This window comes from Ipomoea nil, unplaced genomic scaffold (genome assembly GCF_001879475.1).
Source record: "Ipomoea nil cultivar Tokyo-kokei standard unplaced genomic scaffold, Asagao_1.1 scaffold1936, whole genome shotgun sequence".
Lineage (NCBI taxonomy): Eukaryota > Viridiplantae > Streptophyta > Magnoliopsida > Solanales > Convolvulaceae > Ipomoea > Ipomoea nil.
This window is the reverse complement of record NW_017618364.1, coordinates 997,805-1,069,893: the sequence shown is the minus strand read 5'-3', so window position 1 is coordinate 1,069,893 and position 72,089 is coordinate 997,805. Positions and strand designations below refer to the sequence as shown.

The following is a 72,089-nucleotide window of genomic DNA, read 5'->3' as shown; positions in this document are numbered from 1 at the left end:
ATAAAAAAGCTAAAATCTACACCATATAAAAAGCTACAACGATAACCACAGGACATATTAAATACCCTGTAAAAATTTAAAAAGCAAGTTCATAACAATACCGAAGGAAAATCAGATATTGCATCTGTGAGAGTGACAACTGAACTTGTTTATTCAATTACTAAGAACGGGATTAAATAGAGAATAAAGCACAGAAGCAGGAAACTAGTTACAGAAGACCCTGAAGACTAGGCAAAAGATTAACAGCCACTAACTAAGTCTCAACACGCCCCCGCAAGATGGAGGCACCATTGGTGAGACCAATCTTGGTTCTGAACTTAGCAAACAGCTGATTGCCAAGCGGCTTAGTCAAAAGATCCGCAACCTAGTCAGATGACTTGACGTAGCACACTCGCAGCGAGCCAGAAGTAACCTGTTCTCGGACAAAAAAGTAATCAAGAGCTAAATGCTTCATTCGCCAGTGAAAAACCAGGCTCTTACACACGTAGGAAGCACTCAAATTGTCAGTAACCAGAACGGGAGAAGACGGTAACCGAACCCCTAGCTCACACAGCAGACTTTGGACCCACATAACTTCAGCAGCGGAATTAGCAAGAGCCCGAAACTCTGCCTCCGTAGAGGACCGAGACATAGAGCGTTTCTTAGCAGACTTCCAGGACACAACATTTGGACCAAAATAAACAACATAGGCGGTAGTCGAGCGGCCCCCATCACGAGTGCCACCTCAGTCTGAGTCTGAATAGGCCACCAAGGAAAGGGACCGACCCTTGCGAAAATGCAACCCATGATGTAACATACCCTTTAAATAGCGAAGTACTCGTTTCACCGATTGCCAATGGAGCTCAGTGGGCGAAGACATAAATTGAGCCAGCCGGTTGACTGCAAATGAAATCTCCGGTCTGGTAATAGCCAAGTACTGCAACCGGCCAATGGCTTGCCGAAACGTGGTGGCATCGAAGGCCGGTGAAGTAGTGCACAAGTCCACAGAAGCACTCATTGGTGTCGACACTTCTTTCGCCCCCGTCATACCAAAATGGTCCAAAACGTCAATCACATACTGAGACTGTGATAGAAATAGACCTCTGGTGGTAGGAACTACTTTAACACCTTGATGAAGCAGGCCCAAATGTTTAAGCGCAAACCGACGCGCAAGGCGACCCACAAACACACTAATGAACGCATCATTGTTGCCTGTCAGAATAATATCGTCTACGTAGACTAAAAAGTATACAATTACATCATTCGAGCAGTAAATAAAAAAAGAGGAATCAGCTACGGACTTCTTGAACCCTGACACAACAAGAAATTTAGACAGCTCCAGGTACCAAGCCCGCGGGGCTTGTTTCAAACCATAAATCGCCTTCCAGAGCTTGCAAACATAACCAGGCACCTGGTGATCAACAAAACCAGCTGGCTGGTCCATATAAACCTCCTCGAACAGGATGCCATTTAAAAAGGCATTGTTCACATCCAACTGTCGGAGCAACCACCCCTGCGACAAAGAAAAGGTGAGAATAACTCGAATGGTCACTGGTTTGACCACCGGACTAAAAGTCTCGAAGTAGTCACGACCAGGCTGCTGCAAGAATCCTTTAGCCACCAACCAGGCCTTGAACCTGTCCACCGAGCCATCCGGCTTGCGTTTCACCCGGAAGACCCATTTGCAACCAACCACAGCACGACTAGGTCATGGCACTAAGTCCCACGTTCCGTTCTTCACCAACGCATTGAACTTGGCAGTCACGGCATCTTTCCACAGCTCATTCTATAACGCATGAGACACCGTTCGCGGCTCAATTGACGAGTTGATAGGATGAACATTGGCCACATTCACAAATTTTTCGTTGAAGTATTTGGAGTTCGGTCGCCGCTGTCGTCGTGGCCGGGACACCGCAAGAGGCTGAGAGGCCGGGACTTGGGCGCTACTCTCCGACACCGACACAACGTGCATTGGCTCTGCAGCAGAGACACCCGGTTCGGACGCCACTGTTAGAGAAGCTGAGGCCGAAGCTGCTGCCGAGTCTGAGGTCGCCGCTGCAGGCTCCAAGGCGGCGACCGGTGATGCCGAAGCAGCAGCTGCAGGCTCCAAGGTAGCGGCCAGTGATTCTGAAGCTGTAGCTACAGGCTCCGAAGTAGCAGCTGGAGGTGTACCTGAAAGAGGATGCATGGTGGAGGACGTGGAGTCCTCAGGTGAGTGGTACTGATTTGGCATGGGAGTAAGTGAGCCGGCAGTGGAGGTAGTATTTTCTGGACTAGAGGGAGACACTACAGGCAACGGAGATGTAAAACTGAGTGGTCCTAAGACAGGAGACAAACTTTGATTGTGTGTGGAAACATCTTGCGACACTTGACTCAGTTTATGAAACGGAAACGTATCAGGCACGAAGGAGACATGGCGCGAGACATATACACGGCCAGTAGCCGGGTCAAGGCATTTGTAGGCTGATTGACTTAGAGAGTAACCCAGGAAGACACACGAGATAGACTTGGGGCTTAGCTTACCTGGAAAATATGGTAGTAGCCACGGAAAACACAGATACCCGAAGGGTTGAATTTTGTTGTAATTCGGCTCTTTATTGGACAGTACTTTATATGGTGAGGAGTAGTGTAGTATAGGAGTTGGTATCCGATTGATTAATTATACCGTCGTTTGAAAGGCGTATGACCAATATGAGGATGGAATGGACGCAAAGTGCAACAACGCCATACCACTTTCTACAACATGTCTGTGACGCCTCTCCTCAGAACCATTGTGTTCCGGGGTGTGGGGAGGCGAGGTAAAGTGTGAAATGCCCAGACTATTGAAGGTTGGAATTAACTTTGTGTATTCCCCACCATTATCTGAAAAAACAGAGATTATTCTGAACCCAAAATAATTTTCGACCATGACTTTAAATTGAATAAATACCCTGTGAACGTCAAACTTAAGTTTCAAGGGAAATAACCAGACATACTTTGTGTAGTGGTCTACAAAATTAATGTAGTATTTGAAACCATCCACAGAAACTGTTGACGAACACCAAACGTTGGTATATATAAGTTCTAATGGTTTAGTACTTGACATGGAATTAAATGAAAACGGCAATTTGTGGCTTTTATTTATATGACAAGAAGTACACGAATAAGTTTCAACCGAATGTCGATAAAAAATAACGTTATTACTTCTGAGAATGGACGACAAAACTTTGTGGCTGGGATGACCATATTGATGATGCCACTTAGGAACCAAGGACGTGGCATTGACTTGACACTTCTGGGCAGGAATGCTTTAGACATCATTCACGACCAGACCTCGCACTAGAGGTTTGCCCGACGCCCGATCCTTAACCAAAAAATAAGAGTCAAAAAATTCCATAGACACTGAGTTAGTCTCGCATAATTAAGAAATAGACACTAAGTTTTTTTGTAAGCTGGGAACGCACAAGACATTTGAGAGAATAAGAGGACGACTCGCAAAAGGAAGAGAAACAGACCCTGTATGTGAGATACTCAAGGACTTACCATCACCCAGCACAATTTCGTCCGGACTTGTGTAGTCAGAAAATGTTCATAAAGACATCGGATCAGTGACACTATGGTGCGAGGCACCAGAATCCATTAGCCATGACTTGGGCGTCGTAGGACTAGTGGCCGTAGAGTGCACCGTAGGGGATTGGTAGCCATTGTTCTGGGGGTCAACAACTACCACATTGTTCTCCTTCAAAAATTTTGCCAATTTGCGACAATATTTCGCATCATGTCCGGGGTAATCACAGTAATTGCAATGTCGAGACGGACAGTTGCCAGTATACCGAGTTTGATTGTGCCTGCCATTAGACATATTCGCTCCACCCCTACCGCGACGGTTATTGGAATGGAAATTAGAGTCAGTTGTACCGTTGAACTGTCGTTGCGTTGCATTGGCCGTGGGCACATGAACCTGAGAGGTGGCGTCATTCTCTTTTAGCATGCGCTCGTAATATGTAAGAACTTCATGTAGTTCTCCAACTGAAATGGCCTCAGTCCGCACACGGAGCGCTGCCACAATTGGATTATATTCATCCTCGAGCTGGGTGAATATATGCACGACCAGGTCCTCGTCGTCCACCAGACTTTGAGCAAGAGCGAGGTCGTCTGCAATGGTTCGCATCTCCCGCATGTAGGAATCAATGGACTTGTTGCCTTTGAGGTTCTTGGCTAGCTTTGCTTTGAGCGAGACAATGCGTCCCCAGGAAGAAGCCGAACACGTAGTGGATAATCGGGTCCATGCTTCACGCGCAGATGAAGCCGATGAAATGACCGGTTGTAGGGTGTCTGTCAAACTGCCTAAGATTGCACTCAGGATAATCTGGTCCTGTTTATACCACGTCGTATAGGCCGGATTGGGTGTCGTTTGCGCTTGATCAAAGTATTTGGCCGGTGCAGAGGCTATTCCGTTCACGTAGCCTGCAAGGTCCAGGCCTGTGAGTGTTGACTCCACTTGTTTTTTCCAAATAGGAAAATTAGAGGTTGTGAGTTTGATAGGTAGGTGAGATGGGGCAAAGATTTGGATGATAGTTGGTGGAGTTGGGGCAGCCATAATGGAACGATTAGAGGAAGAAAGGAGAACGGGAAAAAAAAAATTTCTCGCTAGAGTATAGGCTCTGATACCATGTGAGAGTGACAACTGAACTTGTTTATTCAATAACTTAGAACGGGATTAAATAGAGAATAAAGCACAGAAGCAGAAAACTAGTTACAAAAAACCCTGAAGACTAGGCAAAAGATTAACAGCCACTAAGTCTCAACAACATCCTCTAGAAAGAGCTTTCTTCAATTTGGCATGCATCATGCCCTTCATCATATGCATTATGCAACAGCTAGTGTTTAGCTGCGGTCATGAAAGAATATATATTATCAGGATTGCCAACAACAAAGGTTAACATGGAACAACTAATTATGCATATTCTACCTAAAACTCAGTGGGAATAACATCTTTGCTTGATCTCACAACCTTATGACAAGTTAACAAAAATCATATGCATAAAAATTTTGACTAATTGGAGGAATGGACTTTCAATAGCAAAGTAGAAGGAATGTAAGAAAAATATGCATACTATGGCCTTTGCACTTTAAGATAAGCAAATGGTACGTGACAGATTTAATTACCTCACAAAAAACTCTATAATTCATAAGGAAAACAAACTGCCTCAATATATAGACTGCCAATGGAAAAAGAAAGAGTCAGGAAAGAACTAACATGCCATTCTTTTCAGTTTTCAGCATATATTTCCCTTGACTCTTAGAAAAAAAAAAATTCAATTTTAACCCATAAAACAATAAAAAATATTAAAATTTTATTTATTACATAGTATTTTAGTACTTTTTAATATATTTTTTTAAATTATAATATTATTTCATTTGTAAATTAAAAATTTTAATTTTAACATGTTTGTGTACCAAAAATATGGACAATGTACTACAATTGAAAATAACATGTTGAAATAATTCGCTGGTCAAATACGCTAATATAATCCGCTAACTGCTGATTGTCAAACAAGGACAATGCGAGATAGTTTCCCACTTCAATTTGTTGTGTGATTTTTATACTCTCTTTGTCAACAAATCCCTCAAGTAGTTAATATGATTGACTTAATTATATATTTTTTAATTTTTTTATGGTATTAATAAAATACTTGGTAAAAAAATATGTAACATTATTTTGTATTATAACTTTGATATTTAATTAAAAAATAGTGCACAAAAAATATAGTGGACAATGTAGTGAATATAATTGATGAATTTGAATGTAAAGAATTTTTACATTGGAGAAAAATAAAGACAATATAACTAATGAAATTATTTCTCTTAATTAGTTTATTGATAATGAATATTTTTTAATAAAGACATTATAGGGACAATGTATCGAATATAATCAATTAATAAATTTGAATGTAAAGAATTTTTACATTGGAGAAAAATAAAGACATTATAACTAATGGAATTATTTCTCTTATTTAATTTATTGATGATGAATAATTTTTTTTTAATAAAGGCATTGTAGACACATAATTCTAAATTAAAAAATGCATATGTATTAATTTTTGTTGTAGCTAATAAATTATTATTTAATTTAGTAAGAGTAAAATAGAGTACTAATTATGTCAACTTTGATTGGGATGAGGTTCGAACCTAAGACTTTTCTAGCTTATTGAAATCAATGAGTAAGTTAACGGAGAATATAATTTTTAAGGGAATTTTGATTGTGATGGAGTTCGAACCTAAGACCTTTTTTTTTTTTTTTTTTTTTTTTTTTTTTCTTTTTTTAATTGAAATGGATAAATTTGGAAACCTCAAGGAAAAATTAAAATTTGAACAATCTGAACAATTCATTTGATTTAATAATTTGACGGACATTTTTCTATCCCATTATAGGCCTAACTTTTTTTTTTTTGACTCTTATTAATATTGTAGATAGGATACAATTGGAAATCTCAAGGAAAAATTAAAACCTGAACCATTCATTTGATTTAATAATTTGACGGACATTTTTTTCTACCCATTATAGGCCTAACTTCTTTTGACTCTTATTAGTATAGTGGATAATAGAGGGACTTTTATTTTTGTTTATTTTTATTTTTATTATTTTTTTTTTTTTTAGTACTAGTTACTCTGTTACAAATATACAATGTAGTATATGTTCATAGCTACTTTCTTAACCTACTGAAACACAAAGAGTCAATATTGCCTCCATTAAGCCTCAAATCCATGACCTCCCATTTGGGTGAATCACTTATGCTATTCTTACACTCTCCTATTCTTTCACTCTCCATTTTTGTGATGCAAGTATCCAACAATAATAGGAAAGGAGGAACTCCATATCATCCCTCCTCATTATTCTCCACCTACAAATCCACACCATATAAAATAAGCTAGCTAAAATGATAACCACGGGACATATTAAGTACCCTGTAAAAATTTAAAAAGCAAGTTCATAACAATACCGGAGGAAAATCAGATATTGCATCCTCCAGAAAGAGTTATCTTCAATTTGGCATCATGCCCTTCATCATTGCATTATGCAACAGCTAGTGTTTAGCTGCAGTCATGAAAGAACATATATTATCAGGATTGCCAACAACAAAGGTTAACATGGAAGAAATAATTAATTATGCAAATTCTACCTCAAACTCAGTGGGAATAACACATTGGCTTGATTTCACAACCTTATGACAAGTAGTTCACAAAAATCATATGCATAAAAAAATTGGCTGCTTTATTGACTAATTGGAGGGAATGGACTTTCAATAGCAAAGTATAAGGAATGTAAGAAAAATATTCATACTATGGCCTTTGCAGTTTAAGATAAGCAAATGGTGCCAGACTGCCAATAGAAAAGAAAGAGTCACGAAAGAACATGTCATTCTTTTAAGTTTTCAGCATATATTTCCCTTGACTCTTAAAAAAAATCAATTTTAACCCATAAAATAATAAAAACTATTGAACTTTATTAAAATTTTATTTATACATAGTATTTTAGTACTTTTTAATATATTTTTTTTGAATTATAATATTCTTTAGTATTGATATTTCATTTGTTAAATAAAAAATTTGATTTTAACATGTTTGTGTAAGCAAAATATGAACGTAACCACAATTGAAGATGATATATATTTTAGGAAGAAGGTATCAATTATCTATTTTGCAGATGAAATGTGCTAAAATTGAAAAGTCATAATAAAGATAATAAAATTATATATAAAATGCTCATGTACTAAGTAAAATTTTAATGTAATTAATAATTTTGTTCCTCTAGGAGTTAAAATTGTAATTTTTTTGAAGAGTTAGATTAATATATTGCAACGGTAAAAGTTAAGAACTAAAATAACTAACAATGAATAATTAAGGGATGAAAAATACATTTTTCCAATGAGTTAATACCCAAGATGGTCCTCGACTATAATGGATTTTCTTAATTTTGTCTTATACGACTTTGGTGGCAGCTAATATAGTCCTATCCTTTTGTGCTTTTGCTTAATTTAGTCCTCTGTTTTTTATTCCTTCGATTTGGTGTTAAATAGAGAGAAAATTCAGTAATTTCTATATTGACATCTCTTTACTCCTAGACCTGCGAAATGCGAAATCCCTCTTTCTTTTACGAATTACTCCCAAACTTGCGAATATAAAATTTGATTCGCGGGTTTGGGAGTAATTCTAAGAGAAATTCGTAAAAGAAAGAGGGATTTCACACTTCGTAGGGCTGAGAGTAAAGAGAGGCTAATATCGAGATCACTGAATTGTCCATTTATTTAACACCAATTTGACGGAATAACAAATGGAGGACTAAATTAAGCAAATACACAAAAGTCTGGGACTACATTATGTTACCAAAGTCATTTAGGACGAAATTAAGAAAAACTACTATAGTCGATGACTATTTTGGGTATTAACTCTTTTTCCAATTATATATTTGACAGTGTAATTGTATAAGTTGTTGAATGTTGACTATTGATTGATAAGAGACTTTCGTTGAAATAAACTTATGGAGAAAATAAAAAAAAAAAATTGAAAAGATGAAAATAGCCTTGTCTAAAAGCAGCATGAAGTGACTCTCACAAATGAGAGGTCATGGGTTCGAGTCTCGGTGGGGGCGGTATTGACTCGCTGGACTTTAGTAGGTTGAAAAAGTATATATGAACATATATTATACTAGTATGTCACCCATGTGATATTATACTAATATGTCACCCGTGTGATGCACGACTATATAGTTATGGTTATAGTATAATTAAGAAATATAAAATGAGTAATATATACTGACTAAAAGTAAAATAACTCGATGGAATTCAAAATACAATAATCTTACAAAGTATTGAAAATTTCTTTGTAAACAACATTTTGTGTATTGTTTCAAACTCAGGCATCAACAAACGTTCACTCCCAAATTCGGTTGTGTATTTATGGGTTGCACAAAGCAAGAGGCAGAATTGTTACCTATTTAAATGTAAAAGGATTAAAACTATCAAACATATCAACAATTTAAAAAGAGTTAATTACCGAAATGGTCCCTTGACTATAATGAAATTATCAATTTGGTCATTACCTATTTTTTTTTTTACCAATTAAGTCCCTCAACTTTATAATTCTTAACCAATTTGGTCCTTTGTTTGTTTTTTCCGTTAGACATTCGCTAACTCGTGACCAAATTGATAATTTCACTATAGTCAATGGACCATTTTAGTAATTAACTTTTCGGAGACAATGGTGCATGCGAATGACCACGGGTCGGTTCGAACCGAATTGTGCACTGTTCAAACCGAACCGGAACCGTGGTCATTCCGATTCCAAACTAGAAAATAAATTTAAAATTTTTTAATTATTATTTATTATTTGATTAAAGTTTAATTATTATTTGATTAAAATTTAAACTTTAAATAACATTTTAAAGTTCTACGATAACAATTTTTTTAAAAATATAGTTTAACTTTGAAGTTTAAATATTTCATATAACTATTTTAAAAACATTTTAGAATGAAAAATTTTCAAAAAGAAAAAAAATAATTGTTGAATTTTGACAAATTTAAAAATACAAAATAAAATTTACAAAAATAAAAACATCCGGTTTGAATCGGAACCGCCGGTTCCAAAACCGGATGTGTAACCTTTATACAAGGTTCAATTCCGACTTGGTCGATTCCATAACCGTGAACCGTCATTTTGGAACTGGAACTGAACTGTGGCCATGACTATATGTGATGACCGAAATAGTTCATTGACTATAGCAAAATTACCAATTTGGTCCCGAGTTAACGAATGTCTAATGACAAAACAAATGGAGGACCAAATTGGTTAAGATGTTTAAAGTTGATGGACTTAATTGGTTTTAAAAAATAGTCAAGGACCAAATCGGTAATTTCGCTATAGTCAAGGGACCATTTCAGTAATTAACTAATTTAAAAATTAAAGAATGAATACATATGTTGTAAGATAATAATTTACCGTTTGTCAAATTAGCAAATGGTTGTCTAATAAAATTAGAATAAACCGTGGTCCTGTTGAAATTAGTCTGTTGGCATGTACTTGATTGAACATTAGTAGCTGATACTATTAAAAAAATTAATATTACTAAGTAATATTTACACGCAAGAAAAATATATAAAATAAAATAATAATAACAAAAAAAAAAAAAAAAGATTGTACCATGCATGATAACGCTTGGAGGAGTGTGAAATGATACACTTTTTGTTGACATTTTATGAGATTGAGAGTTGATGGGATTATCCATGTCCATATCCTCAGATAAATAAGTTGATGGTGTTTGAATGTTCTTATTTTCTGAGAAGAGACATTTAATATGTGTAAGAAGTAAAAGGATATGTAAACATTTAATAACTAAAGCATTGATTAAATATCAAAATAAAAAATTTTACACAAAATATGAACACTAGAGATCCATATTAAAAAAAAAAAAATTGTTGTCTTCTCTCTATTTCGCTCTCTGATTGAGTAGATCTAGGGTTTTGATAATACCTTAATAATTAGAGTGCTCACTACTTCGTTGATATTTTAAACAGTTTTTTAACTCTAGTTTGTTTTATATTGTTGAAGAAACCAGTTCATAAGAAGTTCATGAAGAAACAAACAATCTAAAAGGAAGAAAGGTTAAAAAATGTTCACACTTACCTTGGTTAGCTGTTATGTTCTTTCTTTTTCCTCCGATCACAAGTTATCTTCCTCATTGACTTACAAAGAAGATTCTTTAAATAGGGTTTATGAATAATATTGTATAGGATTAGTTTAGGTGTATACCATGGTGTATTAAGATTTGAGGAATAAAATCTCACTTAGTGTCTGTTTGGCAGAGCTTATTTAGGAGCTTATAGCTTATTTTAAGCTAGTAGTAAGCCATAAGCTATGTTTGGTAATGTTTCCAAAATAAGCTCCTAGCTTAAAATATGAGCTTATTTTAGAACGCTACCTTAGGTAGCCTTTCAAAATAAGCTACTAGCTTCCTAACATTTTTTTCATCTTTATCCTTATTATTTTAAAGAAATGACATACTCTACCTTCTCAATTAAAACTCTTTTCTCTTCTCATCAACTTTCACCGCATGACAATCCCTTCATCTTCATTCGCACTCCATCGTCTATCAGCCATCGCACTCCGTAGAAGCATCGTTCACCAGCCATCGTACTCCGCAACATCAGCCATCGCACCCCACAGTCCCATCAACGAAAATTTAAGTCAGACCTTTATTGAGATGAAGGAGATTCACAACAATATTGCTACATCATTATGGGATGCTAGATCATGATTATGCTAATAGTTTTATTTCAAAATGTTAATTTATTTTGAAGACAAAATGTTAAGTTTTAATATGTAAACAAACTACTTTAAATTTTTTGAAGATGTCATTTTTAGTCTTTTTACATTTATCAGCTAATCAAAAAACTAATTTTACCAAACAATTTCAATCATAACAGCTAGCTTAACGGCATTTTTCTAATGAAGCACCGCAGAAAATTTTCAAAAAAAAAATAAAAAAAAATAACAGCTAGCTTAACAAGCTTAACAGTTCTTCAGTTTTCAGCTCCTAACATATAGCTTTTCAACTTTTCAGCTCCTAGCTTATAACTTTTCAGCAAGATTTATCAAACAGAGCCTTAATCACTTAACATAAATAAAATTCAGAGATTACCTTAAAAAAAAATCATGCAAAACTACATCATTTTACTATGCGGAAAAAATACCACAATTTGATTCACCAAAGTTGTATACCTTTATTAGAAATCCCACCACCCTAGTTCCACAATCAGTCGTGTCTCTATCTCCAGTCTCCACTCCCAGAGTTTTCTCTGTGTGGCGTCTGCTACTCTGCTCCACCGCTAATCTTCAAGAGGAATATAATAGCATTTTGTTTCCCTTCCGCTTTCCTAACCCGCAAAGGCCCAAACCAAACATCAGAGGTGAGGGTTTCTAATCTGTCACTTTTTCCCCAAAGCAGCCCAACTTGTTAGACCATTCTTCTTAGTACGTAAATAATGCCCAACTTCCCCAGCTATAATTATATTGTCAGTAATTAATCTGTCCGGCACAAACGCGCTTTGCGTAGCTGAAATTACAACATCCAGAACCATCTTCAGTCTATTAGCAATCACTTTTGTCAGAATTTTATAAGTAATGCTGCACAATGCTATCGGACGGAGATCCGAAACACGTTCAGGCACCCATATTTTAGGAATTAAAACCACATTCGTCTCATTAATCCCAACGGGTAAGTGACAATTGGCAAAACAATCAATTATAAGTCTACAGAGATCATAGCCAATAATTGACCAAAATGCTTGGTAGAAGGCTGGTGACATACTATCTGGACCTGGTGCTTTATCGGGGGCCATTGAGAATAAGGCATCTTTAACTTCTGAATGTTCAATCGGACGCATCAATTGTATATTCATAGCATGAGAAATTCTTGATGTCACTCCACTCATGAGCCCAACTTGACCTGAGGAACTACGAAAAATATCTTTATAATAATCTAAGACCACGGAATGCATTGACCTGCCATCAACATAATTGCCATTATCATCCTTCAATCTGTGAAGATAATTGTCACTAACTCTATTACATTGTAGTATACTTTCTCAACCTACTGAAACACAAAAAGCCAATAACGTCTTCACTAAGGCTCAAACTCACAACCTTCCAAATGGAAGTTCAACCCGGGTACCATTAGACCACATAGTCTTTGTCATAATTAATCACTTAACATAGTGAAAGGTTCCCGTGCATTTGTTGCTTCCCGTGCGGATGTGCGGTCAATGTGCGTGAGATTTGTACTCAATGTGCGTGAGTGTTGTGTTTAATGTGCATGAGATTTGTACTTAATGTGCGTGAATGTGTAAAATGCAGCAGAAAATATTATGTCAGCTTCTTCCCCATCCCCAGTAGCCATTTGCCCCCTCCCTGATGATGATGATGCGGAGGCGAGCTATGGAGGTTAAGAATTATGAGAATAATACAACAGAAATCCACACTTTGTTGCTGTGCAAATTTTACTGTGCGTGCGTTATTTATATAAACATTCAACTACATTGAAGGTAGCTGATAACCCAGAATCCATAGCCAAATTGAAGGAAGAAGTAACAAGAAGCTTGGGCGTTAATATGCGTGAGTTTCTGTTCTGCTTCCTTCTGAGCTCGTAATTCTGAAATACTCAGGCACATTAAGCACAAATCTCACGCACATTAAACAGAATACTCAGGCACATTAAGTACAAAACTCACGCATATTAACATGACGCGCATTAAGTACAAATCTCAGGCACATTGAGTACAAATCTCACACACATTAAGTATAAATCTCACGCACATTGATCCACCGCACATCCACACGGGAAGCAATAAATGCACCTGATCCATTCCCACTTAACATAAATAAAATTCAGAAATTACCTTTAAAAAAAATCATCCAAAACGACATCAGTAAACTATGCGGAAAAAATACCATATATTTTTTTAGAAATTAAATACCATAATTGTATAGCTTTATTAGAAACCCCTCCACCCTAGTTCCACAATCAGCCGTCTCTCTATCTCCAGTCGAGTCTTCTCGTGGCGTCTGCTACTCTGCTCCACAGCAAATCTTCAAGAGGAATAGCATTCCGTTTACCTTCAGCTTTCCTAATCCGCAAAGGCCCAAACCAAACATCAGAGGTGAGGGTTTCTAATCTGTCACTTTTCCCCTAATCTCTGTTTTCTTCCCAACTCTTCGCTTCCTAATTTCCTTTTTATTTACGAAATATGGAATCTTGCAGTTGAAGAATAGAACGATTTTAGCATTTGATTTCGACTGACGCCTCATGGATGCAAGTAGGGATTTAATAATAGAGCTGCCGATAGAGATAAAGGACAGAATTTTAGAGTGTTTGCCCACCCGAGACGCCGCCAGAACTGCTCTTCTCTCAAGGCACTGGAATGATGCTTGGTTGCAGCATGGGCGGCTTGTGTTCGATCGGGAATTCTTGGAAAGTCTCCAACAGCGCCAAGATGATAAGAAAATCTTGGATGGTAGAACCTGCGTGAACATAATCAATAATATCCTGTTTCACCGTGCTTGGCCGGTTAAGAAATTTACTCTACACATTCCATGTGCTGATCTTATGCAGCAGTCTGATTTTGATAGGTGGTGTCTTTTTCTTTCACGAAATGGTGTGGAGGAACTTGACATATTTTTATATAGTGATCTAGCGCCAGTTTATCAGCTGCCATTTTGTTTACTCTCTTGCAGGACAATTAAGAAACTGACAGTCCAAGGTGTCATTATTGATTTGCCTGTAAATGCTTGTGAAATATTTTCCAATGTCGCTTCATTAGAGTTCTTTTATGTTAAATTTAAGCGCGGTGTTAATGAAATTGCCTCTAGTATTAGTATTCCTAATCTTGAGAAGCTGGCTTTCGAAGATTGTGATGAGATCGATGAGTTTGAGATCAGTAGTCCTCCAAAGCTTGAAATGTTATCTGTTATTGATTTTATGTATGATGTATATGCTTCGAGATGGTTGACACCGCATTTGAAAGCCATTAAGACTCTTCGGTTGTGTGGCTCTTTGTTGAGGGTGAGAACTTAACTCATTTTACTTGATGCAAATGGATGGATAGATATAATTCTTTACCATTTGGCTTGTTGTGGTTAATTTTGTTTTGTTATTGCTATTTTTCTAGTATATGGATGCATCTATGTTTCCAACTGCAATAAATCTGCAAGTGATGAAGCTACATGAATTAAATATTGATTGTCGGGAGGAGCTTGCCGTTGCTATGCAATTGCTTAAAAGATGTCCTAACCTATGTGAACTGCATATTTTGGCGCAGGAGGTTGAGTATATATATTTGGCAATCATGTGTGGTTCTTGTTTTGCTTTTTCAAATGTCCTCACTGTTGTGCTTGTCTTTCATTTCTTCTTGAGTTATAGTTCGGTTCGAAGGATTACAAAGAAGCTGCTTCAAGGCTTTTGGAGGATCCAGATAGTTGCTTTGTTAGTAATGAGCTGAGAATGCTTAACACAATCAAGATTGAATCAAAGTGTGCATCTGCGCTCCAAATGCTTTTTATAAAAATGTTACTTTCAAAATCTCCTGCGCTAGAGAGATTTGTTCTGAAGTTTTGGGATATGAATGCCCTCGAGGTGAGAAAAATCCAAAGGAAGTTGGAATGCTTTCCGCGTGCATCTTCAAACGCACATTATATTGTCTTCACGGACAATGATAATGATTCTATGGGTATGGATTACTGGCAACATTGGTTTAGCCTTTCACAGACTTGGTGAATCTCCATGGGTTCAATCTTTAGAAATGTAAGCAATGGTAGTGTTGGAAGTTGAAATGTTTTCTAAAGTTGTTTAGCATGATTTGGCAAGCATTGTGGGCAATTAAAAATGTTCCTCTATTTGCGTTTGTTAATAAAATACTTCAATTATGTTTTTTTTTTTTCCATAAATTAGTTCATCTAACAATGTTAATGTTATTTACTTACTCCCATAGTGAACTTGGTTGAAGGAAAGAAGGGTGTTTTTGGTAGGGAGAGGAGGAAGAGGGTATTTCAAACACATCATTATGAGAAGGCACAACTGTACTGTTGAGTAGATTGAATAGAAGTATATGCACTAAAAATACTCCAAACAATTTTGTATGAAGAGTACTTGCAATTAATTAACTTAAAACAAAAAATGAGGTGTGCTAGTACATTCAAAATTTGGTAAGGATTCTCACAAACCATTACGAACTTATAGTAAAGATTGAGGGGATGCATAAAATTAAAAGAAATTAGGATCAAATAGGCCATCAAACTGCACACGATAATGCAATTGGGTCAAAAACTTACAATTGGATCCCTAAACTAACCAAATTCATGCAAATCCTCCAATTTGCAAGTTTCCAAAAGGTCATCCCAAATTAAATTATTTTTTTTTAAAAAATAACTATTTAATATTTATATAAAAATTTTTTTTAAAAAAAGGACTTCCGGCAAGCGACCTTCTTCGTCTCCAAGCGGTTTCTTCGTCTCAATGGATGGAGAAGAAGAAACCGGCCGTAGACGAAGAAACCTTCTTCGTCTCCGACCGGAAGTTTTTTTTTTTTTTTTTTTTTTAAATTTTAAATAATTATTTTTTAAAATTTATTTTTTTAAAAAATAATTTAATTTGAATGACATGTTGGAAACCTGCAAATTGGAGGCTTTGCATGAATTTGATTAGTTTAGGGACTAGGGACTCAATTGTAGATTTTTTTAGGTTCAGTGATCTAATTGTATTATCGTGTGCAATTGCCTATTTGACTCTTATTCCAAATTAAAATGATTATTTGTACGCAATTTTTTCTTTTGTGGAGGCATTAATGAAATGTAAAAGCTCCTGGCCTACATAATTTTAAACTCGCAATTATAGTTAAACAGCTAATCTCGAGCAATGAAAACCTTCTCAATTCTTGGAAAGCAACCAAGTAACACTTTGATGAATAATTACATTTCATACCTATACCCTAAACCCATTAAATCGGCTGAACTTCAAAGTGCAAAGCATTTTTTGTGCTTGAACCACACTAGTAAGTTCCTCCAAAAGTTCAAATTCCTTTGGATTTAATTGAAAAAACAAAAATCAATCAGTTTATAATTTACATAACTAATTTGCATTAAGAAATGCAACAATAATGGATTCAATTAGAATTTTTCTTCATAGGTAATACATGAATTTTACTAGTGTCTTTACTTAGTCATCAATTTCTCCAACTCTTTTGATCCTAAACTAGAGTCTTCCAATTTAGATAAGTGGTTTCTTTTTCTATCAAGAAATGGTGTCGAGGAACTTTACATATCTCTTTGGGGCCGTCATAATAAGCTGCCATTTTGTATGGTCTAGCCTTGTGCCCCACAATTAAGCAATTGGGTCTAGCCTTTTAATTTTTTTTTTTTCTTTCTAAAGGCTCCATTAAGGCTTTCTAAATTGATGAAAAATGCAATTGAATCGTAATATTAAACAACCTATTAAGTGTTACTGTTGATTTTGATTTAGAACTCGGGGGTTTCAATTTTGATTTTGATTACCCGGTAAATGGTGCTATTTGGCTGTATATTTCATGGCGTCACTTCATTAGTTTTCAATGAGGTTGAGTTTAAGAGTAGAATTAGTGGAGGAGTCATCTCTAATCTTGAGAAGCTTTCTTTCTGTTTTTGTGTTGGGATCAATAATTTTAAGATATGTGCTCCAAAACTTAAAAGCTTGGATTTGGCTTTTGTTTTGCGGTTGAACAGAGGTTGTGTTCGCCAAATTGGAGAGTATTTAAGGCACTTTGTTTATATGGCCGTGATTTGTTATTGGTGAGATTCTTTACTTTCTCCTCATCTTAAAGCAAGTATATATGCCTGCATTGATGTGCGAGCAGCTCAATTGGGCATTAGATGGTGTTGGAGTTGTATGTTTCTGAACACCAAACACAAGTTCTCCCACCTCAAATCACTATGTATGTTAATGTGGTTTACTCCTCCACTATCTTATCATATTGGGTCTGAGGCAAAAAAATTTACCTTTTGTGGTCAAAGATTTTATTATTATTATTATTATTATTATTATTATTATTATTATTATATTTTTTTGGCTTTCTGGCTTGTTAAATTAGAGTTCTTCTCATGACTAATTTTTGTTTTCTTTACTATTTTTCAGCTTGATGATGTTGCAGTAGTGGCACAGGCGTTCCCAACAGCAAATCTGCAAGTAATATGGGTGATGGATTCAGATTCTGACTTTGGTCAGATCACTGTTGCTTTGAAATTGCTTGAAAGATCCCCCAACCTATACGAACTGGACCTATGTGAACTGGAGATTAAAGCAGAAAGCATGCCGGTAAGACATGTAATCTACAGAAATCATGTTTTTATTTCCTCACAATTATTGCTTATTTTGAGAGCTGGTATCTAATAGTATTAGCTTGAGAGAATTTTGATATTTTTCATAACTTTTCTTTCCCATGTTGAATTATTTGGTTGCAACCCGAGAAATTTGTCAACAACTTTTATCTAGGTTGTTTATATAGGGTGATTAAAACATTCCTAACAGTTTTCTCTAACATGTTTAGCATTCTTGTTGAGTTATAGTCGAGTAGGTGGATTGACAAAGATGTTGCTTCAAGACTTATGAAGGATTGTTGCTTTATCAATCAAGATTTGAAGATGATGATTAGGATAATTATCAGGATTGAGTGTCTTAGCGGATCCATATTGGAAATGTATTATTTGAAATTAGCACTGCTCTCTTTCCCAAATCTTTGAACTTCTTTAATTTTTAACTAATGAATATTTAGTTCAAATGTATTGAATTTAGTATGAGGCTCACCAAGTCATAATTATGGCTTGCGTTTGACAGAAACTTCTCTCAATGGGCAATGGTTATAAAGAGGCAGCCATTACGAACATAATAATATTCTCTTAAGCTCAGCTTGTTGTTTCGGGTGGACGTAACTCATAAGCTGCCATCCATCTGAAACTGATTGTCTGCTTTAGATCTTGATTTGCCAAAAAATGCTTGTAGTATATTTACTGGTCTCATTTGAAAGCAATTATGGTACTTTGCTTGAATGCCAACTTGTTGTTATTCAGAAATCTAAGCATATTCAATTAATATTCCAAGAGAGATTATGCACAACTTGTCTTTATGGAGTGCAAGTCTAGCTATAGAAATGTAATCAATGGTTGTGCTAGAAGTGATCATTTTTTGTAAGGCAGGGATGAAATTTTGTTTCCTAGGTTGGTCAATAAGTATTACTCATTTCCTCATAGGGTTAACTTAAAATATTTACAATTTAATTTTGAGTTAGTATTAGTATTTTACAATTCAATTTTACATTCTTCGAGGTTGCTAATCACATTTCTCAAATCTTTCAACTGCTTTATTTTTCAAATGTATAGCTGGTTTGTTCCCATCCTTTGTGTATCATAAAATGATTATTCAATTTTTTAAGGCACAAGTGTCAAATAGGACTAGGACTATGTGGTTTAATGGTATCTGAGTTGGACTTTCATTTGGAAGATTATGAGTTCGAGCCTCAGTGGAGGCGTTATTGATTTTTTGTGTTTCAGTAGGTTGAGAAAGTATATGAACAGATACTACAATGTAATAGAGCCAGTAACTTTCAAAAAAAAAGTGTCAAATAGGTCCATCTACTATTTCTAAGTGTTCAACGAGGCAGTCTTGAGAAATAATCCTAGTTTTTGTTGGCGGAGTATTTTTGCAGCACATAGTTTAATTTGTGGTGGGATAAGGAGGAGAATAGGGGATGGAAAGGATACTTTAATATGGGGACACCCATGGTTACCCGATGGCCCAGATCCTATGGTTCAAACTGATATGCCCCAAGAGTTAACAGGTGCAAAAGTAGTGGGTTTGATTGATCAGGATACTAGAACCTGGGATCCACATATACTCAGGGGCTTATTTATGGAAGATGATGTGAGACGGATAAGCAGAGTGCCAGTATGCCCGGATTACCCGGATATGTTTTATTGGCAAGGAGACCCAAATGGAAACTATACAGTAAAAGGGGGATACAGGCTTGTTGTTGGAAATTATGAGCATAGGAACGGGGATTTTGATGCCTGGCTACGTAGGTGGAAATTGAAAGTACCTCCTAAATGGAAATTATTTCTGTGGAAAGTTTTGAGTGGTGTTCTCCCCACCACAACTAATCTTATTATGAAGAGAGTAGAAATTGATCCGACATGTTCAATGTGCACGAATTATCCCGAATGTACAATGCATGTTTTAGTGTCTTGTGATTTTTCACAGGCAGTATGGCGGGAATCCACATTGCCTATTATGCATATTATGGCTGATTCTTTTGAGGCTTGGTTTCTTGAAATTATGAAAGAACTCACCAATAATCAATTTATTATGGCAGCAGCGGTTCTCTATTACATATGGCGGGCAAGAAACCAAGCGGTATGGGAGCATGCTCTACCGATGCCCAAACGAGTGGTGAATGCGGCGACATCTGCGTGGCAAGCGTGGAGCATGGTGCATGGAGGACCGGCTGCGGTGGCACAAACTGTACCCACTGCCACGGCTGGAGGCGGGCTGCCGAGAGTGTACGTCGATGCTGGCTTCCACGCGTCCGACGGAATGGCGACGACAGGCGCGGTTGTAGTCTCAAGCGAAGGGGAGTTTATGGCATGCTTCAATATGCGGTTACCTCATTGCCTGTCTCCATTAATGGCAGAAGCGTTGGCATGTAAAGAAGCACTATCATGGTTGAAGGACAAGGGATTGCTCGCGGTACAATTACATACGGATTGCCGTAATCTACAACACCACTTGACATCACAAGCCACATGGATGCGAACATATATTGGCTATATCATTGATGGATGCAGGACTATTCTGTCATCTTTTAATTTATGTTCTGTTGTTTACATTCCTAGATTAGAAAATCTTATGGCGCACTCATTAGCGTCGCATGCTTTTACGCAGACTCATATGATGTACTGGGATACTATCCCACTAGACTTTATTGCAGCCTATCTCTAATATAATCACCTTCATTGGTGGCTTTCAAAAAAAAAAAAAAAAAGGTACACTTTTTACCTCCTAAAATTGTGGTCTAGTGACACGAAATAGCTTTCCCATATGGAAGGTCATGGGTTCGAACCTTGAGGGCGATATTAACTCTTTGTGTTTCAGTAGGTTGAACGTATGAATTTTATGACTAGTATGAATATGCTACTAATCTCTTCAATGAGAAGAAGAAAGCCAGAAGGTACATTCCGAACATATGAATTTTATGAACTGGTATGAATATTTTGAAATGATTAATATTTTCTATCAAATACGTATAGAAAGCTTGTCTAAAAATAATTCATTAGATTAAAAATATTTGTCAAACTCGTCAAAGGCTTGGTCAAAATAAAATTGAGAAAAATATGTTTAAAATTTTTTTCAAGACTTAAAATATAGCCAAAAATCAGTCAGAAAAAATATGTTTAAAATTGAGTATAGATTTTGACATCATCAAAAAAGAGAAAATTATTAGGAATTTATGTATTAGATTTTGATGAGCCAAAAATGTATTTAGGATGAAAATTTAAGGCCTTATTTCTTTTTTATTTGTCTCGTATTTTTACCTAAATATTGAAGAATTATCAAGAAGCCAAGAATAATAAATTTGGGGAAGAATTCATGAAGATATTACCATGAAAATCATATTGGAGAAGAAAATCATTTTGAAAGATAAGCAGTTGAAGATATATTTTGGAGCAGGTGATATTGTATGAGATTTAATTCAAGAAAGAGGTGAGGTTGCATGAATTAATTAAGGAGGTGATTGATGTGAGCCAACTTGTACATGTTTCTAGTGTTAGTTTAAGCATATTTGTTGGTTTAAGTTTATGAAAATGTCACTTTAATTGCATATTCCTTTGTTTTATCATTTACATATGGTTGTACACTTGTTTTGAATGTTTTACGGTGTTTGTTAGTGTTTTGGAACCATTGTAGATCAATTGCAAAAGCAAGGGAAGTTCTAAGACGAGTTTGAAGCCAAAACAAAATCAATGTGTGGCTAAGGATCGGAGGTGGCTTAAATACTTCAAAAGGGAGTCAAAAGAGTGGTGTTTTCAATGGTTTTGATCACTTGGGCAAACCGGGTGATGCGTAGTATATTTGCAAACAAATAATTCTCGGAGTACGAGTTATCGATCTACAGGGAAGTGGTTGTATCAAGCACTAGTTACTAATTTATTCATTAGAGCTAATCCTAACAATTGTTTAGATGATTGATTTGCATAAAATAAATAAAATAAAACAGAGATTCATGATTTTGAAAATAATTAGAGAGAAGATGAGATTCCTGAGATTCAAGTATTTAATCACCTAGTTCCAAATCTTAAGGACAATATTAAAATATGGGTTTAACAAGTGTGAGGATGCAATGTGGTATAGAGCTACTCTCGTAGTCACTAACACTAGTGAATTTCCACTCTCGTGGCTTAAACACCCAATAAAACAAGATCAAGCATCATAAATTCCTAACTACTACCATCTCTCGATGCGCAATAATCAAGAATTAAACTCCCTAAATAAATTACCCTTTCTCAAGGTGCAACAATTAGGTGCAATTGTGTGTGCCCAAAGTTATGCTCAACTCTCGTTGTGACACAAACAAAGCAAACGAAACAAGTAACTATGGCCACTAATTACAAGCATCAAACAATATTATCACAATTGCAACACAAGTATTAAACTCAAATAATAATATATTAAAGAAACTGAGAGCTCAGGCACATAGGTTCATAAACACTTTTACCCAAGAATCTCTAAAGAATTTAGCCAAGCATGGCTAAATTAAAACATAGCAAATATTAATAAAGAAAATACAAATTATCAAAAGAGTACAAGAATGAATTGAACCAGACGATTCTCTCGAATCTCCCTAGTCTTCTTCTTGCTTCCCAAGACAACTTGTGGCTCTTGATTTCTCCATGTCTTGTCTCCAAAGATCTCTGAATTCTGGATTCTCCAATTCTCAATTGGGGACGGGTTGAGGAAGGGGGATTTTATAGTAGGTACAAAGCTAGGGCGAAATAAGAATTTCCTATTTAATTTATTTTAGAAATTGTTTAAATTTGGAAATTTGCTATCTTTAATCAAAATTTGGAAGTTTATCTTTGGAATGATTAGGAAATTATTGTAGCCATCTTGCTTTGGAATATTGCCATTTTAAATTATGAAGTTTCTAAAAATTGCGCCCAGTGCAATAGGTACGGTTTGCAAGCTTATTTTAACCTTTTTTGCTTATTATTTAGATTTTGATGTCTTCATAAGAATTGTATCCCTTCGAGTCTTCTTTCTAATGGCGTAAGAATCGCCTCAGTAGGACATTCCTAGCATGAGATATGATCAAAATACTAAATTTTTGCCAATCTGTGCGAGATGAAATGTTACTGGAAGTTTTCGAAGGCTCGACGCGTCTAGTTTTCTGCTGAGTCATAGGTTGTAGCCCTTCGAGTCTTCTTTCCAATGGCGCAAGAATCACCTGAATCGGACATTCCTAGCATGAGATATGATCAAAATACTAAGTTGTCACCGAATTCAACGGGAATTACAACTCTTCGGTCTTTTGATCCACTTTTCCCTTGTTTGATTCTTGTGTTCATTGAAAGTACCACTATTTGGCTCTCTTTGAAGCATTTTAGTCACCTCCCTAGCTTCACCTTGACTTTGTTTTAACTTTGACCTAAAATAGTTCAAAAAACACTAACAAACATCGTAAAACATTCAAAAAAAGTGTGAACCATAATTAAATGATAAAATAAAGGATTATGCCAATAAATTACCAAAATCATGAACTCAAGCCTAACAAATATAATCAAATCCATGCTAAAAATATGCACAATTGGACGCACATCACCGGGATAAAAGTGGAGCAAAAGAGCAATAAGTGACAATTCTCCCACATATTGGTGATAGTTTGGTTTTTGAGCATATCTCAGCCTAGGAATATACAAATGAAGTGATTCTTACGCTATTGGAAAGAAGACTCGAAAGGCTACAACTCTTATGAACACATCGAAGTCCAGATCTGAAGGGAAAAAGGTCAAAATCAGCCTGCAAGACGGACCTACGACACTGGAAATTCTCGACGCGACGAAAATTTCCAGTGTGCATTTTGAAATTTGAGGATTAAGACTCGACGCGTCGAAAATGGCGGCCCAGGCACGATTTTGGCCCAGTTTTGCGCGAAAAAATCTTATTTCCTCTGTGATTGATTCCTACTATAAAATTCCCCTTCCTCAACCCTAATATTCATTCAGAGATCCTTGGACACACCAAAGAGGAGAAAATCAAGAGCAAGAGTCGTCTTTGAAGCAAGAAGAATGTTGGAAAAAGTGCTTGTATTCTGTAATACATTTGAGATACAACAAAATATAGAATACAACAGGGAACAAAAACTGGATCATTTGATATCTTCAGGCGTGTAATCACTTTCCTATAAGCTTTAAATCTCCCTCTATAAAAGCAACAAGGTTCAAGATTTAATCTTATGGGATACAAGAAGATGAATGAAACTCTCAAGTTGCTTCGTTTGAGAATTTCCTGTAGAATTGTAAGCCTGTAAAGTATCTTGGTTTCCTGCAAATTGATTGTCTGTATCAATTGCATCTGTTAACTTTTCTCTGTATTCTTCAGATGTCTCTATAAATATTTATATAAAATATTTTGATGGTTAGGAGAAGTTACAGGGAAGTTACTGATAGTTTAATACTCCAACTTCCAGAAGATATATCTTTAATGATATATCACTTGAACCATGTACAACATGTACATTATATGCATGTTCGTAGGTTACGTACTGCATGCAAAATAGATTAGTATATATATATATATATATATATTTATAACTTCCATGCATGTAACATGCAAAGAGTAAATAAATACTATATATTTATATATTGTAACTCATGTATGCAGTAAAGAAAACACGAAGCAAAGCTTCCACCGAGAGTTTTGAACACGATTTGTACATAGTTTTTAACAAATCGTTACACGAAGCAATAAGCACGAGTCAATACCAAAACAGTACATTCGACTCTTGGTGCACGAATCAATCAGCATGATTCGTTAAGCAATCGTTAAGCACGACTCAATAAGCATCAATGATTCATTACCACGAATCATTGAAATCATTGAAACCAGCAAATTGCATATATCAAACTTCGTGTACTTTTCGGTTCCAACTGTACGAAATATTCATATTTTTCAAATTACTTTTCTACCAAACTAAAATAATATTTATAACTCCACAACTCCAAATATTATTTCAAGCTTCCATGGTAGTCCATCTGAAACATAATCTTCATTACTATATAAATCTCCAACAAAGAAAGCTAAGGAGATTTGGAAAAATCGTTTGGTTCATTCTTGTAATTTCTTTGATGATTTGTAATTCTTTAAATATATTTGCTATGTATAATTTTGTCATGCTTGACTAAATTCTTTAGAGATTCTTGGCTAAAGTGTTTATGAACCTATGTGCCTGAGCTATCAGATTCTTTAATAGATTATTATTTGGGTTTAATACTTGTGTTGCAATTGTGTTTATCATTGTTGTTGCTAGTAGTTTAGGGCCCGAATTACTTGCTTCATACCTTTGTTTGTGTCACAACGAGAGTTGGGCATATATTGGGGAGACATTTCTTTGCTGTTGATTTTGAGTGGACAAATATTTTGTCCCTGTTGATTTCATTGTAATAGATGCTCAGGAAAATCCAGATATTCCACTCATCTTGCGGAGACATTTCTTTGCCACAACTGGAGCATTAATTGATGCAAGGAAGGGAACGATGATTTTATACTTTGGAGAATAAAAAGTGGAATTCAATGCCTTCGAGGAGAAAAGTTCATGCAACATGGTTCATCTAATGAAGTGGGCTGAGGACAACCTCGCGAATCAACCAAGATGAGCATCCATTAATGAGGTTACGTCGAGGTAACGATGTTAAATTTAGCGCTTCATGGGAGGCACCCCATATTATCTTTTATTGCTTTCCTATTTATTGATTTCTAGTTTCGTTTTATTTAGTTTTTATTGCTTTCTAGTTTCGTCTTATTTTATTATATATTGCTTTTTAGTTCGTGTTATTTTTGCTTTTTCTTTTCTCTTGTTCTCCTTTCTTTTGTTTTGCATCAGGGACGATGCAAATTTTTAAGTGTGGGGGAGGAGTCAATAATTTGGGGATAATTTTTAAAATTTTTGTTTTTACTTGGATGACTCATATGCTATTTTTGGTGAATAAGTTACTTGTCTCAGCATTCAATTGCAATTACTCTCTCTTGTTGGTTTGTGGTTTGTTTTAGTGGTGCTTGCTGCATCTCAATTTGTGATTGATATTTTGAGCTGTAACACATAATTGATCTATTCCCTTGCTAATAGCTTTGTTAACCACTTAATAATTGGATTAATTCTTGATCTTGTGTGTTATGCATTACTAGTGAAGGCTTATGTGAGATTCTGGTCATGGTGTTTTGCTAGAACTTGCCTCATTACTCCCTAAGTGAAGTCTAGGTTTTGCATGTTTTGAAGTGATTTAAACCTGTCCCTATATATGTTTTTATCCTTTGTGTCCCCATTGTGCCTCTCGTTTGTTTAAATAAGTGCTAAGCACTTATCCCTCATTGTAATTGCACCTAACTGTTAGGGAGTTAAATTATTGATTATTGCACATCGGGGGATGGTAGTAGTTAGGAATTTATTATGATGTTTGTTCTTGTTTTATTGAGTGTTTATATCACGAGAGTGGATATTTGCTAGTGTTAGGGACTACGGGAGTAGCTCTATACCACCTTGCATCCTCACACTTGTTAAACCCAGATTTTAATATTGTTCTTAGGATTGGCACTAGGGGATTAAACACTTGAATCACGGGAATCTCATTCTCTCTCTATTATTTTCATCTCCCTGAATCATTGCTTTATTTTATTTATTTATTGCAGCCATCCAAGTCAATCGTTAGGATTAGCTTCATAAAATAAATTAATAACTAGTGCTTAATAAAACCACTTCCCTGTGGATCAATAGATACTCCGGGTATTTATTTGTTTGAAAATATACTACAACCAGTGACATTGCAACAAGCTATGAGGTTGCAGAAATAATTAAGAAGGTGAGATTGCAACTAGATACGAGGTTGTACATATTAATTACGGAGGTGAAATTGTAATTAACAAGAGGTGAGGTTGCACAAAATAATTAAAGAGGTGAGATTGCAACAAATAGGTGAAGTTGCAATAAATTAATAAAATGCATAAGAGATTGCAAGCAACTGAAGTAGTAATTTAATTAAAAGACATGAGAGATTGTACAATTAAATAAGTAGGTAAGGTTGCATGCACAAAAATTAAGGAAGTAGATGAAGTAGTCGTGCGCTCAAATTAAATTGGAAGGAGGTAAAGTTTGAGAACTATTTTTTTATTGAAAGAGCTAAGGATATGATGGATCTAAGGTTTATTATGGAAAGAACTAATGTTGGAGCTAAGTTAAGGTTTCTTATGGAAAGAGCTAAGGTTGGAACTAAGGTTTATTATGGAAATTAAAGAGCTAAGGTTTATTTTGGAAAGAGCTAAGGTATATTATGGAAAGAGCTAAGGTTGTTGTTCAAGTTTAAGAGACAATTCCAATTTTGTAAAGAGCTAAGGATCTGCTTGAATATATATCTGCCAGAATATAATTAAAAAGCTAATACTGCTTGAATTTATTAAGGAGCTGAAGTTCACTACAGGATTCCAAAATAAAAATTACTCCTACTGCAGAATTATTTCTAGACGCCAACAGCAAAGTCATAAAAGTCTATAAAGTTTTTATATCTACTATACTAATAAGAGCCCAAGAGAGTTAGGCCTGGCGGTCACAGATTTTAATCAAACGAATGTCTTAGATTGATCAGATTTAAATTTTATACTAAAATTTCCTAAAATACCCACACACCGTTACTAATTCCGTTAAAATTTTAAGAATTGCCGTTAGTTCACCGTTAACTTACTCATTGATTTCAATAAAAAAAATGTCTTAGGCTCACAATAACATAAAATAATACTATATATTTATTTACCAAGTATTTTATTAATACCATGAAAAAATTAAAAAAAATATAATTAATAAAGTCAACCATATTAACTACTTGAGAGATTTTGTGACAAAGAGAGTATTCAAATCACACAATAAATTGAAGTGAGAACTACCTCACAATGTCCTTGTTTGACAATCAGCAGTTAGCGGTTAGCGTTAACGGATTATACTAGCGGATTTGACCAGCGAATTTATTTAATTATTAACATTGGGTAGAAAACATGACCGCCAAATTATTAAATCAAATGAATGGTTCATATTGTTCAGGTTTTAATTTTTTCCTTTTAAGATTTTCTAATTTATCCTTAATTATATGATTATCCATTTAACTTTTCCATTCATTCACCGTTAGTCTAATTCTAATATTAAAGTCTAATATAGAATTATAACTACACCATTAATCTAATTCTAATATTAAAGTCTTAATAGAACTTAACCACAAATCGTCGGAATCTCCTCAAACAATATTAGTATATATTTAATATTTTATGGCCTAATTTTTATTTGTTCTCCCTTTATGTCCCGTATTTGGTTTCAACCATACCTATACAATTATTTTATTGACAATTATAATCAATATCGACTATATTATCTTGCATTTGTAAACTTAGAATTACCTATTTAACCCGCACGGGCTTAGCTCAATGGTTTAGTAGGTAGTATTTGGGGGAAGAGACCAAGGTTTGAACCTCGGCGGCGGCAATGCGGGAATTATGTCCAAAGTGGGCAGATTCCTTGTGCGTATCAGCATTTGGCCCTGTCTGCTGAACCATTGAGTCACCATGATTTACAACTTCCCACAATGCTCTGTCGGGTCGGAGTGTGGGGGGCCCTTGGGTTGGGGACTCAACCTTTGGGAGAAGAATTACCTATTTAAATATGTAAATTCAACCTTCAATTATCTATGCATGAACAATTTCAATATAATCTTGCCTTAATATACTTTAAAGTACTTATTTAAAAAAAAACATTGGGCATTATCCCAATTGCGCAATGCGCGTAAAAAACTAGTAAACTACACTAGTACAAAAAACATCAATAAAATCGAATAATTCACGTCCAAAGTTAGAACTTTGGACGCCCAAAGTGTAGTGCGGTGGCATTTTTGTAATTAAAATGCCACTATATAATTTTTTATTATTTTTTCTGAAATTAAAAAGAATAGGCGTCCAAAGTTGTAGAACTTTTGGACGCCTATTATATGCCTAAAAGTCATTTTTGTAATTAAAATATCACTATTTATTTTATTTTACTTTTTTGACGCAAATAATAAACGCTATGTTAGAGTTTTTCTAACAAAATCGCCCCCAACCTCGTCTTCTCCCCGTCTCTGCCTTCTTCTCTATTCTGAACAAAACCGCCCCACAGTTGTCGTTCTCCATCTCCACTCCGCCGGTCATCCATCGTCATTCGCTCGCCACTCGCCTCCATCGTCTTTTCTGCTACTGTAATACCCACTATCTTAGAAATAAATTATATCTATGTTTATTAAATGTGGTCAACAAGTCAAAGCTTATCCAAATTTAATATTGGATAAAATTACTAAATAGCCCTTCCTTACCCTTAAAGGTTAAGAAACCACTTTGGTCTTTGGATAAACATCTCTTTTGAAAGAAGATAAGGGGAGTGGACTAGAGAGATAGAGGAAAAGAAAAATCTTGAAGTTTTGATCTTCATCTTCTTCAAGCTTAGGTCTCAAGTTATTGGAGTATTCTAGGTAAGTTTGACCTTCATATTTCACTCTTTTTTAGTTGGGTTTAACATTTGAGCTCTAAGATTGATGTTTGAAAATATTAGGAAATTTGACAAGGAGTATTTGGGTGAGGTAAATAGCTAAGATTTGGGTGTTTCAGGTAAGTGGTTAACTCTTCTCTCCTTATTTCGCAACTCATACATATAACCGATTTTGAAATCTCTACTACTTTGGATACCCATTTTAGGGTTAGTATGAGTTAAAAATATTTTAGACTATGATATTTTTTGGGTTTGAAACGCTAAGCTGAAGTCTGGACTGGAATTCTTATGTATTTTGGAGTTTGGACTAAAATTGTGTTTGGGTTTGTTGGAACTGTGTTTTCGGAATAAGGTTTAGCTAAATGGCTGACTAAAATTAACATGGTGTGTAGTGATGGTTGAATGGTTTATGGTTGTTGTGCTGGTAGCTATTAGTGGTTGGTCTAGAGTTCGATTCTGCTTTGCTAATATGGCCTTATGTTTGTTTTATATATGTAATATATGCTTATAAAATGAATTATTTGTTTAAAGTGAGACTTGAACTCTTACTCTCATGCTTATTAATTTAAATTCTTTCCAACTAAGCCATTTCAATCCCTTTAAAATTACTTTGGTTTAATAAACTATTCTATGATTTTTAAAGAGTTATGTACTAAGAAAATTATTATTTTGAGAATGGTTTATACCTTGCATATTTCTTAATTTGATAAACTTATTATCTATTTTGGAAATATGTACCTCGTTATGTGATTTTAAGGAAATGATTTTTGCTACATCGGGCTATTTGATTATAAGAACTATTTTGAGTGTTTGATCAAACTCATGAGGCAACCTACGTTTTGTTGTTTGTTTTGTTTGGTTTGGAACGTTCCTAATTGCTCATTCCGAATCGTCGAGTCTTTTGAATTATTTGTTGGAACGTTCCATCCGGCTCATTCTGAATCGTCGAGCCTGACTCATTCCGAATCGTCGAGTCTTTTTGGACCATTATACCGATAATGGCATGTGCCACAGAATATAATGGTGGTTGTAGGTTGCCAATGGGTCATATGTTAAGGAATGATTTGTGCTTTTGAAAGTATTGTTTTATGAAATATTGTTGATGCCCATGTAGCTAAAGTTTCTTGTTTTGTGAGCTTATGTATAGTATGATGGAGTATATTATGACTTCGATATAGTTTAAAGATCAAGTTTTGCATCTAGTTATTACTCTAAAGTTTTTTGTTCTATATTGGGGTTACTTGATCCGGGGTTGAGAGGAGTACCACTTACTGGGCATTAGCTCATTATTTGTATTTTTCTCATGTTTCAGAGTAGTTAAGGACATGTGAATAGCACGAGCACAAGTGGTGGGGTCTCGAAGGTGACTTTTGGAACTAGGAGACTTAGTCCTAATTTTGGAGCGTATCACGAATTTTGTTTATTTTGGATATTCCTTTGACCCTTTGTATCTTTGGTAACACATTGTGCTTGGTTTGGTGTTTCTGATACATTTTGGACATACTACTCTTGATTGTAAAAATTTTAATAGTGGTGATTTTGATGAGTTTTTGGGAAGAACTAGTTGTTTATATTTTGTCATATTGGGTTGAGGAATTATTATGTATTCAAGTGTTGTTATGAAGGTTCCGAGAGGTATGTATGGCTAGGCTTCGTATTGTTACAGGTTTTCATGTAGCGATACGGCCGGGTCATGTCCTAGAAGTGGGGCGTGACTGAGTGGTATCAGAGCCTAGGTTTAAATCCTTAGTTGGTCAAGAAGTTAAGTTTGAATTTTTGCAAGATTAGGCTTTAACCTAGCGGAAGATAAATTTAGGCTTTGGGCAAATTTCGGATGTGGTTTGCTAAACATTTTCGCTAATGTGGTCATACTTTCTCTGTTTTGAATTTAAGGAGTATTGCTTTACAAGGATCAGGAGGGGTGTTCCTAAATGTGGTCGAACTCGTCGAGTTGGGCTGTTGTTAAATGTGTCGCCTATTCGGAATATAGTTGTAGATGTTTACGTGCTGTGTGATTCAGGTTCTTCGCATTATTTTATTTATGAGAAGTTGCAAATGATTTAAATTTGCAAGCTAAGAAGTTGAGTGATCATTTGTATATTAATAACCGTATGGGGCAGATGGTGGCGACAGATACTTGGTTTCAAGATTGTCATCTACAAATTAATGGGAGTGATGTGTCAATTGATTTAATTAAGCTAGATATGCAGGATTTAGATGTGATATTCGGAATGGATTGGCTATCCAGAAACTATGCCTACATTGATTGCGTTCGTTAGAATGTGGTATTTTAAATTCCTGGACAATCTATCCTTACTATTGGGACACTTTCCTAAGAGTGGAGTGTTGGTTTCGGAAGTGCCATTGAAAGTAATTTCTACATTGAAAGCTAAGAAAGAATTGGCAAAAGGGTGTAGCGGTTTCTTGACTTATGTAATGGATACCCACCAGAAAGAAGTTAAGTTAGATGATATCCCAGTTGTTAAGGAATTTCCATACGTGTTCCCAGAGTGTTTACATAGGTTGCCTCTAGATAGAGAAATTGAGTTTGAAATAGAGGTTGTCCCGGAACTATTCCAATCTCAAAGGCCCCTTACCGCATGGCACCATCTGAGCTACGTGAGTTAAAGGTACAATGCAAGAATTGCTTGATATGGGATTTATTAGACCTAGTGTATCTCTTCGGCGTGCAACAATGTTATTTATGAAGAAGAAAAAAAAAATTGTAGCTTGCTATTGTGTATTGACTCTCGGGAATTGAATAAAGTTACTATCAAGAACATGTATCTTCTACCTTGCATAGATGATTTATTTGACCAGTTGCAAGGTGCTAAATACTTCTCAAAAATTAATTTGAGATCAGAGTATCATCAATTGAAGGTTAAAGCTAGTGATGTACCCAAGATTGCTTTTAGGACCCAGTATGGCCATTATGAATTTTTGGTGACGTTGTTCGGGTTTACTAATGCTCATGCTTTCTTTATGGATTTAATGAATAGGGCCCTAAAGACATTTATGGATAATTTGTTGTGGTATTCATTAACGACATTTTGGCATATTCAAAGAGTGAGGAAGAGCGGCATGCTCAACATTTGAGGACTATCTTGCACACCTTGAAGGAAAGATTGATTAGTGCACTTGTCTTAGCCTTACCATCCGGGGAATGAGGATTTGTTATTTATAGTGATGCATCAAAAATAAGATTATGATGTGTGTTGATGCAAAATGATAAGGGGGTAGCCTATGCCTCTCGACATTTAAGTCCTATGAAGTTAATTACCCCACTCATGACTTAGAACTAGTAGCTGTGGCATTTGCTTTAAAAACGTGGAGACACTACATGTAAGGAGAATCTTTTAAAATATTCACGGACCACAAGAGTTTGAAGTACCTCTTTACCCAAAATGAATTAAACATGAGACAATGATGATGGTTGGAGCTAATCAAAGATTATGACCTCTCTATTAATTATCATTCGGGTAAGGCTAACATGGTAGCTAATGCTTTAAGTCGTAAGTCCTCCATGGATAATGTGACAATGGTGACTACTCAAACCCAATTGTTGAAAGATTCGCAAGTTTTAGAAGTTGGGGGTATTTCACAAGATATGCAATGAGGGATATTGGCAACTATGACTGCAAAACCGGCATTATTAGATCGCATCAAAGCGGCCCAAGTTTTAGATTCCGAGTTGATTAAGATTAAGAAAAAAAATAAAAATTAAATGGGTGACCCAAAAGAGTTTAGTATTCATGACGATGACTCCCTATATTTTAAGTCCCCATTATGCATTCCAAATGACGTTGAGATAAGGAAGGATATTTTAAAGGAGACACATCAATCCCACTTCTCGGTACATCCAGGTGCTATCAAAAGGTATAGAGATATGAAAAGTAATTTCTGGTGGAGTGGTATGAAGCGGGAAATTGCTGACTTTGTGGCTAGATGCATGATATGTTAGCAAGTCAAAGCTAAACACCAAAGACTGGCGGGATTATTGAAACCCTAGAGATACCTCAATGAAAGTGGGAACATATATCTATGAATTTTGCGAGTAGATTACTGAATAGTCAACATGGGAAAAATATCATTTGGGTTATTGTGGATCGACTTAGTAAGGTTGCACATTTTATACCCATTAAGAAGACAACTCTATTGAATGCCCTAACTGAGTTGTATGTGAATAAAGTTGTAAGGTCACATGGCATACCTGTTAGTATAATATCTAACTTGGACTCTAGATTTGTGTCAAAATATTGGAGAAGCTTACAATGAGCCATGTTAACTAAATTAAGATTAAGCATTGCATTTCATCCACAAATAGATGGGCAAACAGAGAGGACTATTCAGACCTTGGAAGATATGCTTCAAGATTGTGTATTGGATTTCAAAGGTAGTTGGGGTAAATACTTAACGTTGATTGAGGTTGCATATAACAATAGCTACCAATCGAGTATAGGAATGACACCTTTTGAAGCTTTATTTGGGAGGAAATGTAGATATCCTTTATATTGGAATGAAGCTGTAGAAAGAAAGATCTTAGGGCTAGAACTTGTACAACTCACAGTTGAGAAGATTCAATTAATTAAGATAAGATTAAAGCTTCTCAAGACAAACAAAAGAGCAGGGATGACTTGAAAAGAAGATAATTTGAATTCAAAGTTAGAAATTTTGTGTATTTAAAGGTTTCACCAACTCGAGGAGTAATGAGGTTTGGAGAAAAAGGGAAATTAAATTCATGTTACATTGAACCATTTGAGATTTTGAGAAGAGTTGGTAGTTTGGCATATAAACTAGCACTACTACCACAACTAGCTGGAGTTCACAATGTATTGCATGTATCAATGCTAAGAAGGTACATTGCAGATCTGAGTCATGTGGAATAGCAACCTTTGCAAATTAGAGATGACTTAACTTATGAAGAAGCATCTCTTCGCATCATTGACCAAAAAGAACAAGTGTTGAGGTCCCGAGTAATCCCATTTGTTAAAGTCCAACGAGGTCACATCATACTCCAAGAGAAGCAACATAGGAAAGGAAAGATGATATGAATGATAGATATCCTGAACTCTTTCGAGTTTGAAGGTATGTAAGTTTCGAGGACGAAACTTATTTTAAGGAGGTGAGATTGTAATACCCACTATCTTAGAAATAAATTATATCTGTTTATTAAATGTGGTCAACAAGTCAAAGCTTATCCAAATTTAATATTGGATAAAATTACTAAATAGCCCTTCCTTACCCTTAAAGGTTAAGAAACCACTTTGGTCTTTGGATAAACATCTCTTTTGAAAGAAGATAAGGGGAGTGGACTAGAGAGATAGAGGAAAAGAAAAATCTTGAAGTTTTGATCTCCATCTTCTTCAAGCTTAGGTCTCAAGTTATTGGAGTATTCTAGGTAAGTTTGACCTTCATATTTCGCTCTTTTTTAGTTGGGTTTAACATTTGAGCTCTAAGATTGATGTTTGAAAATATTAGAAAATTTGACAAGGAGTATTTGGGTGAGCTAAATAGCTAAGATTTGGGTGTTTCAGGTAAGTGGTTAACTCTTCTCTCCTTATTTCGCAACCCATACATATAACCGATTTTGAAATCTCTACTACTTTGGATACCCATTTTAGGGTTAGTATGAGTTAAAAATATTTTAGACTATGATATTTTTTGGGTTTGAAACGCTAAGCTGAAGTCTGGACTGGAATTCTTATGTATTTTGGAGTTTGGACTAAAATTGTGTTTGGGTTTGTTGGAACTGTGTTTTCGGAATAAGGTTTAGCTAAATGGCTGACTAAAATTAACACGGTGTGTAGTGATGGTTGAATGGTTTATGGTTGCTGTGCTGGTAGTTATTAGTGGTTGGTCTAGAGTTCGATTCTGCTTTGCTAATATGGCCTTATGTTTGTTTTATATATGTAATATATGCTTATAAAATGAATTATTTGTTTAAAGTGAGACTTGAACTCTTACTCTCATGCTTATATTAATTTAAATTCTTTCCAACTAAGCCATTTCAATCCCTTTAAAATTACTTTGGTTTAATAAACTATTCTATGATTTTTAAAGAGTTATGTACTAAGAAAATTATTATTTTGAGAATGGTTTATACCTTGCATATTTCTTAATTTGATAAACTTATTATCTATTTTGGAAATATGTACCTCGTTATGTGATTTTAAGGAAATGATTTTTGCTACATCGGGCTATTTGATTATAAGAACTATTTTGAGTGTTTGATCAAACTCATGAGGCAACCTACGTTTTGTTGTTTGTTTTGTTTGGTTTGGAACGTTCCTAATTGCTCATTCCGAATCGTCGAGTCTTTTGAATTATTTGTTGGAACGTTCCATCCGGCTCATTCTGAATCGTCGAGCCTGACTCATTCCGAATCGTCGAGTCTTTTTGGACCATTATACCGATAATGACATGTGCCACAGAATATAATGGTGGTTGTAGGTTGCCAATGGGTCATATGTTAAGGAATGATTTGTGCTTTTGAAAGTATTGTTTTATGAAATATTGTTGATGCCCACGTAGCTAAAGTTTCTTGTTTTGTGAGCTTATGTATAGTATGATGGAGTATATTATGACTTCGATATAGTTTAAAGATCAAGTTTTGCATCTAGTTATTACTCTAAAGTTTTTTGTTCTATATTGGGGTTACTTGATCCGGGGTTGAGAGGAGTACCACTTACTGAGCATTAGCTCATTATTTGTATTTTTCTCATGTTTCAGAGTAGTTAAGGACATGTGAATAGCACGAGCATAAGTGGTGGGGTCTCGAAGCTGACTTTTGGAACTAGGAGACTTAGTCCTAATTTTGGAGCGTATCACGGATTTTGTTTATTTTGGATATTCCTTTGACCCTTTGTATCTTTGGTAACACATTGTGCTTGGTTTGGTGTTTCTGATACATTTTGGACATACTACTCTTGATTGTAAAAATTTTAATAGTGGTGATTTTGATGAGTTTTTGGGAAGAACTAGTTGTTTATATTTTGTCATATTGGGTTGAGGAATTATTATGTATTCAAGTGTTGTTATGAAGGTTCCGAGAGGTATGTATGGCTAGGCTTCGTATTGTTACAGGTTTTCATGTAGCTATACGGCCGGGTCATGTCCTAAAAGTGGGGCGTGACAGCTACTCTCGTCGCTGCTGCGCTATTCTCTGCTGCCATCGCTGTTCACTGGTCGCCGCCGGTCTCGCCCGTCGCCCATTGCCGCAAGCTCGCCGGTTGCCGACATTCTCACCGGTCGCCGCAAGGTACGTCCTTTGAATACCAAGGCGATAAACATCGAAACTCCTCCAAACTCTCTTGGAAAACGTCGCCAAACGCACCAATAAACTTAGCTTTGATCTTCCATCGTTTGTTATTCCTGTCAAGCCGTTTTTTTTTTTTTTTTTTGTTCATGTTAGAAACTTTTCCAAGCATTGGCCGGGTGAGGGTGAAGCATCGAGGGATTCTTCTTACCCTCTAAGGGACTGTAATTAGGTCTGGGGTTGCAAAAATGATAGAATGGGGAAAGTGGTACCAATGTCGGAGATGTAAACACAGGTTGATTATTATGTGCTTTCTGAATGCTCTTACACTTGGTTTTGCTTCACAGAGGGATTATTGCATAGTTGAGGGACAATTAATGGGCAAAAAAGTTAGCCTCTATTAGTCTTTTAATTATATAAAATTAGCCACTGTTAGTCTCTCTATCACGAGTATTCAAATGTCAAGGAAAAAAAGGATTGAGAATAGACTAAGTGCTCTACTTATAAATATTTTAGCTCCATCCATCTTTAGTCTACTAATGAAATGACTACTGCAAACATTTAGTCTTTCTATATTGCAATTTGTAAAGATATGGATTATTTACTGCCATGTTCCAAGAGTACTGAGAAATTTGAATGGACAAAGTGAAACTGTTATCTAGATTAACTAGTTTTCTCTTCTGAAATTTTTTTTTTTTCCGTTACATTTCCAGGAGAATAAATGAATTAAAGTCATAAATAGGAGAATAAATGAATTAAAGTCATAAATAGACATTCATGATGACATTATAATGGTTGTAACTGCTCCTATTTTTTAAAACTGTTGTGAAAATTAGGCAGGAATGCCATTCTTAGGGGTGTTTGCCCATAGGTCTTTGGACTTTTCACTGTCAAGCTTGCAGGTTATATTCTTGTTGTTGTTGGCTCTTCTTAATTTAATTTAACATAGGTACAGTCAAATCATGAGATTGATATTATCAGCAATCACATGCCATGTGAATAAACTTATAACAAGATATAGTTGCATTTAATCTTAGTAGTAGTTTTCTCAGTGTTTCTTCAGTTGAGAACTCTCAAACCTTTTTACATGCCATTTTGATGGAGTTCATTTTGATATAGTCACATTGACACTTATTGGAGGAGTTGAACATATTGATGCTTCTGGAACAAAAGTAAGGGGGGATTCTCATTTGCTTCTTGTTGGTGATCCTGGTAACTTCTCATATTTTATGCTTGAATATCAGAGTATCTTCTTGTGACTACTATTTTAAAATGATTAAATGGTTAACATAATTTTTAGAACGAATTTGACTTTGTTTTGAAAATTATTGGTCCATAATACCAGGCTATCAGCTGAATAATGCTCTAAATATACTTTTGTCTTTGTAATTCAATCAGGTACTGGGAAGTCACAATTTTTGAAGTTTGCTGCAAAATTGAGCAATAGAGCTGTAATTGCTACATGGGTTGGGAAGCACAAGTGATGGGTTAACTGTTACTGCAGTTAGAGATGGGGGTATAACATTTCTCACTTCAATTATTATTTAGAGGTTGGGTTTTGCTAACACTTATTAAGTGCTTTTAGGGGAGTGATCGAATTCTGGAAGCTGGTGCTCTTGTATTAGCTGATGGTGGTCTTTGTTGCATTGATGAATTTGATAGGTAAACTCATGAGGGAACCACACATGTTATGGACAATTCATTGTTTTTGGTGCATTGGGATTGAACCTGACACCTCTTGTTAGAATCTTGCTCTAATGCATTGGACTACAATGCCCTTGTCTATAATAGACAATTCATGATTTTTCAAGAGAAATGTTTTTATTTAGCAAATGCACTTTGACAGTAGGTTCACTGAACTAATCACATGTTATAGTACATATTTTTATATGTCAACCTAATGATGTGCTTTTTGATAGCATGAAGGAACATGATAGGGTGACCATCCATGAAGCTATAGAGCAGCAAACTATTAGTGTTGCCAAGGTAAATAATCATACAAAAGTTCTTTTTTGGAATGACCTTTAATTTTGTTCCCATAATGCAATCCAATTTGGATTTTATCGTTTTGATTGGTATGTCCCAAGCAACAAAGAACCATCTCCTTTAGGATGCTTTTATGGCATAAAAAACTTGGAATCTCTTTATATTTTTATGACACTTGTGAACTTTTCCTTTAAAATCTAACATGACAAACCAATTTTATTTGGGAATGCCATCTTCCCACCCCTGAAAGGGAAAAAGATTTATTGTTTTTATATTTGTTATTGATCAATGAACATGACCTCTCTATGACAATTCTAGGCTGGTCTTGTAACAACTCTGAGTACAAAGACAATAGTCTTTGGTGCAACAAATCATAAAGGACATTACGATCCTGAGCATCGTATCTTTTCTTTTGGTCCTGAGCATTTGTGCCTTTCACGTCTTACAAGATGAATTTCCAGAATTATCATCATTTCAAATTTTTTCTGCATTCGATTTCATATTGTCGTTTCTTTAGCAGACACAAACAAAGAGCTGAATCCTATTGAGAATTCCCATTTTTTCCATAATTTAACCAACACAAACAAAGAGCTGCAATTCTGAGGAGATTCTGCACGATATCTGGCCACTTCCTATGCTTAGGCGGTAAAATGCTTTGAAAGCCAATTCTGGTTCAGAAATACAAAATGTGTCACTTGTTAAAATGAGAAATCTTCTATACCTGTATTCATCACTTCACTTGACATTTTGACAGGTATCCACTTTGTGAAGAGAGATTTTCAACCAGTTCTCACAAAGGAGGCTGAAAAAGTTATTTCAAGCTATTACCAACTCTAAAGACGATCAGCAACTCAAAATGCAGTAAAAATGAAGAATACCAGGAAGTAAGTGTTGTAGCAGGAAAAACACATGAGGTTAGCTTCTTTTCCTTCAGTGTGTGACTTCAATTGCTTTGTTTTTCCATGTGTTCTTGGTCATTGCAATACAACCAATCTTACCTTACAGTATGTTCTGTTAGTTATCCTCTTCCCAAAGAAGAACTTGAATATAATGGTAATAATATTTGCATATTCTTCTTTCAGTTGTTGAGCATTTCACTTTACGTTTTAGTATATAATGCTAAAAATACTCCCTACAGATTATTCACTGTCACTTTAGCTATTTTCTTAGTTAATTTGACCAAATTTCACTTTACGTTTTGATATTGCCATATTGGTAAATTCAGTTTTTGAAAACTAACACAATTATATTATGATACTACAAAAGTACTATTTGTCTATTTGACTCGGGCACTCTGCTCAAAAGTTAAAAATCTAAGTCAACATAAATGGTACATGAGTGAAAATTGAAATTCCTCCTTACTAAATACTCCGTACCGGCAGTTTTCTAGAATGACAAAATGATTGAGGAGCATAGATTCAAGCAATGAATGTAAAAAGTTTTTATTCTGTTTATACTATTTTTTTCCTGAACTGTTATAATAATTTAATTCAATAAACTTATAATCATCAAAGGATTTATAAGTCCTATTTTTGTGTAGCTTGAAAATCCAAATCAGAAGATTGTGAAAAGGAAATACAGGAATGGCAGAAAGAGATATCCACTGCAAAAACAACCATTAGCTCGAGGGACCTTGAGTGGTATTAACTCTAATCATTTTCTTTTGAGTTCACTAGGGCTGCAGCATATAGATTAACCATGGATAGATATTTAGGAATTTGGGCAGTTTATTTGTAGAATTTCTAGTTTATTTGTAGTAAAATGTTATTAGAATTGAAATTTTAGATTGGTGTGTTTTAGTTGATAGAATTGGTGTGTAGTATTATTTTGTATCTTATGTAATATGGGTGATTTCTCTGCAGTCAAGTATTCCTTTAAAGCAGTCATCTGGACAAAAATCAAACTGGTGTCGTAATGGTTTATAGCAAATGTATAACAAATGATTAGAAGTTCAAGTTTATTGTTAAAGTTACTAGTATAATGGGGCAATTTTGATATTTGTCAATTTCTGTAACACCAGTAGGCAGGGATTTGTTGTCTATGATGTCAAATTTTTTTGGAATGGTGTTAATGCACACAACAAAGTAGTGTCCGTGTCGAAGCACGGGGAAAAATATCTAATGTCAGAAGAAGAAGAAGTTAGAATAGTGAAAAAAAATTGTCATTAATAAATAAAAGTTGAACGTGGGTAATTATAAATTACCAAATCAGCATCACTAATGTCAAGATTCCCAAACTTGGCAATTTCATATTGTAACCTATCATTGAAATTTTCCTTCCGCATTTAAAGTGGAAGATCCTTCATCCATTGATCAGTTGGGTCAAGTTGTAGCTAAGGGGAAAAAAATACATATTAATGATAAGTTGTCCAATATGTAATGAGAATGATTAAATTATATATTCGAAATTATAGAGTCATACATTCATAGTTTCAGATTTTAAAATTTTTTGGTTTCAACTTACATGTACTAATGTGCTAAAATAGATGCATTTTGGCTACCCCAATGCGCGTTGTGTGTTGAGGAATGTAAGCCTCAACGCCCATATATCAATGAAGGTGCTAAAAATTCACCACTGCTCAGTGTGCGGAAATCTCCCCGTGTCATAGAGAATTCATCAAAGCTAAATAGTGTTTCACTACAACACCAAAAAAGTTAGATAAATAAATAAACAAATTAATACATGTTTATAAATGTTAAATATTCATGGTAATAAAAAGTTTATTAAATATTTAGATTCAAACATACTCTATTGGATGATTTGGAGAAGCATCCATGAAGGCATAGTTTGATACGGTCTTCTCTTTGATAGTAGCATTATGAACAAATGGTGCATTTTTTATCTAGAAAGGTGACCTCAAGTTCAGTGGGATGTTTTTGAATTTTCTTATTGGCCTCCTTCGGATAGTGACATCTTCAACATCGGTTTCTTATTGGCCTCCTTCGGATAGTGACATCTTCAACATCGGATTCGCTATCCTGAAATGCACTGTGTGTTTACACAAAATGCATGAAGTTAGTTAACAATATCATAATTGCATAATCTCATATCAGAAAATTCATAATTGCATAACTGTAATTCATAATGTCATAACACAAAATTCATAGTTGCATATATCTAAATTCATAATATAATAACAGAAAATTCATAATCTGCTAAATGTAAATTCATAATCTCATAACTTTAAATTCATAATAAAATAATAGAAAATTCATAATATCATAACAGAAACTTCATAATATCATAACATAAAATTCATGATTTCATAACTGCATTAGTTTATCTTTCAACATCATCAAGGTCAGCAGCAGGTGTAGCAGCATCAGCAACACCAGGGACATCTTTGGGGAATGACACCCTAATCAATGGAGTTCTTTCTTGGCTTTCAAAGGTCGAAGCAGCAAAAGCATCTTCCACACTGGTGTGAACGATGGCATCTAATTGTTGTTCATCCAATGTGCACTGCTCTTGTGGTTGTTCACCCAATGGTGTTGGGGGATAAGAAATTCCCAGATCAAATGATGGAGGTTCCATCTCCATTTGCTTTTTGTTCTTTTGAAATGCTTCAACCAAAGCATCAACTGCCTCTGTGAAAGACTCCTGGCCGAAGAAGATGTCATCGAGTTGAGAGGAGGTTGGGGTTGATGGTCTGTCCATTGTACTAGCCACGGTAATCATGGTAGAAATGCCTGAAAATGCTGTCTTCATAACCTCCACAGGTGCACTTTGTTTGCCAACTTCAGCCATCGCCTCTCCAAATTCCAAGACATCAGCAGTAAGCCGCCGTAGCACTTGCGTAACTCTGTCAACACTGGATGGCGGCATAGAGACTGTTGGGACTGTCTGATGAGCAACAGGAGCAGTAGGTTGGTTTGAAGTAGAAGTAGTAGCGTGAGTGGCATGATCAGCAGTAGGCTTCGCAATACGCGGGATAACTTTTCCTTTTCCAAATCCTCCTGACCTTCTCTCTGTAGAAACTTTTTGTTTTACAAGCTTTCTTGTCCATGCGGTTATGCTTGGGTATGTTCTCTCAACTCTCATCCCTTTGAATTGGACCCGAACAAAGTAGAATAGCTACAATTTTCAAAAAAAAGGTAAAAAAAAATAGTTATAATCATAATTTTATAACTGTAAATTCATAATCTCATAACACAAAATTCATAATTACATAACAGAAAATTCATAATATCATAGTAGAAAATTCATAAATGCATATGAACCCTATATTCATAATATCATAACTGAAAATTCATAATATCATAGTAAAAAATTCATAAATCCATATGAACCCTATATTCATAATATCATAACTGAAAATTCATAATATCATAGTAGAAAATTCATAAATCCATATAAACCCTATATTCATAATATCATAACTGAAAATTCATAATATCATAATAGAAAATTCATAATCTGTTAACAGAAAATTCATAATCTCATAATCTCAATAACCTTATATTCACAATTTCATAATTATATATGCGTAATATTATAACATTGTATTGAAGGTCAGATAATCACACAAAGACAATGAATTCAATAAAGACATTTGATGTATAACTAGAATTTACCAGTATGAATGTCATCGGTCCAGTAAAAAAGCTATTATTTTTTTTCTTATACTTTTCAATGGACTTGATAAGAGAGTTGTTGGTGTAGCTACACCAGTTGTATTCCTTTATTTCATGAACATTAACCAAGGAGTTGAGTATTCTATAGTTGCAGCTGCGTGTTTGAAACCCTCGCATCATGCATGAAACAGTCAAGACCATGAAGTGGGGCCCTTTTAAATTCGTCACCATAATCTCATCTGTTAACAATCACATCCCCCATTTTGGTTGTGATTGGGGAACCATTTGTAATATTCCACCTTGTCCTCCAACTTTTTAACAGAGCTCTGTACTCAGGTATTCCTCGTTCATCATACTTTGGGCCCTCAACAACCACCTTTTGTCCCCGTGGAATGCCTAGAGTGTACTCTATGTCCTCTTCTTCAACAGTGAGCTTATCATTCTCCAATATGAAATGTGTTTGGTAAAGCTCAAAGTTTTTAATCAGATACTGCACTAACTGTGACTCGTTTGTGCACAACTGAAGATTCAATAGGGATCCAAAACCAATATCACTGACAGCTTTTTTTTTTGTTCTAGCGTTAGTTTCTGTACAAGTTTAAACATGATCTTTGGCCCCATTCTTGTGCCGAAGTAGGGAGTGCCACTTTGCTCCTCATCATTACCTTCTTGTTCATCTTCCTCCTCCTCTTGTACTTGATCCGGGACATTGGCTGCTTTGCCTTTTCTCCTATCATTTAGTTTCTTTGATCTCTTCTCTCTTATTACTTCATTACAGAGTAGCTCCTCAAGTTGTTGTTGGGATGGTTCAACAGATTGTGAATCCAATGTGGCTCGTGTCGTTCTTTGTCTTCCTCACGAGGCAGTTGCGAAGGATATGTAGATTGCACTACAGTGTTGTGCTGCTCAGCGGGGGGTTGTGATGCCTCGACAGCTTGTGAACTCAAGATTGCCCGTGTTGTTTGCCCCCGTGTTCTTTTTCGGGAAACAGAGTCCATTGCTGATATTAAAAACATTAGAAAGCAATTAACTTATATACAACATATAAGCCCCCGTGTTCTTTTTTGGGAAACAGAGTCCATTGCTGATATTAAAAACATTAGAAAGCAATTAACTTATATACAACATATAATTTAGTACAAAACTGAAATGAGTTTGATGGAAATATATTCTTTATTTCAGTAGAGGGGGGATGGGGAATGCCAAATAAATCCAGCCATGCTCTATAGAAAAAAATATATTGTCCATCAATAACAGTTACACATAATTCATAATCTTATAACATAAAATTCATAATCTCATACAGAAAATTCATAATTGCATAACAGAAAAGTCATAATCTCATAATTGTAAATTCATAACCTCACAACAGAAAATTCATAATCTCATATGAGAAAATTAATAATGTCATATCAGAAAATTCATAATCTCATATCAGAAAGTTCATAAGAGAAACAGAGTATCAATAACAGTTGTGACATTATTATGGACATTCAAAACTGCATAGATAGTGAATAAATAGCAGTAAAAACAATCTAAGAATCAATTCCATAATGTTATAACTATACATACATAATCTTAAAACCATATATTCACAAACTAAAAATCAATTTCAGAGTTCCATATTCATAATGGTTAAACTACACATACATAATGTTACAAATATACATTCATAAGTTCACAACACTACATTCAAAACCCTATTTATAAATTTCAAAATGTATAAAGAATACAAAAACCCTAGATTATGAACACGTCAGATACATAATACCTGTAAGATAAGTGAAGTAACGTTGAGAATGAGCGATGGAGAGAATGCTTTCACTAGTACAGAAACAGTCATTCGCGTCCAAAGTTAAGGCTAATTCGCGTCCAAAGTAGCTGGGACGCAGATGTCGGGGACGCTGATTGTATAAACAATTAGCGTCCAAAGTAACTTTGGACGCGAATTATCATTTTAAAAAACAAAATATTACCTTTGCGCGTCCAAAGTTCTTCATCGCGTCCCTATATTTTGTTATGAATGCTTTCACTAGTAAAAAACAAAATATTACCTTTGCGCGTCCAAAGTTCTTCATCGCGTCCCTATATTGTTTTTTAAAATGATAATTCGCGTCCAAAGTTCTTCAACTTTGGACGCGAATTATCATTTTTCGCGTCCAAAGTTACTTTGGACGCTAATTGTTTATACAATCAGCGTCCCCGACATCTGCGTCCCAGCTACTTTGGACGCGAATTAGCCTTAACTTTGAACGCGAATGACTGTTTCTGTACTAGTGAAAGCATTCTCTCCATCGCTCATTCTCAACGTTACTTCACTTATCTTACAGGTATTATGTATCTGACGTGTTCATAATCTAGGGTTTTTGTATTCTTTATACATTTTGAAATTTATAAATAGGGTTTTGAATGTAGTGTTGTGAACTTATGAATGTATATTTGTAACATTATGTATGTGTAGTTTAACCATTATGAATATGGAACTCTGAAATTGATTTTTAGTTTGTGAATATATGGTTTTAAGATTATGTATGTATAGTTATAACATTATGGAATTGATTCTTAGATTGTTTTTACTGCTATTTATTCACTATCTATGCAGTTTTGAATGTCCATAATAATGTCACAACTGTTATTGATACTCTGTTTCTCTTATGAACTTTCTGATATGAGATTATGAATTTTCTGATATGACATTATTAATTTTCTCATATGAGATTATGAATTTTCTGTTGTGAGGTTATGAATTTACAATTATGAGATTATGACTTTTCTGTTATGCAATTATGAATTTTCTGTATGAGATTATGAATTTTATGTTATAAGATTATGAATTATGTGTAACTGTTATTGATGGACAATATATTTTTTTCTATAGAGCATGGCTGGATTTATTTGGCATTCCCCATCCCCCCTCTACTGAAATAAAGAATATATTTCCATCAAACTCATTTCAGTTTTGTACTAAATTATATGTTGTATATAAGTTAATTGCTTTCTAATGTTTTTAATATCAGCAATGGACTCTGTTTCCCAAAAAAGAACACGGGGGCTTATATGTTGTATATAAGTTAATTGCTTTCTAATGTTTTTAATATCAGCAATGGACTCTGTTTCCCGAAAAAGAACACGGGGGCAAACAACACGGGCAATCTTGAGTTCACAAGCTGTCGAGGCATCACAACCCCCCGCTGAGCAGCACAACACTGTAGTGCAATCTACATATCCTTCGCAACTGCCTCGTGAGGAAGACAAAGAACGACACGAGCCACATTGGATTCACAATCTGTTGAACCATCCCAACAACAACTTGAGGAGCTACTCTGTAATGAAGTAATAAGAGAGAAGAGATCAAAGAAACTAAATGATAGGAGAAAAGGCAAAGCAGCCAATGTCCCGGATCAAGTACAAGAGGAGGAGGAAGATGAACAAGAAGGTAATGATGAGGAGCAAAGTGGCACTCCCTACTTCGGCACAAGAATGGGGCCAAAGATCATGTTTAAACTTGTACAGAAACTAACGCTAGAACAAAAAAAAAAGCTGTCAGTGATATTGGTTTTGGATCCCTATTGAATCTTCAGTTGTGCACAAACGAGTCACAGTTAGTGCAGTATCTGATTAAAAACTTTGAGCTTTACCAAACACATTTCATATTGGAGAATGATAAGCTCACTGTTGAAGAAGAGGACATAGAGTACACTCTAGGCATTCCACGGGGACAAAAGGTGGTTGTTGAGGGCCCAAAGTATGATGAACGAGGAATACCTGAGTACAGAGCTCTGTTAAAAAGTTGGAGGACAAGGTGGAATATTACAAATGGTTCCCCAATCACAACCAAAATGGGGGATGTGATTGTTAACAGATGAGATTATGGTGACGAATTTAAAAGGGCCCCACTTCATGGTCTTGACTGTTTCATGCATGATGCGAGGGTTTCAAACACGCAGCTGCAACTATAGAATACTCAACTCCTTGGTTAATGTTCATGAAATAAAGGAATACAACTGGTGTAGCTACACCAACAACTCTCTTATCAAGTCCATTGAAAAGTATAAGAAAAAAAATAATAGCTTTTTTACTGGACCGATGACATTCATACTGGTAAATTCTAGTTATACATCAAATGTCTTTATTGAATTCATTGTCCTTGTGTGATTATCTGACCTTCAATACAATGTTATAATATTACGCATATATAATTATGAAATTGTGAATATAAGGTTATTGAGATTATGAGATTATGAATTTTCTGTTAACAGATTATGAATTTTCTATTATGATATTATGAATTTTCAGTTATGATATTATGAATATAGGGTTTATATGGATTTATGAATTTTCTACTATGATATTATGAATTTTCAGTTATGATATTATGACTATAGGGTTCATATGGATTTATGAATTTTTTACTATGATATTATGAATTTTCAGTTATGATATTATGAATATAGGGTTCATATGCATTTATGAATTTTCTACTATGATATTATGAATTTTCTGTTATGTAATTATGAATTTTGTGTTATGAGATTATGAATTTACAGTTATAAAATTATGATTATAACTATTTTTTTTTACCTTTTTTTTGAAAATTGTAGCTATTCTACTTTGTTCGGGTCCAATTCAAAGGGATGAGAGTTGAGAGAACATACCCAAGCATAACCGCATGGACAAGAAAGCTTGTAAAACAAAAAGTTTCTACAGAGAGAAGGTCAGGAGGATTTGGAAAAGGAAAAGTTATCCCGCGTATTGCGAAGCCTACTGCTGATCATGCCACTCACGCTACTACTTCTACTTCAAACCAACCTACTGCTCCTGTTGCTCATCAGACAGTCCCAACAGTCTCTATGCCGCCATCCAGTGTTGACAGAGTTACGCAAGTGCTACGGCGGCTTACTGCTGATGTCTTGGAATTTGGAGAGGCGATGGCTGAAGTTGGCAAACAAAGTGCACCTGTGGAGGTTATGAAGACAGCATTTTCAGGCATTTCTACCATGATTACCGTGGCTAGTACAATGGACAGACCATCAACCCCAACCTCCTCTCAACTCGATGACATCTTCTTCGGCCAGGAGTCTTTCACAGAGGCAGTTGATGCTTTGGTTGAAGCATTTCAAAAGAACAAAAAGCAAATGGAGATGGAACCTCCATCATTTGATCTGGGAATTTCTTATCCCCCAACACCATTGGGTGAACAACCACAAGAGCAGTGCACATTGGATGAACAACAATTAGATGCCATCGTTCACACCAGTGTGGAAGATGCTTTTGCTGCTTCGACCTTTGAAAGCCAAGAAAGAACTCCATTGATTAGGGTGTCATTCCCCAAAGATGTCCCTGGTGTTGCTGATGCTGCTACACCTGCTGCTGACCTTGATGATGTTGAAAGATAAACTAATGCAGTTATGAAATCATGAATTTTATGTTATGATATTATGAAGTTTCTGTTATGATATTATGAATTTTCTATTATTTTATTATGAATTTAAAGTTATGAGATTATGAATTTACATTTAGCAGATTATGAATTTTCTGTTATTATATTATGAATTTAGATATATGCAACTATGAATTTTGTGTTATGACATTATGAATTACAGTTATGCAATTATGAATTTTCTGATATGAGATTATGCAATTATGATATTGTTAACTAACTTCATGCATTTTGTGTAAACACACAGTGCATTTCAGGATAGCGAATCCGATGTTGAAGATGTCACTATCCGAAGGAGGCCAATAAGAAACCGATGTTGAAGATGTCACTATCCGAAGGAGGCCAATAAGAAAATTCAAAAACATCCCACTGAACTTGAGGTCACCTTTCTAGATAAAAAATGCACCATTTGTTCATAATGCTACTATCAAAGAGAAGGCCGTATCAAACTATGCCTTCATGGATGCTTCTCCAAATCATCCAATAGAGTATGTTTGAATCTAAATATTTAATAAACTTTTTATTACCATGAATATTTAACATTTATAAACATGTATTAATTTGTTTATTTATTTATCTAACTTTTTTGGTGTTGTAGTGAAACACTATTTAGCTTTGATGAATTCTCTATGACACGGGGAGATTTCCGCACACTGAGCAGTGGTGAATTTTTAGCACCTTCATTGATATATGGCCGTTGAGGCTTACATTCCTCAACACACAACGCGCATTGGGGTAGCCAAAATGCATCTATTTTAGCACATTAGTACATGTAAGTTGAAACCAAAAAATTTTAAAATCTGAAACTATGAATGTATGACTCTATAATTTCGAATATATAATTTAATCATTCTCATTACATATTGGACAACTTATCATTAATATGTATTTTTTTCCCCTTAGCTACAACTTGACCCAACTGATCAATGGATGAAGGATCTTCCACTTTAAATGCGGAAGGAAAATTTCAATGATAGGTTACAATATGAAATTGCCAAGTTTGGGAATCTTGACATTAGTGATGCTGATTTGGTAATTTATAATTACCCACGTTCAACTTTTATTTATTAATGACAATTTTTTTTCACTATTCTAACTTCTTCTTCTTCTGACATTAGATATTTTTCCCCGTGCTTCGACACGGACACTACTTTGTTGTGTGCATTAACACCATTCCAAAAAAATTTGACATCATAGACAACAAATCCCTGCCTACTGGTGTTACAGAAATTGACAAATATCAAAATTGCCCCATTATACTAGTAACTTTAACAATAAACTTGAACTTCTAATCATTTGTTATACATTTGCTATAAACCATTACGACACCAGTTTGATTTTTGTCCAGATGACTGCTTTAAAGGAATACTTGACTGCAGAGAAATCACCCATATTACATAAGATACAAAAGCTTCATGTAGAACACTTGGCCATTCACTGGAAGGATGACTGTGGCATATATGTCATGCGACACCTGGAAACGTACAAGGGGAATATGCCAGATTGGAACAGTAGGTTCAAGAGAAACACTCGTGTAAATGTAAGAGTATACGATATATTAGTTTCAACTTACATTTACTTTTTTGTTTTTTAACATCCCATTAAACTGATTATTTAATTTTTTTTTTTGAAGGCTGACTTCATTTGGGAATTGAGAGCTAAATATGCATCAAACATTATCACATGGCATATGAACACTGTAAAAACCCAGGTTATGAAGGCAGCAATGGAGCTCTCAAAGAAGAAATGAATCTATACTGTTTTTTGGGGTTTGAAAATGTTGTGAACATGAAGCAATAAATTTGTGAATACTTCATTTTGAAATTGTGACTGTTGGTACCCTAATTTCAGAATCTCTCATTTTGTAATGTGAACAAATATTTTGCACCTGTGAATATAAAATCTATTACTATTAATTCAGGTTTCAGATATTATGAAAATATGGTTCATATGGATTTATGGATTTTCTACTATCATATTATGAATTTTCTGTTATGTAATTATGAATTTTCTGTTATGAGATTATGAATTTACAGTTATACAATTCTGAATTTTTTGTATGACGTTATGAATTTAAAGTTATATAATTATGAATATGCATGGTATAAGCATTCAAAGTTATGTAATTATAGAAATATGTTATTTTAATTTAAACCTATTGTGTAATTTTAAATATAATTATAGTTCATAAATTATGAAAATATAATCATGAATGTGCTGATGCAGATTTATGATTTTTCTGTTATATAATTCGCAGATAGGCCTGGCTGGCATAACATTCCCAGTAATAGACCTATTCCTTTGTTTGGTAAAAAATTTTATTCCCAGGAACATTGTTCATGGGAATGACCTATTCCCCTTACAAGGGGAATAGCTATTACTAGCCCCCCCCCCCCCCCCCCCCCCCCCCCTGGTATTAACTTATTCCTGCGTCCTCAGGAATAGATGTTATATTTTATTTCCTATTTTACCCTTCCTCCCTTTCTCTCTATTTTGCATCTCTTTGGATATGATTCTTTCTCTGACCAGTCTCTGCCATTGTTGAACTGCTACAACCCTGGGCAGCAACTGAACCACTCGAAATACATGACTCCATGGTTCAAGATACGTGTCTCCAGCTCGAAGTTGTTGACTCCGCAATAACTCCAGCAGCAGAAAATGCAGCACAAACGGCCTGAAAACCTCGGGCACCGACGGCAAATGCAACCACATGAAAGCCCGATCCAGTACCCAGTCGTCTTCGCGAACCCACACAACTCCAGCTTGAACAGCTCCATCAAGTTCCACACGCTCAGCACCGCCCACGAATTCGGTGCCTTCGCTAGGAACTCCTCCGAACCCGTCCAAGTCTCCCCCGTGTACCGCCCCTCCGGCACCCCAGAAACATCCCCAAACTCAGATTATTCTGCCATGTACCGCCCCTTAGGCGTTGATGGTCCTCCAATCACAATCGCGCCCTCTCGCCGGTGGATCAACAATCGGAGGGCAAAGCTGGAGTCGACGCCTCACTGGGACCATCTGAATCATCGGAGGCAAAGTACTTCCAGACCCTCCTCCGACCACATATCCATCGCCGCCATCATTTGAATCATCGACTGTGGGAAATCTCGGACTCCTTGACAACGGCAACCGAGCCGCGGAAGTGTGGAGGAACTGTACTCGTAATTGGATTTGCACTTGGCACTGCGGCGGCGGGTATGCATTTGTGTTGGGTATGAATTTGTGTTGGATGATGATGATGATGATAATAATAATAATAATAATAATAATAATAATAATAATAATAATAATAATAATAATAATAATAATAATAATAATAATAATAATAATATATAATAATAATAATAATATAATAATAATAATAATAATAATAATAATAATAATAATAATAATAATAATAATAATAATAATAATAATAATAATAATAATAATAATAATAATAATAATAATAATAATAATAATAATAATAATAATAATAATAATAATAATAATAATAATAATAATAATAATAATAATAATAATAATAATAATAAATAATAATAATAATAATAATAATAATAATAATAATAATAATAATAATAATAATAATAATAATAATAATAATAATAATAATAATAATAATAATAATAATAATAATAATAATAATAATAATAATAATAATAATAATAATAATATAATAATAATAATAATAATAATAATAATAATAATAATAATAATAATAATAATAATAATAATAATAATAATAATAATAATAATAATATAATAATATATAATAATAATAATAATAATAATAATAATAATAATAATAATAATAATAATAATAATAATAATAATAATAATAATAATAATAATAATAATAATATAATAATAATAATAATAATAATAATAATAATAATAATAATAATAATAATAATAATAATAATAATAATAATAATAATAATATAATAATAATAATAATAATAATAATAAATAATAATAATAATAATAATAATAATAATAATAATAATAATAATAATAATAATAATAATAATAATAATAAAATAATAATAATAATAATAATAATAATAATAATAATAATAATAATAATAATAATAAATAATAATAATAATAATAATAATAATAATAATAATAATAATAATAATAATAATAATAATAATAATAATAATAATAATAATAATAATAATAATAATAATAATAGTGATAATAGTAATAATAATAATAGTAATAATAATAATAATAATAACAACAACAACAACAACATATTGTGTACAGGGGCATTTATGTCTTTTACACATATTTTCCATTTCTATTTCTTAACCAACCAAACATTGGAATATAATTCTCAAAGTCTATTCTTTCAGCGAACCAAACAACATAATATAATTCTTATTGTATTCCTTACCTATTCCATTCCCTATAGAATAACATTCATATTCCCTCTAAATTTATTCCGTGAACCAAACAGCCCATTATAGTTATGGATTTTCTGGCCATACTCGTAACCTCTATATCCATAATTACATAACTGTAATTTCATAATCTCATAACAGAAAATTCATAATTATATAATTGTCAATTCATAATCTAATAGCATGAAATTCATAATTACATAACTATAAATTCATAATCACATAAAAGAAAATTCATAATTTGACAAATGTAAATTGATAATCTGAACATAGAATGCAAAACTTGCACATGTATACATCAAACATATTGCAAATATATAGTTCAAATCTGAATATTTTGCATAATGTTCATCACATCACTGTTTAACATATATCAAGTTCTATTAACACAATCTCAATCTATATCTACATTGTGATCTACATTGTTATTAAAATGAACAAACTATGAACCCCCAGAACTTGGATGTACAAGATATCCATCCCGAGCAATCTCTGATATATTTTCCAAAACCAATGATTAGACAGCACCCTTTGTAATTGAAGCAAGCTTGTTTGCAGCACTCTTTCTCCCCCTTGCTGCACTGTACTTCTTCTCAATAACACTACTACTCCTTTTATTTCTCACACATTTACTCCTCCGGCTTGAAGGATCTTGTACAATACCACTTGAAGAAGACACATAACCCTCCTCGATATTCACATCCCCAATCTCAGTATCAACATTTTTCCTTGCATTCTCAACAGCTTCATCACAAAATTGTTTAGCAACACTTTTATCTTGACTAGAAACAATCAATCTTTGAAATTTCCTACTAATCTCGACAACCCAAATTGAAGGAGGGACACCACCATTATAAAACACAGATGCAATGTCCACATTTCTACCATCAGCAACCTTTTTAGTCCATCTTTTTAGAATGTATTTATCAGGAATACTAGAAACACAGTGCACATGAAGTATACGTAAATAGTGGCAGCAAAGTATTCCCAATTCTGAAAACACTACAGCATATATCCAAATTGATTGGCTTAAAAATTACTTCATGCCTTATAATATCTATATCTGGTCGCCACACATGATACTTGCACTTACATCCATCATTCATAACAATTTCTTGATAACAAGAGCTACCTTTCATAAATTCATGATCCATCATCATGGCAGGTACTCCTTGAGAACACCGAAAATCTTCACCATTTTCCTTACTTCTCCATTCGGAAATAACACTAACAAAGGATGAATAAAAATCACATAAACCAGCAGTCTTAGATAACCTTCTAGAAATTGAATGATTTGTAGTTTCACTCCTTTGAGAATATAAAATGCCCCCGGAAAAATAATCCTTGTTAAATGCTGGACACCACTTCTCCCTACAATCATAAAGCTTCTCTAGCCAAGTATTCTTATTACACTTATATTTTGTCACCATCCTGAAAGTTACTAGACACGTTTACTAAGCTTATATGAAACAGAACAACAATATCAAAAAAACATAATACTATATACTCATAATTTCTATGTTGTAGATCCATAATATATAAACTGCATATTCATAATTCTTATCCTCTGCAATACAGAATATAAATGAGTAAAAGTCCAAACAGGATACTGTACATTCATAATATATACATAGAATATCCATAATATATATGCTGCAGATTCATAACTTCTAACTGTATATTCATAATTCTTACCCCCTCTTGAATACACAATATAAATGACTAAAATACCAAAATATGATACTGTACCCAATGAACAAAGTAAATAATAACATACCTTGTCCAATAAAATTCAAACTCAGCTTCAGTCTCGGTGTATTTCAACACACAATTGAACATATCCAAAAAAATCCTTTTGATTCCTTAATGCCTTGATATGCTTCTTCCAATTCTCACCAATATGCCATATGCAAAGACGGTGGTGTGATGTAGGAAATACCATAGAAATGGCAGCAGCCAAAGCTGAACATTGATCCGTCATGATAGTCTGTGGACACTTGCCATCCATGGATCTTAAAAACGCTCTAAACAACCACGCAAATGATTCTATCCTCTCGTTCATCAAGAACCCACATCCAAACATTACATTCATGCAATGATGGTTCATCCCTACAAAAGGACCACAAATCATATCATATTTGTTAGTGCGATATGTTGTATCGTGCACTAACAAATCCCCAAACAACTCATAATCCCGTCTCATTTGACCATCTCTCCAAAAAAAAACTACACAGTCTTGCATCCAAATCAATTTCAAAATCAAAAAAGAAATCAGCCTCATTAGACTGCCTCCTCCTAAATATTTCAATCAAAGAATTGGAATCAGTTCCATCCAAACACTTCAAACTCTCACAGGCCAACAAATTGTAAGCATCACGGTTGGTAAAGCCAACCAATGGAGAACCCCCTGACTGATGTTTCAAAAATCTCATACCATCCGCCAATGCAATGCCACTCTTCTTCATATCTTTTAAATATTCAAGATGATTATTTCCCACCATTCTATGTGAACGGAGTAGATGACTCTTGCCAAAAGAACATAACTCATGATTGTGCTCTTTCACATGTTTTGTAACTGTCCACATCCCATCCCCCCTCCCCCCCCCCCCCCCCCCCCCCCTCCGTCAAACTGAACAATTGCACCACAACCAGTCCTTATATCAATTTTTGAATAAACATTGACACCTCTATTTGGTTTCTCCTTATACCCAGCCTTAGCACAGAAGAACCTCTTCATCTGAATTGACTTAGTAGATGCCTTGTAACGTTGTTGACCTTTCCTCACCAGGCCCGGCCCTGGGCAAGTCTGCCCAGGGCCTTTGCACAGGGCCCCCAATTTTTGGGGCCCCATAATTTAAAAAAATAAATAAATTGTATATATAGTGTATTAAGCCGCATAAGCCGCAGTCGCCAGTCGGCATTACCGCAACACCGTACCGCTCTTACGAAATCGACATTGCCACAATACCCTTGCTTTTCCTTGCTTCGGCATTACCGCTATTATGCAAGTACGCAACTGTAACACCCCGTGTTAGGACCCCTAAAACCAATTAATCATTTAACCAATTGCCCAAAAGAAAGAATTAAATTACAATAATTAATTAGGAAAAAGGCCCACCATAGTCTGTGGGCCCTCATCTCTAAACCCAACCCCTAGTCCTAAAAGGAATAGAGTTAGCAAGCCTATAGTAATTGGACCCTAAGTAAGACTCTTAGATATATAAATAGGGAACATAGGAGGCACCTAGAACCCCCACCACAATAATCTCTCACCACACCAAGAATTCCAAGAATTCCCCTAGGAGAAATCAAGAAAGAAGAAAGCTTAAAGAAAGACCCTTCATAACCAAGGAATTAATTAAGGCTAAGAGGTAACCCATGTCTCAACAAAACCTATTTTCATAGCTATGATTCCCCTCTTAGGATTTCCCCCATATTCTTGTGTGTTGATGATTCGTTATATTGGTGTTGTGATTCCGTGGGTGATCTTGATATTCTTGATGATTATATGGTGTTCTTGATGTTCTTGATGATTATGTGGTGTTCTTGATATTCTTGATGATTATATGATGTTCTTGATGTTTATGTGATATTCCTACCGAATCTTGATATTAGAAGATGAATTGTGTTCTTGTTGAAATAAAAGTAATTAGAACCCTAGGTTGTATCGGGAAACTCGTATGGTATTATTCTTGGTATATTGGGTGGGAATTCGTATGTTTGGGTGTTGATTATGTTTAGAAAAGCATGATAGGTTATGTGCCATATGTTCTTGCTTTTGGATCCGTTAATTGTCTACGTGTTGTTGTCAATTGCGTTTGAAAGAATCTAAGCATGGTTTCGGGTTCCACAATGGTTCCCGGGGCGTTTTCTGTGATAAAAGAGTCAGTGGGGGGTAGGGGACCCGCCACCTACCCGCGGCCAATATGGGCAACACCGGCAGCGGGCAGCTGCCCGCCGGGCACCCGCTGCCCGGAATCACGCCACCGGCGGGTGACCCCTCACCCACCGGCTACCCACTGGAAAATACCCCTCCTCGGGATTTTGGCTTCCCCGTTTGATGTTCCCCGACCCCCGTGGCGTCCCAACGGACTCCGTCTATCGTGCCTATGTCTAGTTTGATATTTCGGGTACCGTTCGTAGGTTGTATGAGTCTTATATATTGCATGCTAGTTGAATTGGTATCCCGTTGACCTAGGTAAAAGAAGTATGTACCCCTTAGGATTATTCTTAGTATGTGAAGGATCACGCATAGGTTTTTTTATACGTTTTCTCCCCCTTTCCAATGTGTTAATGTGGGTTGCATGTGCTTGCTATGTGTTATGTGTGCATGATACCCCAATCCGGTTGCGATCGGATTGGTTATTCCTGAGCTGCGGTTCAGAAGCTAGCTGCGGTCAGATTTACACTCTTGGGCTGCGGTCCACCGTTTGGTTGCGATCAAACGTTTCTACATGAGCTGCGGTTCATATTTCCTGGCTGCGGTCAGATGACATACTCTTGGGCTGCGGTCCACTGTTTGGTTGCGATCAAACTATGATGAGCTGCGGTTCATCGGTCGGTTGCGATCGACCCCTCCGTGTTGCGATACGGGGCAGGGTGCTGCGGGGCCGTGTCAGAGCTATATGCGCTGACCCTCATGTATGGGCATGCGATTGGTCCTGTGGCGCCAACAAAGTGTGTTATGTGATGAGATATGGATGGTTTGGTGTTGTGATTGTTACGAAGGCGTGACCATAGGACACTTGCTAGTGAACTATATATGTTTGGTTATAATTATTGACTGTGATTATCTATATATGTGCCCTACGTTGAGAATTGTGTGTGCTTGGTTATGTCTGTTGATTGTATTCATCCCTATCTGTCGAGTCTATTCCCTGTTTGAAAGCTAGAGTCTATTAGGATATATCTTCATGCTTCGAAATGGTTTTTCGTATAACTATGTATATATATCTATATGTATTGTATTTCAACGCGTTGGAGTGGGTTACCAGCATCTCTCGCTGAACATATATATTTGGCTTTCAGGCACAGAAGAGTAGACACTGGAGCGCGCTATAACCTTGAAGCGTAGAAGTAGTTAATTTCCCTTTCGGCCTGCGTGCCATGATTATGTATTTACATTATTGAGGATAATAGTTAGTTAGCCTGTGCACCTGAGTTATCTAGCTCAGGTGTGGCATAGCACCCCGTACTCTTCGTATAATGTTTTGGGAATTAATGAGATTTCACCTTTATTATATAAGCTTCAAAAGTTTCAAAATTTCGGGGTGTTACAGTTGGTATCAGAGCCTAAGTTTGACCCTAAGATAAGACTATTAAGACATACCTTAGGACATAGACTTGAACTCTAGGTACTTAGGAACATAGGATTCGGGAATCCTAGGACGCGTGGTGAGATTGTGAAACCTACACGTAACCTCCCCTCACTTTATCCCTCCCCTATCTAAAGAAAACTTTTCCCCGCTTATCACATCGAAAGAAGAGCACCAAGCTCTGATTTAACATTCTTATAAACATTGACCCAGAAAGACGACAGCATGGCACCAAACAGAAGACAATCAAGGACTCCAGAACCCGCCGCACACGACCCCCTGACCCAAACACTACAACAACTAACGCAAGTCGCCCAGGCACTAAGCGACGTAGCTCTTCGCAACAACAGGCCCCCGCCTCCTCCATCAAACGCGAACTCAGACGTCGCCAGACAAGTTTCAAACCATCGACCACCCACATTCTCAGGAGAAGAGGACCCCGTAATCCTGGAGGAATGGATCCGGACCCTCGACAAAATTCTAGGGTTAGTGGAATGCCCAGAAGAACGTCGTGTGGAGATAGCCTCGTTCTACTTCGGACATGAGGCCGACCTCTGGTGGATCCACGAGGGGCCCGCTTACCGACAAGAACCGGGGTTCGGCTAGGAAAACCTCAAAACACGACTACGAGAGCGATTCTATCCAACACACGTAAAACCATCCATGTACGAAGAGTTCCTCCATTTGAAACAAGGAACAGCTACCGTCATGGAATACCATAAACGATTCCTCGAATTAGCACGCTTCGCACTGGAACTAGTCCCCACTGAGGTGACTAAAATAGAGAGGCTCGTATCAGGCCTCAACTTCGAAGCCCGAAAGGCACTAGTGGTAAGCAGACCCCGGACCCTCAACGAGGCTTACTCCAGTGCCGCAAATCTCTATCGGATCCAACTACTACAACGTGGGGTCCAAGAACAGATACGGAAAAGAAGCACCGGGGGTGGGACACCACCCATAAAAAGAACGAGAAACGACACCAACACAAGACCGAGTAACCTAGCCAGCCAAAGGCCACCCCTAGAGAACAATAACGCTAGCACAAGAAGCTTCCCTTGCCCGAAATGCAACAAGAGCCATCGGGGCAAGGATTGTATGGGCAATCCCTGGCGGTGCTTCAACTGCGGTGAGGAAGGACACAAGGCCTTCCAGTGCACTCAACCCCAAAGGCCACGCACCACCACCACAGGCCAACACGGGAGAACCACCCACCAAGGAAACTACGGCGCTCCAGGAAAGATATTCGTCATGAGCCGCACTCAGGCCAACCTTGGGGACGAGAGCAACCTCGAGGAGGGGAACCCAACCCCAGAAGACGAGGACCATGCCAACCCCGCGGAAGAAAATCAAGAAGACGAATTATGTCTAGGATAAACCGGCAAATTCCTTGTAATCACCTTCGTAGTAAAACTACTTATTTAGCAATTACTTCGGAATTATTATAAATAAAAGATTAGATCGAAATTCGATCCTACTTACAGAGATGAAACCAAAATTATATAACAAGCCAAGCCTCCCACCACTAGAAAACGAAAGAGGGAAAAAGACAAGGACCCCACCATCAAGAAAAACCTAATATTACCAATGGGAATTAAACCCTTGACCTCCCACATATAAGATCAAGGTCTTAACCACTAGGCTAAGAGTGCTTCTTGAAACCTCAAGGGAACACTTTCTTCTTAAGGCCCCTACAAGTCCCTAAAACCCATAAAATCCCCAAATCAAAAACCCTCTTCTTCTTCCTCTTCCTCACTTTCTTCCCTTCCCCCTTCCACAAAACCTCGCCGCCCCCCTCCCTCGACGTCTGAGTCCGAGACCGCCGCCACCAGCGACCAAGCCGCGCCGGCCGCTCAGGTCGTACCCGCCACACGGCGCCGCTGACCGCCGGAGGAAGCCGCGACACCAGCACCACCCGTCGCCCACCTGGACGCCGCCTGCTGTCGCACACCACCCGACGCCACCTCAACGCCATCACCCCCCCTCACCGAGCCGACGCCGGAACTCGGCTCGTCGTCGCCTCCCTCGCAAACGGAGAAAAACCGCCCGCCGGAAAACTCACCGGAAGACGCGCCGGAGGCCCGCCGGAAAAGTCATCGGAAAAGTGTCATCAACCCCAAAATGCCGAAGAGACCCCTCGGAACCCGTACCCCGGAATGGAGCAACGCCGGCTACACCGTGATAGGAGGTAAAGCCCTTGAACCCGACCAATTTTCTCCGGAATTGGTCGATATGCTTAATCATCAAGGCCTTTTGGATACATACCTCACCATCAAGGGGGATACGTACCCCGAATTGGTGAAAGAGTTCTATCAACACCTAGTGACCACCAAACGGGGTGATAAACTAGACATCACCACCAAGGTTCGCGGCAAGGAAATCATATTCTCCGAAGGCCGCTTGGCCAAGCTCTTAAAATTTACCACCACGGGTGTGTCAAACTACGACCGAAAGGGGTGGATTGACACCCAAAATACGGGGTACAAAGACTATCTCGGGTACCTACTCGGGAAAGAGGAAGGCTTCACCTCGGCCACACGACCGAACAGGAAGTGGCTATCGGCGGAGCAAAAGATATTGGTTATGATTGTAACCGATAACCTCTTGCCCACAAACAATAAGAGTAAGGACGTGGGAAGTTTAGAGTGCACTTTTGCCTATCTCTTGAAACACAAAATCAAGTTCAACCTACCGGCCCTCATGCTAAAACACATGGAGTTTTGCAAAATAAGCAACCGACTTAGTCTACCCTACGGGATGATCCTAAGTTGGATCATGGAGAAAAAGGGGGTAGACCTAAGCCAAACTGAGGTCAAGACCGCAAACGGCATGATCTTTAACGCCCAGAACCTCCGCCGCAATGATATCTACTACACTGAAGGGGGACATTACCTCACCCTCGAAGAAATTTGCCTAAAACCCGAGGAGGAACGGAGGGAATTGGTCGACAGATTGGACATTTCCAACAAAAAGCTCAAACGAGCAATGCAAGATTGTGGAGGTCTGGAGGGAGATGAGGATCAGGAGGAGGATGACGAGCCTAACCCATCGGTGCACCCACGAGCGGAAGGGAACCCAAGGGAACAAAACGAGGGTTCGGTCAATGAGCGAATCCTAGCGCAACTCAACCGGCAAAACCAGATCATGGAGGAAGGGTTCTCGTCCTCGATCCGTACGACACGCGCATTAGATCAGAGGGTGGCAGCGATTGAGGCCGCCTTGGGCACTCGCGGGGCACCCAACTCCGGAGCAGGAGACCGAGGTAGACCCAAGCTTTCCTATCACCACACCACCAGAAGTCCAGTCTACCCCAGCTAAGACAGAACGTGGGGCCACATTCCTAACCAGGAGGCCAAAATACGGGATGTCCAGGGGTGAAAGAATGGATTAACACACCGGGCTTCGGGGACGAAGCCCCTTGTAAAGGGGGGAGAGTGTAACACCCCGTGTTACGACCCCTAAAACCAATTAATCATTTAACCAATTGCCCAAAAGAAAGAATTAAATTACAATAATTAATTAGGAAAAGGCCCACCATAGTCCGTGGGTCCTCATCTCTAAACCCAACCCCTAGTCCTAAAAGGAATAGAGTTAGCAAGCCTATAGTAATTGGACCCTAAGTAAGACTCTTAGATATATAAATAGGGAACATAGGAGGCACCTAGAACCCCCACCACAATAATCTCTCACCACACCAAGAATTCCAAGAATTCCCCTAGGAGAAATCAAGAAAGAAGAAAGCTTAAAGAAAGACCCTTCATAGCCAAGGAATTAATTAAGGCTAAGAGGTAACCCATGTCTCAACAAAACCTATTTTCATAGCTATGATTCCCCTCTTAGGATTTCCCCCATATTCTTATGTGTTGATGATTCGTTATATTGGTGTTGTGATTCCGTGGGTGATCTTGATATTCTTGATGATTATATGGTGTTCGTGATGTTCTTGATGATTATGTGGTGTTCTTGATATTCTTGATGATTATATGATGTTCTTGATGTTTATGTGATATTCCTACCGAATCTTGATATTAGAAGATGAATTGTGTTCTTGTTGAAATAAAAGTAATTAGAACCCTAGGTTGTATCGGGAAACTCGTATGGTATTATTCTTGGTATATTGGGTGGGAATTCGTATGTTTGGGTGTTGATTATGTTTAGAAAAGCATGATAGGTTATGTGCCATATGTTCTTGCTTTTGGATCCGTTAATTGTCTATGTGTTGTTGTCAATTGCGTTTGTAAGTATCTAAGCATGGTTTCGGGTTCGACAATGGTTCCCGGGGCGTTTTTTGTGATAAAAGAGTCAGTGGGGGGTAGGTGGGGGTAGGGGACCCGCCACCTACCCGCAGCCAATATGGGCAACACCGGCAGCGGGCAGCTGCCCGCCGGGCACCCGCTGCCCAGAATCACGCCACCGGCGGGCAGCCGGCGGGTGACCCCTCACCCACCGGCTACCCACTGGAAAATACCCCTCCTTGGGATTTTGGCTTCCCCGTTTGATGTTCCCCGACCCCCGTGGCGTCCCAACGGACTCCGTATATCGTGCCTATGTCTAGTTTGATATTTCGGGTACCGTTCGTAGGTTGTATGAGTCTTAAATATTGCATGCTAGTTGAATTGGTATCCCGTTGACCTAGGTAAAAGAAGTATGAATGTCCCAAAAGTTCCGTTGAATTTGTATGAATGTCCCAAAAGTCCACAAAAATAGCAATATGTGTGCAGGCGTTCATACTTGAAATTCACCCAGCAGCTTGTCTTATCTCGTTTTATAAAATTCATACGCCTCCTCAAGGGTTTGCCAACAGCCAACGAAACCCTAATTCGATGAAAAATCTTCCACGGTGCATTATCGAAGCGATCATCCACCTTGACAAACTTTCCCAAGAAATTCCCAATCTGTTCTAATATCACAGCAGACGCATACCCCTTCGGCAACCCATGTAGTTGTATCCATAGATCCACCGAATCAAGCTCAACATCACACAGCGACATTCCATCCGGAACCTGGTTGCATACTAAAGTGCTATTATCAAAAGACCATGGGTCATCATTCAGAACACGCTGCATATCCGTCACATGATGAAAGATAAATAAGAATCGGCCAGGCTCCACCTCCGTAGCTTCAACACCACTGACCGGTTGCCATACAGATGCCATAACCTGGCTCATAAATTCCAGTTTAACCAGTTTCCGTGTTAGGAACCGTCCAACCACCGCCCATTCCTCCTCCACGGTGTCGGTACCACCACTGTCGTCGCCTACGTCCACTGTCGGCATAAAAGCCGCCGCCTCCTCCTCCAAAACTAGGTCAGCCCATCTCGCCGTCAAACCTGCTACACCGCTTCCATTCTGGTTCGCTGCCATCTTCGCACGATCTTGCGTCGGAAAAGTGAATTGATTAACCGGAGAGTTGCTCCGTACGTAAAGGTCGAGAAATCGACGTGAAACCCTAGAGAGGACTAGGTGACAAATTACGAGAAGTTATTAGCTAATTGGCTTGAGTTCATTGAGTATTTACAACATTATCAAAAGCTTTTAATGCTTATTTATACAAAATCACAAATCTCACAAACAGACTACGAGTGAGACTATAGACAGAATTTGATAGAATTGTCAATTCTTCTTGATCATATAAAGTAACAAATTTTCAAGTTCTTCAATTCTTTTAACAAGTAATTAAAATTATTAAATATTTCACCATTCTTGTTTATTGTTTTATTTACATGACTTGATAATTCTGATTTCAGAATATATATATATTTAAGAATTTGTTTCTTGATTAATTATTTGTTCAAAGAGTTTCTAAATAAGTTATTATTTTTTCTTTAGGATTTTATAATTATGTTTTCTAGAAAATATTCATCTGGGTTTGAGAAGCGTAAAAAGAAAAGAAGAATTGAGCAACTAACTCAATCTCAAAAGGGAGTTCTTGAAAAATTCATTACAAAAGAAACTCAGATATATGTGCAAAAAGATGATGCCAAGCAAAATTGTTAGATGCAAATCTTCATACAGAAGATCAAGATGATTGTGAGATTGGAAAAAATTTAAATGATAGTGTGCACAACGATGATAGGTATCACTGTGACAATGAAAATACTAAGAATGTTGATAGTTGTTTAGATGATGTTGGTCACAATGATAAACCAAATGATTCGCTTTTATTTGACATATATAATCCAAGAAATTGGGATGTTCTTGATTCTAAATTAATAGATATTCTTGTGTAAGATTCTAAATTGTTGAAATCTTAATTATTTACGATCAAATAAGTTGCAAGAGAGACTCATCAATGGATTAGCTTTAATCTCTATTGAAAATGAGATTTTAGAAGAGGTTGATATCAAAAGTTTGGTGGATGATTTTATGTTTAAATGTGCACGATGCATGTCACTTTTTAAATGAAATCTTAGATTAATTTTTTATACAATATTTATATTTTAAATTTTTTACACAACTTTTTGAACAGCTATTATTTATATATACAAATTATTTGAAAAATGGGTCCAATTTAAGATATTGCACAGGACCCCATTTTTTATTGGAACGGCCCTGTTCCTCACACTAAAACCAACTTTGTATGCATATTCATTATATAACTCAAAAGCTCCATCACTATTACTTACTACAACATCAACCAAATCTTCATCAACTGCAATTGCAAAAATATATATATATATATATATATATATATATATATATATATATATATATATATATATATATATATATATATATATATATATAACCACAACTATACCAACTACTAACTTTTGGCCAGCAATATCTACAGAACAAGTCTGCACATTATGAATGTGCAGTTCAACTATAATGAATATAATATACTAGAAAATTGAAATGAGTTTGATGGAAATATATTCTTTATTTAAGTAGAGAGGGGAAGGGGAATGCCGAATAAATCCAGCCATACTCTACAGAAAAAGAATATATTGTCCATCAATAACAGTTACACATAATTCATAATCTCATTACATAAAATTCATAATCTCATACAGAAAATTCATAATTGCATAACAGAAAAGTCATAATCTCATAACTGTAAATTCATAACAGAAACAAAGTATTAATAACAATTGTGACATTAATGACATTCAAATTGCAATAGATACTGAATAAACACCAGTAAAAACAAACTAAAAATAAAGAACATTGCAAATAATCACCATGAATCACAAAAATCCTACAAACACACATTTAATATATTATAACGCTCACACCACAATCTCGCAATAACAAACACAAATATACATTCAAATTCAAATTCAATATGTTAAAATCTCATAAATCAAACGAAATCAAACGCAGAAAATCAAATGCAAACATCGCAGAAATCAAATTCAACAAACTTGGAATCGCTGAAATCGAATCACCAATTAAATCAAATCAAGCAATCGCGAATGGAAGAAGAAAATTGTGAATAGCGAATGGAATAAAAAAAGTGAATAGCGAATTGAAACTGCCAAAAACAATAATGGAAATTGCCTTCAAAATCGCGACTAATGCCGTTAATAGCACAGTGATTTTTTTTTTTTTAAGTTATGCCTGTAAAACGACGTCGTTTCGAAACGTGTTCACCAAGCATGGTGAACATGTTTCTACGGCATAATTGCATAATTTACATCCCAATGATTTATTAGTATTATTAGTGGGCTGGAATCAATTTAGCCCATTGTTGCCGCCAAGGGCCAAATCAAGAGTCGCCACTCGTTATACCGTGCGCGAGGGTGCTTATAGCACTGTGCGTCCCGCGCCTCTCAAAACGACGTCGTGTTAAGTTGTTAAAAAAAATCTTTTGTTTCGAATGCACATAAACTCATAACAGAATACACATGATCTACATAATACATAATACACATAAACTTTTAATTGAATACACATAATGGGGTTTGGTTAACATAATACACATAAACTCTTACTGAATATACTTAAACTCATTACATAATACACATAAACTTTTGACTGAATACACATAATGGGGTTTGGTTAACATAATACACATAAACTCTTAACTGAATACACATAAATTCATAACACAATACACATAAATTTTTAATTGAATACACATAATGAGATTTTGTCTGTTCGAATGGACGGAGTGACGTCAGTATAACATCAGCATGAAACGTGCCTATTTTGTGTATGGGCGCACATTGCTACCGTGGTGCACGACATAAATTGCCAAGCGTCGCAGTATTCTTTTCTTCCTAACGCAAAACATCTAGGCAGTAGCAAAGGCGAGGGTTTCTTCAAAACATCTAGGCAGTAGCAAACACTTCTCCCCTAATCTCTTTTTTCTTCCCAAATTCTTTTGTTTCCAAAACCTTGTGGGCTGAATTGGAATTCAAATCGACGAGCGATTTTAACTTCTGTTTCCAGTTTAATGGCGAATCGTCATCGGAGAAAAACCGAAGCGGATGCCGGAAGGGATCTGATAAGTGAACTACCGGCAGAAGTGAAGGAAAGGATTTTGGAGTGTTTGCCTACTCGAGAAGCTGCCAGAACTGCTCTGCTCTCAACTCACTGGAACAATGTTTGGTTGGGGCATGGGCGACTTGTGTTTGATCCGTACTTCTTCCGATGCTTCTCAAAGTCCAAGTACGGAGGTGAGAAAGGTATAGCTCAGATTAACACAATAAATGATATTCTAATGCTCCGTGCTGGACCGGTTAAGAAATTTACTCTATACCTTGATTATGCATCGCAACCTCCCCAGCAGTCTGATTTAGATCGGTGGTGTCGTTTTATTTCGAGAAATGGTTTACAGGAACTTAACTTGTTTATTTGGCCTACCTATATGCTGCCATCGTGTATATTCTCTTGCCGGACAATTAAGCAGCTGTGTCTGGGCGATTTCATTTTTGATTTTCCGATCCCTAGTTGTATATTTCCCAGTGTCACTTCATTAGCTTTCAAGAAAGTTGAATTTAGTGATAATGTTAAGGGAATTGTGTTCACAATTCCTAATATTGAGGAGTTGGCTTTCAGTAATTGTAAAGGGATCAGTAATTTTGAGATCAGTAGTCCAAAACTTGAAAGCTTGAGGGTTATTGGTTATCAGTCTTGCATTCTTGATGAATCCAGATGGATTACCCTTTATTTGAAAACAATTAAGACTCTTTGCTTGTGTGCCAGTTTGTTGCAGGTGAGAATCTCTACTGTTGCATTTTCTTCCTTTATGCAAATGGAATGATTATAAGTATTGACAGTGTTCTATGATTTTTTTTTTCAAGTGTAAAAATGCAGAAATAGCCACAGTGACATTCCCAACTGCAATAAATTTGCAAGTGATTGAGCTGTATGATTTAAGTGTTTCATGTCAAGAGCAACTTGCCTTTGTTTTGCAGTTGCTTCAACATTCCCCCAACCTATGTGAGCTGAAGATTACGCTAGCAAATGGTGATGGTGTAAGATACGAAACCTATGGACTATCTATATATATTTGGAATCAAGATTGTTTCTTTTCCTTGTTGATTTCCTCGTCGTTGTATGTGTTATTCATTTATTCATTTCTTGTTGTGTGGTAGCTATGTGATATAACAATGGCTACAAGACTTTTGGAGGATCCAAATGGATGCATTGTTAAACAGGATCTGAAGATTCTTAACACAATCATGATTGATTGGTTTAGTGGATCTACACTTGAAAAGCTTTTTGTGAAAATGCTACTCTTAAAATCCCCTGCACTAGAGAGAGTTTTAATACAGGAATATGATGATATTGATACCTCTATAGCTGTCAAAAGCCTAAGGGAGTTGTTGCGTTTTCCTCGTGCTTCTCGGAAAGCCCAGATTGTTTGTATGGAATGCGACAACTCTGAGGAGTCCAAACTATTTGATTACATATGGTTTTAAACATGTAGGAATTTAGTATAATGAAGCTCCATGGATTCAATTTTGATGCAACCTAGAAATGTAAGCATTGGTTCAATAAGTATTATATTGTAAAGTATTTTGAATCTATAAGCAGTCATTGAGGAGGCTACTGTTTTTCTTGGACGTTGGTTTACTTGGTTAATTCTGGGGAACTCCACTCCATACCCAATAATAGTCAGCTTGAGAAATGGGGTTTGGCTACGTTATAAGGGACTCAAATGGTTGTTTTATTGCTGCTAAGAAAATACCATGGCATGGGTTCTTCAAACCTGGGGAAGCAGAAGCAATTGAAGACATGGATGCTTTAAAGTGGTTGAAGAATCTTAATGTAGATGATGTCCAGGGTTGAAACTAATTGTCTTTAGGTGTTGAATAGGATCCAAAATCAATCTCTGGTATCTTCGGGGGTGTATTCAATCATGATTTTCATAGACTTTAATTTTAACGACTTTTATGAACTTTAAAAGTTTTGAGGTATTCAATTTAAACTTTTAGGGAGTTTTTAAAAGTTAGGCGGTATTCAATCAAGATTTTTAAAGAGTCTTTAAAAGTCAAGTTGTATTCAATCAAGATTTTTAAAGAGTCTTTAAAAGTCAAGTGGTATTCGATAAGTTATACGGTATTCAAAAAGTTATTAACTTTTGTAGATTTTTTAATTTTAGGACTTTTGTAGACTTTTCTTTCTCAAATATAAATAGTTGAAATCCAATCAATCCCAAGATTTTAAAATTTTTGTTCTACCAATTCTGCATGTTTTCTCTTTCTATTTAAACTCTATTTTCCCCCTATTTAAACTTTATAAACCTTATACCTAAATTCAATAAATTATTTTTTCTTCATTATCATACATTTTCTTCATACTTAAACTCTACCCATTTTTTCTCTATCCTAAACTTTACAATCTTCCTCTAAAAATTTGAAATAATATAATATTATTTTTACTTCATTATTGCTTGTTTATTTTGATTTTATATTTTTTTTTCTATGAACTTTTTATCCCTAACTTCTAAACTTTCTCTACGAACTTTTCTTGTAACTTCTAAACTTTCTCTAATTCTCCCTAAATACATGAACAAAACAAATTTTTCATCTCTCAAATTTTACTATATGTTCCATTATATTCATATAAATACTTATTTTTTTTTATTCTTTTTTTGTTTGTTTATATTCGTAATTTTTTTTTTTTAAAAAAAACATGTTACTTAGAATAGCAAACTACTATTCGCAACAACAATTTGGGGTTGCAAACAGTGTCACCTTGTTTTTATGATATATATTATAATATGTTTTGTAAGAAAATTATAAATGATAAGAATCGAAATCATTGAAAGTTTGTAAGAATGTATTCAATTTAGAATTTTAATGACTTTTGTAGACTTTTTAAAATAAAAAAGTTGATAAAAGTTTATGAATGTTTTTTATATAAACTTTTATAGAGTCTTACAAAGTTTTAAAAAGTTATGAACGGCTCTATGAAAGTCAATCAAAGTTTATTAAAATCTATTAGTTTAAAATTCTTTAAAAATCTACAAAAGTCATGATTGAATACACCCCCTTTCGTTTGATCTGATTGTCAATGAAGTTAGGGAATTAGTTAAAGCATTTTTTGTTCTTTGTTTTTGTGGATTGCCCATTTGTTAGTTAGGGAGGCCTTATAGAACTGGACTTGTAAGGTATCCATAAAGAAATTATATGGTATGCGGATTTGATTGAGGGGTTTTGAATCATGGTCTACAATGCAAGTTGGACTTTGGTCCATGGCATATTTTGTCACTAGAGTGAGTTTAGAAAATTTCTAATTAATTAAGGAATCATAATGTCATCCAATAATCAACCATTCATGCAAAAAAAAAAAAAAAAAAAATGATTTTACAATTCAAGATTTCAGAATGGGAAAATTGTAATTTATGCCCCTCAAGAATAAGTCAATTATCAATGTTACCCCTGAATTATTAGTGGTGTAAATATTACCCCTCAATTTTCAAAATGTGACATATATTGCCCCTTCCCTGAATTATTAGTGATGTAAATGTGGTTACCCGTCATCTTTCTTGTTCGAAGACCACGTTTTTTTCCTCATTTTTTCTTTCTTCGATTGTTCTCCTTCCGTCATCAACAATTTTTCTCCTTCTTCATATTAGGGGAGGGGCAATATATGTCACATTTTGAAAATTGAGGGGCAACATTTACACCACTAATAATTCAGGGATGGCATTGATAATTGACATATTTGTGAGGGGCATAAATTACAATTTTCCCTTTCAGAATTAAAGAAAAGAAAGATCAATCACAACTGTTAATATCATTTGTCCTCCTCTAGTTAAAAGGATATTATTGTATGATTGAGCTTAGAAACCTTCCAGGTTAACAATCACTCCATCAGTACATCCTACCACAATAAAATTACTATTAAAAAAAAATGCAAAAGCATATTGACTAAATATAATAACATATGTTAAGTCTTTAAGTTAGGCATGCATGGGAATTATGTAAATTATGAAGTGATTGATTGTTTGTTTTTATGTTTGTTGTTTGTTTGTTTTTGTTTTTTTTTTTCCTTCTTTTGGAGGAACTTAGTAGTGTGTCTCTAACACAAAAATTGACTTTGAAGTTTAGCCTATTTAATGGGTGGAGGTTTGATATGCAATCTATCAAGGTGCTACTTGCTTGCTTTTCTGGAATCGTGAATGTTGTCATTGATCAAATATAGTTGGATATTTTACTCCAATTCATACCAAGTTTAAAATTAGACGTAAAAGAATTTTTTTTTTTTTTTTTTTTGTGTGCCTCTACAAAAGTAGAAATTGTTTTCATAAAAAAAAAATAATCTTAATCTTATGCATCTCTTTGTACTGTATGTTCAATAGTGTGTAATGGTTTGTGAGACAGCTTACTAGTTTTGAATGTACTATTACAAATTTATTTGGGTTAGTTTAAGCTAAGGTTACTTAATTATATGTTACGTTCTTGGTAACATGTTAAGTTCCTAGATGCCATTTGTTGATAGAAAAAAAAGACACCACAGATCTATAACAGGCTACTACAATCGATTATTGTACGAATTGAAATAGTAGAATATGCATGATGTATTTATCATGAAATTAATAGTTGTGCAAACTTGATGACAAACGAAAGGTATATTCAAATCTTGGGTTACACGTTGATGCGTCGCCAAATGTCCAAATGGTTTTGGCGCCCCTGTTAAAGGTTGTGTAGGAGTGGTTTGGCTTTGGTTTTTCTAGTTTAGCTTATTTGCTTTTATCACAGCCAAACCTCTATCTCCTTCTAGCTACTCAATGCAAACAATGTTATGAGAATAATATCCCTTTCAGAATGTTTTCAAAGTATTGGGCGGTGGCTCGGAGAGTCAAATCTAGTATCTTGCCATCGAAACGTGACGTTGATTGCTACACAAGTATAATAAAGAAATGAAGTTATGTTTTTACTACTAGCTATAGTTTTTGACATAGTGTAAAATGTCTGATATTAACAATTTGTATCATAGCAGGTCACGAGTTCGAGCAATTGATCGTCCTTACACAAACCTTTAGGCATAATAATTAAAATTAGACCTTTAAGTTTGGTTTGTTGTTATTGTTAATATTGGTAATACTTAATTAATCATTTGAATTTTAGTTTCAAAAATTTCCAAAATTAGATTCTTAAAATCCTAGAGTTTAACTATAAGGCTATCTTTATTCCTGCAAATGTATCTTACTTTCAAAAGTATGTCCTACATCTACACCATCAAATTTAAAATTACTTCAGGTCGGGCCACTCTATCTGGGTCTAAATACCAAACAGCGTCTTTAACTTCTTGGCGAGATACCAATGAGGTAAGCATCGCAACTTCACTCTCTGACA

At 35.7% G+C, this 72,089-nt stretch overlaps 2 protein-coding genes and 1 pseudogene across 2 annotated transcripts; all 3 read left to right on the top strand.

Moving 5' to 3' along the window:
* Positions 1-11,881: 11,881 nt before the first annotated feature.
* LOC109146763 (F-box/FBD/LRR-repeat protein At1g13570-like) lies at positions 11,882-15,345 on the top strand. Its single transcript, XM_019294407.1, has 4 exons — positions 11,882-11,924; positions 13,775-14,575; positions 14,682-14,834; positions 14,933-15,345. Exons 2-4 carry the CDS (start codon positions 13,820-13,822, stop codon positions 15,284-15,286), a joined length of 1,263 nt encoding a protein of 420 aa, XP_019149952.1. The 5' UTR covers positions 11,882-11,924; positions 13,775-13,819; the 3' UTR covers positions 15,287-15,345.
* Positions 15,346-36,415: 21,070 nt separating this feature from the next.
* On the top strand, positions 36,416-39,068 carry LOC109146674 (annotated as a pseudogene).
* Positions 39,069-66,586: 27,518 nt separating this feature from the next.
* On the top strand, positions 66,587-68,331 carry LOC109146762 (F-box/FBD/LRR-repeat protein At1g13570-like). The gene is made up of 3 exons (XM_019294406.1): positions 66,587-67,495; positions 67,584-67,757; positions 67,878-68,331. The coding sequence occupies exons 1-3, from the start codon at positions 66,734-66,736 to the stop codon at positions 68,202-68,204; spliced, it is 1,263 nt and encodes a 420-aa protein (XP_019149951.1). The 5' UTR covers positions 66,587-66,733; the 3' UTR covers positions 68,205-68,331.
* The last annotated feature ends 3,758 nt before the right edge of the window (positions 68,332-72,089 follow it).

Bases quoted from the DNA above. Each gene is read 5' to 3' on its own strand.
- LOC109146762 (XM_019294406.1), top strand. From the start codon at position 66,734: ATGGCGAATCGTCATCGGAGAAAAACCGAAGCGGATGCCGGAAGGGAT. The intron at 67,496-67,583 runs GTGAGAATCTCT...TTTTTTTTCAAG, and splicing joins TGTGTGCCAGTTTGTTGCAG to TGTAAAAATGCAGAAATAGC. The intron at 67,758-67,877 runs GTAAGATACGAA...GTTGTGTGGTAG, and splicing joins CGCTAGCAAATGGTGATGGT to CTATGTGATATAACAATGGC.
- LOC109146763 (XM_019294407.1), top strand. From the start codon at position 13,820: ATGGATGCAAGTAGGGATTTAATAATAGAGCTGCCGATAGAGATAAAG. The intron at 14,576-14,681 runs GTGAGAACTTAA...CTATTTTTCTAG, and splicing joins TGTGTGGCTCTTTGTTGAGG to TATATGGATGCATCTATGTT. The intron at 14,835-14,932 runs GTTGAGTATATA...CTTGAGTTATAG, and splicing joins TGCATATTTTGGCGCAGGAG to TTCGGTTCGAAGGATTACAA.